The following is a 64330-nucleotide window of genomic DNA, read 5'->3' as shown; positions in this document are numbered from 1 at the left end:
TCAATTCCATTGCTTTCACTTTTTGGGAACTGCTTCTTACTACTCGAGCCATGTGAGAAATATGTTACTGAATTTAGAAAGTAGTAAAGCTCTTCTGAGTACTGTAAAAGTGATGATGATTAATGCAAGAGTTGTAGTCAGCCCTTCAAATGCTCAGTGTAGCTTCTTTCTTCCCTTGCTATTGAGAGTAGAAAAGAAATAGGCAAGACTGAAAGCTATAGGAGGACTGGTCACAGTGAATGGTGTTTGTGCAGACTGTTCCTCCCTACTTCAACTGTTCTATAGCTGCATTAATCCCCACATTTAATAGGCTGCTGATATGATATATTGCATTGCAAAACACTGAAAGGAACAGCTGCTGTTAGTGGTTGATTCTAAGAAATGTGGAAGTTTTCAGTCAAAATGGGTGGTAAGACATTTCTTCTGAGATCAGCATTAATGTCTTTGGTGTGGATGGCCCCTGATCCTGCCCCACTGGCTGATGAGGCCACTGTCAGCTCTGTGGGAGGTAAGGTCAGAGTGCAGGATAATTGTTCTTCCATGTAACTGCATTCGTTCTACTCTTCCTGCTGAGGAACAAGCAAATATGCAGGCTAGGCAGCAACACAGAAAACAATCTGAACTCTTACCCAAGATCTCTGTGTCTTCTACGTGCAAAGCTTTGTAGGTTTGTTTCTTATATCTGAAGGCTTTAAACAAAGGGACATTAGTGCAACAAGCATATACATAAAACTGTGGGAAGTTTGGCTCTATTTTCCTTTCCTTTCTACTCAAGCAGTGCAATTTTGCACCTTGCATGTGAAGGTGTGGTTTAATAGGTAACGATAAATAGGTCTCCAACCTATTTATCGTTACCCTTCTCATGTCAAAGCCATTTATTCTTTGATCTTTTATTTGTATTTCAAGTGTTGGGGTTTTCCTGTTTCTTTCTGAGCTCCCCACTAACATGGTTGCCCATGCTTCTGTCACTATGCTCCTGATGTTGATTGTCTTTCATCTGCTGCCTCTCATTTTCCCTTTCTGGATATTTTGTGTGCTACTCTTCCTCCGTGCCTGCTGCTGCGTCCCTTCACAAGGTGACAGTGCCACTGCCCTGGCGCTGCATTGCCTTGGCAGGCGGGACTCTCACACGGGGCATGGACCTCATGCCCAGCGGGGCTCACAGCCCCGTTTCCCCTCCCCGGCCATCCCCAGAGCCGTGGGACCCATGGGTAACAGACGGCCGGGGCGGCAGAGGGTGTCCCTGTCCAGGGTCCTGAAAGCTGGCTAGGCTGGCTCCTGCCACCCGCCTCCGCCCTTCCTTTCGTGGCTCTGCTGCTGGTGTTAATGGCAAAGAAACGGAGGTATCTTCGAAAGCTAACTCCCAAATTTCCTGTTTAATATGGAGGAAAGTTATCAGCTGGATAAGATAGAGTTTCATGTATCTATCAAGTAAGAAATCTTTGAAAAGTGACATGAGGGAAGAGAATAGTACTGCTTAAAATGAACTTGATGGCTTGTTTTTATTAATCAGGCTTGCTATTTTTGTCAGATATCAGCCTTTGATCTTATGAGAATTCTTCAGGGACATCATGGAAAAACTGAGAGCCAGATTGTAACTCTCTCATGAGTATGATGCAGGAGTAATTGAACTGAAGTCAAATTAAACTAATGTGAAACAGATGTAAGTGGGTTCAGACAGACTCAGTTTCTGCAGCTTTAGCTAATATTTGCTTACAAGGCAAAAAAAAATCTACACTACACTAATACACTAATAATGTGCATGTAGTTTTTCAAATAGGAGAAAAAGGTGAGGGAACTACTACACTACAGTCCCTGCTGGCCATAGAAAGGGACTGATATAAAAGGTGTCTGAAAGCAGGAGTCTGTTTAATGACGAAAGGATACCAGAAAAGAGCCAAGAATGGTGAAGATGATTACAAACTGTGAACCAGGTACCCCCTGTGCTCTTCTGGCACTTAGATGACTGATGTGTTAGGATGTGAGAAGCAGGATCATGGTGTATTCTGTTTAGTGTCACTGGCCAAAGGAACTGCAGACAGGCTGTGGTACCATCCCAGCATAGTTTAATGCTGATGTGTAGTTTCCTCAGGCAGATTCACTGTTTTCATTTAAACCGTTTCTGCCAATCAGTACATTTTCTGTTCTGAGCATTAATCCATGAAATAAGGAAAACATGGCACCTCATGAAGTAACTTAAAAAGCGAAAAGAAACTCCATGCAATAAAAGACAATAAAAATAACGTTTCCTTTCCTTGTGTAGTCCTGTTTCTTAGTTAACTCTCTGATTCCTAACGACAGTAAACCTTCTGAAAACTACTTGAACAAGAAGTTTTCAGGTTATCCTAAAGAGGAGGTTTTAAATGTTCTCCTTGACAGAAAGCTTCCTGGAGAATAAAGAAATTATAAAAGGATTCTGCACTGGATCATGTCCAAATTAATACTACTGCAGGATGGGTCAATAGAACATAAAGAACAGGATGCAATTCACTTGAGTTGCTCTCTTGGTTTCAGTGTAAATAACAGCACTCCTGTGCCAATAAACTGAAAGAAGAATAATCTTCACAATTAGAAACACCAGATTTAAAACAACTATATAGGTAACCATAAACTGAATAGTTATATACACAGAGTACAATGTTAAGTCTAGAAAAAGACTGTCTAGGCTTCCATCTAGCCCTGCCTCATTTCTTCAGAGCATGTAAGAAATGGAATGAACAAGTTACACATGATTTCTGTCTACTATCAAGGATCAAGTTATTTTCCCATTCCTGCTCACTAGATTTAAGTAGGTATAAGTGGTATTTATTCATCTGGTTTTCTATGGCTTTCTTTGAATTACATCAATTTCACTTCTAAATCACTCACCACATTAATGAACAGTAAAAGGGCACTTAGCATTTTATTCTTTTTCCAATGAGATGGCTTGCAATAGAAGGCCTTTTATCTTTTGTGTTGTGACTGTCACAGGCCCTGTCGTGTAAGGTGCTGATTTTCAACTAACTTCAACTCTGAGGATTTTGATTCTGAACAATAAACCCTGAATGAGAAGTAAGAATTTAGGAAGACTAGTCAAATCCTGAAAATTCCTGTCCAGGTACTAAAGTAGGTTTATTTTTCTTGGTGATCTTTCATTTAAACATTAAATACTACTGAATCCACTTAGCTTAAAAGTTGACAGAGTAACAGCTTGAAACACTATAGCTTCAAGGCACCAGTTCTCCCTGTCATAAGAATATGACATCACTGAGGGGTGAAAGGCCTTTTATTTGCATAAGATAATAGTTACGTTTCTATGCAGCAGCTGTGCTGTCAGTGAAAGATGCCAAATTTATCTCTGAAGTAACCCCATTGATTTTAAATGAGTTACTTTGGGAATAAATTGGCCCTCTCAATAAAATTGCAGGTTTGAGGCATTGAAATAATTGAGCAAGTTTTCCACAATCATAACATGATTAAAAAATTACAAAACAATTATATGATGTCATGCATTTATGTACCCGATAGACCACAACTGATTTGCCACAAGGTTTCTCAATCATAAAGCTAGAGCAAGTATGTAGAGCTTACAGATATTTTTTGGGAGTATGGGATTAAGGGGATACAAGAAACATAAATATGGTATTGTGCCATTATTATCTATTTAGTTTTACAGTAAGTCAAACAATTGTGAGATGTCTCCATCATGTCATTTTCATGACAATTCCTCTTCTTTAGCCAGTAACAATCAGGATGCATTTCTGGTAATACACCTGAAGAATTCACCTCCAGACTATAGACTTCTTGCATGTCTTAGCAGGAATTTAATGCCCTCAGCTTATCAATGGACTATTTCAGTTTGGCCATCTTAGGTGAGTTCTCAGCGTACCAGTGTCTGTGGCAGAATACACTTCATCAGTTAACTGCTGTTAGTTATGGTGGAGGGACAGGGTAGTGCTTGGGTTAGGGTGACACAGCTGAGTGATATTTGTCTTTATGTTAGGTTTTCCCTGGTGATATACAAGGAAGACACCAGTAAGCTGGAAACTTCTGCATGCTAAGGAAAAGTTATTTACACACATATATATATTATACGTGTGTGTATAAATACATGAATTGTTCTTTATTGATACATATTTGATAACTTGTCTTGTTGGGGGTTCAGAAAGCTTCTGAAGCCTTTTAGGTCACTGTAACCATAATTAAAGTGATTACACAGCACAATTAGCAAAGCCTACCCTCAATTTTGTTCCCACTAAGTTTGCAGAAGTAACATCAACAGAAATCCCGAAGCGTGTTCAGAATGCATTGTGGTTTGCTTGCAAAGGAAATACCTTCTGCTACTGATGTCATCATTGCAATCATCTCAAATTCAGTCTGACTGAGCAGGCTCATTATCATTCTCACCATGTCCTCCCTTAGAGCAGCCTCTCCCTCCTCCTCCTGTACAGCACAAAACAAGAGCCACAGGGGTGCTCAGATTAGGGGAACGAGAGACTCCTAGCACCTCCCCCAAGAAAACTTGCTGCATTACTTCCATCTAGTTTCTTCAAACTACGTGCTGCTTTACAGGACCTTGCACCCCAAATGAAAGAGTGGATTCCCAGTACTGATTTCCTCTTCCTGTTTAGGGTTGAACAAAGACTAGGAGAAAGCATGGATTTAGTTTCACAACGTCGATGTGAAAAGAGTGTGTCAGTCTTCACAGTAAGAGTTTCCTAAGGAGAGTCACACATTTTGGACTGCTTTGAGTTTGTTTTTTTTTTTCTTCATCAGAGCAGATTTCTCCTTTTTGGTCTTATGAGGTTAGCTCAGAGCTAACATCGAGCAACAGATAGAAAATAAAAACAGAAAAAGGGCAGTTAAGAAAAAAGTACAGGGAAAAAAGCAGAGCACAAATTATCACAGGATCACAGGCATCAGGTTTAGATCCCAACCACATTTCCTGAAAATTCAGAAGGTCTATGGACCTCTGGATTAATTCTGGTATGGGTCTCTGACCATGACATATGAGAATCTGTAGATCTGTCCACTAAATCATCCCCTGTAGGTGATCCCCTTCACACAAAGAGTTGATTTCCACTGTGAAAGAGAATAGGCGAGACAGGGTTAACCTCACACAGTTTTCCTTCAGGCCCCCAGAGGGGCTGGGGTTTTGTTTTCCTGGTTAAGGGAGGGAAGCTGGGGCATGTATTGTATCTGGAAGTGGAGACCTTTCTGGTGTTACTAGCCTGTTTTGGGTTTGAGGGAAAGCCTGGAGAATGAGGAAGAGGAGGGAGAATGCAGATCTGGAAAGAAGCAAGTGCCTGGTAATTGCACAAGTGTCCTCCGTTTCCCCGAAAGCCCCTGACAGCTTAGGGCAGCTTCGAGGAACCTCCAGCCTCCTGCCCCCTCCCTGCAGCTTGGCCGCATCTCACAGCCCCGCTGTGCCAGGCACTGCCTTGACGCGAAGTGTCTGTCCCTGTCCACAGTGCGGATCGAGGACAGAAAGGGTGCAGGGGTCCCTTGGCTTTCGGGGCACCCGGTCCTGGTCCCCAGAGGCTGCGGGGGCTCGGGCGATCCCCTGCCCTTCCCCTCCCCCTGCGCTGCAGAGCCTCTGGATGCTGTCGTACTCCTGCCATGTGCTGCCGCCGCCGCTCCTGCTGCTCGTAGCTTATTCGAGCGTGTCTCCGGCTGCAAACTCCGCCAAACAAGGCTGCATTCCCCTCCCGGGAAGGATTCCTCGTGAGTACCAGCCGGAGCCTGCCCCCTCCCTAGGCACCCGCCACTGCCTCTTACAAAGGGACTCGCAGGCTCTCCCCACCCCCTTTTTATGCCAGTGAAGAGAGGGGCTCCGTGAATTCCCTCCAAAGCTATAGGGTGGCTCCCTCCTCCTCCTTCTCTTCTTCCTGCTCCGGCTCTCCTGGGCGAGCCAGGCTGCTGCTGCATTGAGCCGGGGTAGTCCCAGCCTCGCCCCTGCCTCGCCCCAGCCGCGCTGCTGCGGCTCCCGCCCCATGGCTGACTTTTGCTACCCCTCTAGAGCCCGGGGCTGAACTGAGGTGCGCTCATTTTTGGGGGATGGCTGAGGCCAGGGAGCTTGTGCACGTGTGGGAGGTGTCTCTGGGGGCGTGGGGGGCTGGACGACTCCCCGATCCTTGCAAGCCTGCGTTGTTTCCAGCCCGGGTTCCCCTCGGGTGGGCGCAGCAGAGGGGCTGCGCTGCAGCGGGGACCCCGCCACCCTGACATCTGCAGGTGGACGGGGCGAAACAGCTGCGGGAGCCTCCCCAGGAGCCAGCAGCGCCCTGGACCCGCTGCCTACCTCAGTCTGCTCCGTTCCTGCTCCTCCAGATTCTCTCCTGTCCTCAGTCCATCCCTTATACCCCTCTCTGTGCTGGGGTGCCTGCAAACCCCTCCATTCCACTCCCCTGCCAGCCCCTCCCCACCTTCTTCGATTTATTTGTGTATTTCTTTCCTTGGCAACCACCAGTTTCCCTCTGTCAAACAGCGCAGGCTCCCTATAATTTGAAATTAATTTGTTTGACTGCAGCATCAGACAGGAAGGTTGGGAATTTATTTAATTCTTTTTACTCCCTTTGCAAAAAGGAAGCGATGAAATTTCCAATTGAGACTCCAAGAAAACAGGTGAACTGGGATCCTCAAGGTTGGTGATTCTCTATTACTATCATTACTACTGTAATAACAATTATTATTATTCCTTGTGTCTATTGACTTGTAGCAGACTATGTGATTCCAAATGGGAGGAGGCATTGGATGTTTGTCTGCTTTCCATGAGCACTGCTCAGTCTTTCTTGCTCAATCCTATAGCAGTGCATTAGAAAATGCTACTGAGATGTCGGGTTGGGTGGCTGCATGGCTAAAACCTCTTCTAGGTATAAGTTTTACGGTTTTATATTTGATATGTCTCTTGCCTCCCCCTCTCCCTTTTTCTTGAGTATTTTCAAGGCAAACTTGGCTGGCATGGCAGTGATCTCTGGCTCACAGCATTGTTTGTTTTATCAGTGGCTCCTTTGTTGTTTCTAGTGATCATTGTCTCTGCTAAATGGGTGGTACAGGAGTGGACACAGATGTGAGTGCTTGTTCAGGGCTCCTTGATGGCACGTGTTGGTTGGCAGGAGCAGAATGCTGCAGCAATATCACCTTTAGTGTGGACAGAGCTTTAGTCTGAATGGTATAAAATGACACATTAAATAAGGGAGCCCAAAGGGACCTTCACACTCTTTACTGTGTCCTATTAACAACTGATCAGCCCAAGTGGATAGTTTGATTAACTACATTTGGTACATTTGGACTCAATCTTAGGAAATGTGTTTGTGTGATGGTGGAATGAGATTTACGCCAGTGCAGTGGTTTTCAATAAGATGATCCAAGTAGTATTTAAAAATAAACCATAGTCAAATACTCTCTTTGCCTGACATGGGGAGGAGGTTCATCTGCATCCTACAGAAGTGACTGAAAAAACTCTTTTGGTAATTTGTACACTGGTGTGTCATATTTCTGTGCATTGGTACAAGAGCAGAACAACTTGAAGCCATTGCTCAGGTTTGCAGCAGAACTGCTGGCAGCCAGTTGCTGTACAGCAGTGCTTGCAGGAATTATGAAGTGATAACACGGGCTTTGATTATTCCTCTTTATTCCACAGGTTTGGTTTTAGTGGTCAATTTGCCTGTCATCCTCCATGCCCTCACATTTACAAAATGAAACACTAGAAACAGTTTCTCATGTTATAGAAGGAATACAGCAGAACAATCTGCTGTACACACAATTCAGGTTTAGTTTAACCCTCAGTATATCTTTAATTAGATGAAGGCTGAAATTGACACATCAGCCTCCTCCGCCCTCATCTTTCTAATGAACACATGGGTAGTAGTGCTAACAGAGATTTAATTATTTAAAAAACAATATATTCCTTATCCTAGGGTCTAAATTTTTTGTGGTGAAAACTTGGTCTACCCAGGTGCTTTTCTAAATGTGTGTTTGCTGCAGTTTAATTTAAATCCATTTTATGAATTGCAAAATATCTTTTAATGAAAAAATCTTTTTCCTTCTTTTCTCTGACAAGACACATAGGAGGATGTATGATGGCATTCTGTGTGCAGCTCTTTGCTTGGCAATCAGCTTTAAAGCATATGGATCCAACAGGTGGTTGGCCACAATTTACTGATGTGATAAAATCATAGTATTTTAGCAGTTAAAACACCCCAAACCCAGCAGGTTTCCTCTCTGCCTGCTAAAAACTTCAGAATCCTACCAGTTATTTCCCCTCAGTGTATTGACTTTGTTAGGTAGACAGAAAGGATGCTGATGTGTTGCTAAGAAGGAAGCAAAAAAGTTCTTTTCTAATTCTCCAAGAGACTCAGAAAATAGATAAGATTTGGTGTAATAGAAAACAGGCAATTTGACAAGGAAAAGCTGTCAAAATCCCTATCCTTTAACCAACAGAGGAACAGTGCAGTGACATTGTACTCACATAGTCCCACTGAAGAATTATGAGTGTAGAAGACAAAGTAGATCAGAAATCTGTTATTTTTGAAACAAAAATATATTTATGTAGATATAAATGTTACCAATCATCTGTGTGAAATAACTAAAAACTCTAAGATGAATTTGATTTACAATCACACTTATAGTCTGTTCTCTGCACGTACAAGAATGATGTTATGGTTTGCATCCTGTGTGGTATCTCTGGAATTAAGAGCTGAAGTAGCTTTTCTCAGATACAACAATCAATGTGTAGAAAGTTGGTGGTGAAGGGATGCAAAGAGTCCTACGTATTAGAGCACAGCTCATGTCCAGTTAGCATTCTCACTCTAATACCAGGCTCATTTCAGAGTTTATTTTATAACTGTGCCCTGTTCTGATTGTCAGCCAGAGAACATGCAGTTTCCATACTTTTGTCTGGTAGGATTTGTGATAACTTGTGCTAACAGTATTTGGAATAGATCAACTGATGCTCCTGGCAAGCAAGATAGCAAGGACATAAGTGAGGGCTATGGCATCTCAAAGACTGTTTAGACCTGATTATTGCAGGCAATATTTTCTAGAAACTATACACATTTCTGAAGGTTGGGACTCTTTTTTTGGAGATGTGGCTGGCTTGGAATTGATGATATTGCTGGTTTGAACCCAGTTCAGAATGATAGTAATTGAAATGAATTAATGCTCAATGCCATAATGCTGAGTAAACTATAAATATTTACATAGATAAATAGATTAAGGGTTGCTGGTGGCTCTCTTCTGGCATAGAACTAGTATTCTCAGTTTGCATCAGCAAAAATCAATATACCATAGAAACTCTGTTGGCCACAAAATCAACAAAGACTTGGAGAGTGGAGAGAAGGTGTTTAAAAGAATATAATTGACAGGAAGAATGGTCTGACAGACAGGTGATGGGACACTGATTTCTTAGCCATTAAACTGGTCCAAGCAGGGCTTGGAGATGAAACTGTGACTTTATCATGTTGTGAATTATCTTCATGTGTCTTGGGCATAAAGTATATCTCTGTGTTACATCTAAATGCTGAGTGTGTTTTATATATAAATCAAATATTTCATAAACCTGGAAGTGTTAAGTCTGGATTCCTACAGTGAAGTCCCCATACTAAATCAAGCAATCAAACTATATGAACCCCTTAACAAACAGATCAAACTAAATCACAAAAATCATTGGGACTTGGCCTTAACAATTCAATGTGAAATATGCCCTAGAATTTTATATATATTGATTAAAACCCATGTAATTAATATTCAGTGAATTAATAGGTTAAGAAATGACTAAAAAACACCCAAGCAGGTACTTCAAGAATGTTTTAGGGAGCACTGGACATGTTGAGTAGGATTAATGATATCACAGTACCTGGCCTTACATTTTAAAAAACAAGCTTGCTATTTTGTGTTACTGGTGGAATCAGCATGTATATACTCAATCAGAAAATATTTGATCTGCCAATATCTTATTGTCGCTTCTCACATTTGGTGCAAATCTCATCTATACATTCCAGAATATAAGATTGGATTTTTAGCAGCATATGAAGACTTCAATTCTCATAATTGTTGTTCATATCTCTCCTTTCTTGCAATCCTCCTGCTGTTTGTTACACCCACCTGTTTTCTGTGCTTGAATTAGCTCATGTCTTTGCACATGTATTTTTATATAGTACCTAAAACAAAGTGTGTCCCTCATCCTGTCTGAGACATCTGGATGTCACAGAAATATAATTTTTTTTCCTGAAAATTATCTGCTTAAAATTGGTGTTTCTTTGTAGGAAAAAAAAATAGATGAGACAGCTTCAAATATGCTTAGAAATTATCCCCAAGTGTGACTATCTTTTAGGGTGAGGATGAGATGTCTTTTTCAAGGGAAGGATGTCTTGTGATGCTCATAGCAGGGAGCAAATGGAATTCAGTCTTGTTTGTTCCTTTGTGCCTGCAGTTTCTGCTGTCATTGTAGTGATATGGATTGTCAGAGCTTTTTGGATATCCAGCTCAATGTTTACCTCAACATTAAAGTTTTGGAACACTGAAGTTTGTATTCAAGTTCCTGCATCCTTTTACAAATGCACTGTTTGCAGTTTGAAACTCTACAATCATGTATTTATTACCATCCTTACATTTAGCATGGGAGTTAATGGTCTGTGGGAAATAAAAACTGTGGTTGAGAGTCTGGAGTTCCTCTTCAAATTTTGCTACTGACTTACTGTTTAACCTTCAGGAAGCCACTTACCCTTTCTTGTCTTCCCTTTTTCCTAGACTGGAAAACAGGAATATTAATACTTCCCTAATGCACAAGGGTGTTGTGAAATATAATTAACTGTTTAGAGCAATCTAAAATCTGCCATTGAAAGAAGAGCTTATGCATTGCAATTAAATGCTAAAACAATTAGGAGGGAGCAAAACAGCCTGTCATCATACACAGATCACATCGATTAAGAAATAAGGTTGTCTCTGAACGTTACAACTAGAGGAAACTAGTATAATTTCTGCTCCTTTACAGAAACTGAACAGCCAATTGAGTTTCCCATTAGAAGTACCAAAACACCTTTGATATTCCCCAGCTGCTGCTTCAGAGAAGCTCAAATCTTCCATAGGTCCTTTGTCACCGACCTTGGGATTTCTCAGATCTGAGACACCTCAAGCAGCACTGGACACCTATGTGTGGGACAATTAGCTGAGTCTCAAATGCCTTCATGCAGGTATCAGGATTGCACCATCCCTTGATGACTGTTTGAAAAATCTTCAACATCCGTACTCAGTACAAATTAAATTGATGCTGCTGGTGAAGTGTTACAAATTGTTGCAGTACCTGCTTTTTCTGTTATTTTGTTTGAAGAGACTAATGCAGAAGGTAAGCTTGATTAGAAAGGCAGAGATGAGTAGAATAAAGGTGCTTGTTTCTGTCCTCTGTTTTCAAGGAGAGATGTAGAAAAAAGTAGAATGCAACTCTGAGTTAGACAATATCTTTCTGAACTAGCAAGTCAGTTGTTACTAGCTCAGTAAATAAAGGCTGTTCTGGGAAGATGTAATGTATGAAAAATTAGGTCTGATCCCTGCCAATGACCCATGATCAGGGGGTACTGACCCTGTGCTAATTGTGCCACAAAGTCATATTGGCTACTTACCCACCCATCTGATAGACTGGGACTGCTGTGCCTGGTTAGTATGGATTGTAGAACACTGCAGGGAGTTTATTTAAATGAGATATCTGAAGGAGGATATAAACTGGACAAACAGGAGGACACCTGGAAGTGCAAGGTGTAGGCACAATAGTGCCAAATACAGTAAGGTGGAAAATTTGAAGAGTTTGGAAAACAAATAGAAGAGAATAAAAAACCCAGAGCTTTACTGAAGGCTGTGTGGAACCTGCAGAGAAGACGGATAAGTACTGTGGATGCCAGTGTGGTAAAAGATAGAAAGATGCAACTGAATTAGGAGGAGAGGAAGAAAGACAGCAGACAGCTATTAGTTTTCTCATTGTTGTCATTAGGGTGCCCTGGTAATGGTAAAACAAAGGATTCAGAAAAGTAAAATCAGTAGTAAGAAAGTGGCAGAGCAAAAGACTTGACAGTAGCTTTCTCAGAGTAGTGAAGGAAGAGTGAACTCTAGTCAAGGTAAGAAGTATGGAGGGAAGGGTATCATTAAGATGTCATCTGTAGTTTGAGGAAAAGGGAATGAGAAAAATCAAAGGCAATAGGAAGCTGTAAGTCTAAGATAGGAAGAGCAATAGAATTGTCATCAGTGGGAGAGGTTAGGACAGGATTTTGATTTCAGTGAAGAATACCAATGCTCTTTTTTGCTGTGTATGTACAAGAGTAATCCGTTAATGTCTTTTGGACAGAAAAGTCCCTTGGGCAACTCTTGAAAAAACTGATGGTACCTGAAGTGATGGAGTTTGCTCTTGGGATGAAGATATATGATACCAGTTGTAATTGGGCAGGTTTTGGTTCAGCTTTTGGCATTTATGTGGATTTATGTAGCTAGTGTGTGGACTATATCAGCTTCAGGCAGAAGAGTGCATATAGATGGCGATACAGTTTAATTCTTACCCTCCTTATTTAATCCAGAGCTAGGACTTATACCACTCACTTCAGTGTGAGCAAAATGCAATTTTTCATTTTTAAAGAACTGTGTTGTTGCTGCAGGCTACTAAGTTAAGAGTAAGGGAGCGCTTGGAATTACTGGGAAAACAGAGGCCCTAGATTTTGTGCTCTAAATAGGGTAAGCACCTGGAGTGCAGAAATGGGAAGGGAAAAATGAAGAGGTCGATATAAGAAAGGGATAAGCAACACACTAGTATTCAAGGTCGATTATTAAAGACCTCAGTGTGACGCAAGGGCGTAACATTTATTTTATAATAATCTCAATGTAATAGCAAATGCCAAAGCAGAGAATATGAATGCTGAGCAGTTGTCTTTTTTTTATATAGAAGTTTTATGTAAAAGAAGTGACATTCAGCAAAAGGCTAAATAATACCTTTTAAAATACCTTTTTCATAGGAATATCTCTGGTCTTTTCTGTAGGAGTTAAAAACATCCTGGGACCTGGCCTTTGTCAAACAGAGGCTGCTTATATCCCAGTTCCTGAGACATTGGTTATTGGTAGTTTGTCTATAATGTAATGGGAAACCTGTTCTAAGATGAACCTGCTGACTTTCATAAATGATGTGCCATGCAGTTCTCACTGGTTACCCCAATGAGATAAAATAACAGGTGAGAACAGCATATATCCTACACCCTTGTACTTCACTGTGGTAGTACCAATCCTTTTTAGTCCATGGACCACTTTTATTCTCCAAGCATACTTTCTGGACTGCTTTTCTCACAATCAAATACCAACTCAGAGTATTTAAACAAAAATATACTTCAAAATTTAACTATGTATCTGTTACCACGTTAATGAGTCACAGAATTTAGGGACTGTTTCCTTGGTTTGGGAATGCTGAAACCAAGAATTCAGATTTCATCTTTTTCTTTAATTGCTAAACAATCCATATGCTATTACAAATCTTACTATTGGCAAAGTGTCTCAAGTACATGTGTTAGTATGTGTTACCCAGTTGTCCTAAAATATGATGAGCATAGGAGAACATTGGTGTAATTTTGAGGTTAGGGTAGAAATTTCAATGTGGGTATATCATGGTGTTGGAAGTTGAAATAAAAGCTAGTAGGGTGATAGAATATGTTATCAAAATCTATATGAGAGAATAAAAAGGTGGAAGAGAATGCACAAGCCTGGCTTAATTTTATTTTTATGCTTTTAAAATGGAAAGGAAACATCCTGCTGGAAACTGGAGTTGTGACAAGAGGTGTGAGATATAGCATATATGAAAGGGATTGAAATATGCTGCACTTAGGATCTGGAGTCCTGAAAAGGAGTAGTAATCAGTTGCAAAATCTGGGTGTGGTTCAATTTCTTTTTTGAAACTCAGACGTACTTATTTCCAGCATTTTGTGAGAGTTTGCTATTTGAAATTTTAGAAGGTATTTGAAAAGATATAAAGACCTAACAGAGAGAGACAAAATAAGTTGCTTCAGGAAATATGGATTACAAAAGTGTGGGTACAAAGTGTGATAGGGTCAAATCTGCTGACAGAAGTACAGAAAATGCTGAATGAACAGAGTGTACCTGTGGTAAGGCTGAAAATGCAGTGAAAAGAAAATAAATGTGTAGACATAAAGATGAGTTTTTCTGCCTTCAACTAGAATTCACTGTTTTCAAGTACATGTTGTTATTTTGACTCTTAGAAGTAAGCATATATTTTAAAAATCCCTGAAATATCTTTGTGTTCTCTATTGGTGCCACAGGCATGTATCAAGTTCTTCTGTGATTCAAACTAAATCACATTATAAATAATCTCATGGACATATTACAAAATATTTTTAGCTCATGAATTAAGTATCTGTCTTAGATGATGATCTGTTTATTTCACTAGTCTTTCATTGGAGAAACATGCTTAATGTTTCTTCCTTTTGTTCCTCTATTTTGTCCTCAAATGGATGCATTTAATAGAACTTTAAATTGCCTCAGTTCTTTTTCTGGTAATCTGTGTATTATGCAGGACTGTGTGACATTTTTTTTGCTGAAGACAATGGACTGTTTTGCTAGCAGAGGATGACAAAAAGCAACACCCTAAAAAATCTTGGAAAGCAATACAAGTTATTATGGTATCCCTGTCCTACAGGATCATCACAGTGCCTTAAGCACCAGGCTTTGAGTACCCAGGTTTGTTAGAGCCATATGTTCATATCTCAGCAGGACTGACTCATCTTTTCTTCCTGGGGAAGAAAAAACAACATGCCACTGACTTTACTGGATGAAGATTTTGTATTTTGGCAACTTCAAGTTGTGCCACTGAGTTTTTGAAGATTCAGTGATATGTTGTTGAAGGGTGTTTGAATTATTTCCTACTTGATACTGCACTATAATAATATTAGTGTGGTTTGAAACCAGAAAATACATACTGACAGCTTGTCCGGGGCTTTTAACCTCTCAAATTTCAGCTTTTCATCTTAGAGAAACAAAAGACAGTCACTAACTACTGTGTGTGAAAGACCTCATTGATTGAAAGAATTATGAAAGATGGTACTGCAGAAGCTCCCAGCTGAAATGCAGGAAGCAGCAAGAACATCTCAAAGATGTTCTTCTAGGTTAACCCAAATCTATCACTGATTACTTAAATGTTAACATTGCTAAGTTTGGATTGCACAGGAAAGCATTGAGCAAAGAGGCTTGAATAGCAGCAGTCATGACAATTGCAAAAACCACCTCAGAGTCACCTCTTCATGATCCTACAGCCTAATTTGTCTTCATAGGAAATAGAGTCTGTTTATTGGGTTACAATGATGAACTGACATGTAACTTTGTGACCTGAATTTTTCATTCCTATCAGACATTTTTTTCTTGATTCAGTTTTCTAAAAATAGGCATCTGCTCATATTTAAGGGGCTTTAAGGTAGGTGACATATTTGTATAAGCCTGGAATATGTGATAATAGACCTAAGGAAGACTTCTGCCCTTCTGGAGCACAGCTTAAGGTGAGTTAGGTTATCCCATAACCTCACACTTGGTTGTGGTATAGGCAACTGAATTACACCATTTGAGTATGACTTAGTTGGAGAATAAAACAGCCACAAATAAGTAGGTATCTGAAATTCTAGGGTATTCTAAGTTTCTAAGGACCTTCTATGGTTTAGGGAGCTATAGGCAAATATGGTTATTGGAGCCAGGAGAATTTTCATTTAATGTCTGGTTTAGGGTCAGCAGATTCTCTCTAGGCTGCACTGATTGATTTGACCACATCTGTATTGACAGATTAATGGCATGTAATCCAAGTTACAGACAAGCAAAGAAATGAGACAAGGGTTGTTTCTGTTGACTTACACACTGAAAGTGTAAAAGAAAAATGTGTGTCTTACAAAGAATTTAGAGTAAGAGGATATAAAAATGCCTATGCTGAATAAATATGTTTCAAACAGCAACTTCTTATTCCTTGTGAAAAATGTTTTCTGCACAGATTAATCTTGTCCCACCTGTTTTGTATGTATTCTTCATCCCGTTCCAGAATAGGTTTTTAAAGTATTGAGAAGCTTTCATTCACTTTAACTAAGAGTATTACAGTATATAAGAACTTAAGACCACAAAATAGATTGAATCCTCAGGTTATGCAAATAGTATAGCTTCAGTGAACTAAGATTTCAGACCATTTCCACATGGAAAGATCCACTTTTATTGCTGTTGCACAGAAAATTTGAGAAATTATCACTTAATTGAAATGCTAATGAGGTTTGCTTGAATTTGAAGTATTTTTCTATAGTTCCTATGCAGTAATCAGACTGGGGGACATGCCACTAGCTTGATGTCGAGTCAGTGATGCTGCTAAAGTCCCCTTCTCATGACTGAGATGATCAATAAATTCCTTCACTCCACTGTAAGGCTGTACCTCTGGCAGACAGCCAGCATTAATCATATTTCAATGTAGATAGCTTACATAGCTTCCTTCTAGGAAGGCCAGCACGAATCTTTGCTTCTTGTCTCTGCCACTTGATTGCTTTACCCCTAAGTTTCTTTTAATAAGAAAGTCCCTCCCTTTGTACACAGGCCTTCTTATGCTAAATTCCAAGACTGAGGTTTCCTTGACTATTTGGTCTGGCCATGAGACCATTGGCTTAATTTCTTTTCTGACTCTGTGAGACAGAATATTTGGAAGATTCCAGCAAAATCCCTGACCCTACATCATCCTGTGATTACTTTGAAGAGGAACACACTGAAAACCTGTGGTGGGAGATTCAGACTCTTCCTAAATATTGCTGGAATCCTGGGACACTTCCTATTGAGGAAAACTAAACAACTTGCTTCAGACAAAGCACATAATGGTGTAATGAGAAATTTTGGTTTATTCTATAAAAAGAAGATTATGGATAAATAGAAGCATCATATTCAATCTGTCTGTTGTTCACTGAAGGGTGAAATCTGCAGAGAGCCAGAGAGCAGCTGTTTATTCTTTGGTGCTTGTACCATACTGACAAAAAAATCAGTTTTTCTATATGTTACCTAGTGAGGAAAAACAATGATATGGTCATTTCTTTTGACAGGGACTCTTTTTCATAAAGTCATCTCTACACCTCAAGATCTTTAGCCAAAAGCACTTGCTTCCTATTTGGCAGAGGAGAGACCTGCATGAACTAGAACTCTCAATTTTAGCAGGAGCAAGAACTACCAATCTATTGCTAGGGAAACAAGTTTTAGTATGATCTATTACTTTTAGTCTTATTTCAGGAAGAGAAAGGTGAGAATTTTTCATGAGTTTCTCCGTATTCAGTTTCTCTATAAATAGCCTCATAAAGCTGATAATAGCTCTGCTGCCAATGAGTGTGTTGGAACAAACACAGTCACCAATCTTGAAGCAGGATGGTTCCATATTTGGGACTTGCCCCTGCCAATCACTTCTAATCTCCCCTCAGTACTTTCCTGCTCCTCATTGTAATGCTCTTGTGCTCAATTTTTCATTCTCCTGAAGTTCATTGATGAGCCCTGTCACACATGGACATGGGCTTAGATGTCAGGGGCTGTGGGAAGGGTAGTGCTGAGAAGAGGAACTGAACAGGGAGGTAGGGGTGTGCTACCTCCCATGCTGCCAGCACGGTTGGAAAGAAGTGAGGGACAAGAGCAGATGGATGGATTTGGAGGAGGGCAGGGTAGAAGAGAGGTCAGGAGAGAGAGAAGGCAAAAACAAGGGAAACAAAATCCAAACAGCCCTCCAGCAGTGAGTGTACAATCTCACTCCAGCACGAGACAAACCTCTATCAAGTATTCGTCTGGACTTGGCAGCTCTGTAAGTAGTGCTACAAATGGTGTCAGCAGCAGTGCATCTTCCTGCAAATGCCAGTGCTAGCTAGGAGCCTCCCTAAGGACTGCTGTCCTGAAGCCAAATGAGAAAAAAACCCTGATGCTTTCAGCTATTCCTGGAGTTCATGTCCTGCCTTAGCACATCCATTCTTTTGACCAGTGAGCTGTCACGTATGCATTAGAATAGCGCAGTGCCTGGGAGAGGGAGGAGGGAGGGGAAAGTATCCCAGCATCCCATGACCATGACTTTTGCAGATTTTTTTTAATGTCAGTGGATAAGTCCTGGCAGATACCTGCTCAAGCCAGCCTTGGGCTTCCTGTTGTTTCCCTGACATTTGCATAGCCTCAGCAGCAGGAGCTCTAAGGCTGTGTTTGCAGAGACTAACTTTTGGGCACTCCGTTTTCAGTTCACGAGCACGCTCAGACTGCAGTTCTGACAGAGGAGAGGCTGGTTCAGAATCTGGAAATTCTTGTAAATAATATTCTAGACCAGCTTACACATGGTCATCATATTTTTCCTTTATAACCAACAAAAGAAAGAATCTGGTTTATGGCTGTCCATTATATTTGTAACAGATAGAACGGCATTCTAGTAGCATATAGTGGAAAAGAGCACGTCCCCTAAAAGAACTTGAAAATTTGCTAATACATTGATGAAAAATCATTGTACCTTCTTGATGCACATATGAAAAAGAGCTTGTTTGATCAGCTTTTGAAATTAATTTGCTAAGTTCTCTGTGGCAGTGTTTACATGAAGCAAATTGTGCACACATACAGTGTTGTTTCTTTCCAGTGTCACAGGGGTTTATCTATTATTTGTGAAATGCTATGAGATTTAGCACAACTGATACAAAAAGGAATGTTGAGGTGTGAATGACTATCTTACATTGAAGGGGAGAGAAAGGATTTCAAGAGCATTTTCCTGCTAGGAGTTGAGACAAGATTGTCAAGATGGATGATTTTTATTTATTTATTTAATTATTTCTTTTAATATACCTTTAACATTTCAGTAGTTGGGGGTTTTTTAACAGATTCTGGATGTTGAATATGAAAATATTTGCTTGTTTTTCTCTGTTACCCTTCACTGGTAGCTTTTCTTCTTGGATTCACAGGGATATGCAGGACATGAATAACACTGACAGTTTCTGGCAGGTGATTTTATGCCCTGTTCTTAGATACTTCCAATGAAGCTCATTTCAATATATTGATGGCTGTTCCCATGCTTAGCTCTCCTTGTAGCTAGACTTTTTCCTAATATATATTCCCCTACTTCCTTGGTACAGATTAATCAGTTATTTCCTGCGCTGTTCTTAAGAGATCTAGGAAAGAATTTATCACTCTCTTTAGTTACTCAGTGTCTTCTTTTTCTTATTTTTGTGAAATTACACTTCACCTTTTTACATATAATCTAAACAGCATTTTCATTTATGTTAAGCAAATACTTTGGAAGCTGCAATGGAAATTGATGTGGGATGTTGAATAGATGACTGCATTGACTATTAATAAGGACATATACAAAAACTAATTTAGGAGCAAACTTATTGGCATAGTGAGATTTTCTGGGGTTTATATGGTTAAGGGCACTTAGATTTTATCCCTTCAGACTTCTTATTTTCCTAGACCACCACTGTGAATTTTCCCTTTCCCTGTTTTGAAAGCTCCTGTGAGATGCTTGAACTGCCATTCTTCTGTCCTTTAAAACATTCACAATTAGAAATGGCACTGCCTTTCAGAAATAGAATAAGCATGAAAATGGTATTCAGACCCTCCTCTCTCACTACACTTTCTTGACTAAAATTAAATTTGCTGATGCATACATTTTTCTATCTCTTTAGGGACAGTAGGTTCAGAATTGCTAAATTATAGAATAGCAGAGTTTTACAACAGCCTCACAAAGCAGAGGGACATGGCATAGCTCAGGGGAATGATAATTGCATAGACTTTTTAATCTTTTGCATACTTGTTAAACTGATTACAACTAGATTAATAAGTAATCCAACCTCTCAGGTTTACCCAGCACCCAATTTCAAGCCATTTAACATCTACAAGAAGACTGAGGTTTTCTTATACTTTTTTAGGATTTTCAGAGGCATCACGTTGTATTGGTACCTCATTGGTTATGTATGCATGGGCTTCCTGCCAACATGAAAAATTTAATCAATTTGACATTTAGCTTTATGTGAAAATGTATGCTGCTGGCATCCATTTTTCTTAAATGTGTGTAGAAAGTGAGTGAAATAAAATGCTTATGTTTGAGAAGGGAAAACTAGAATGAAAGGTAATAAAAAGTGAAAAAATCAAATCCACTCAACAAGACAAATGAATGTTTTTGTTCCAAATTGACTCAGCTCCAGTAGAGAAGGACAAAAATGCCTTATTGTTGGAAGGCTGTTTGCTCCCTCTGTAGCTAACTCCTGTTCATCATTGTTCTTTAAATCCTGATCTATACATTGATGTTCTTAGTGCTTGGACTGATGACTTTTTCACAAAATCCATATGCAAATAACTGCTGGGACTCAGGGGAAAAGTGTTGCTGAAAAATACAGTCTGAGTTGTGTCCTCATCTTTATTGCACTTGTGCAAACTCTCTGTGGTGGGTTGACCTCGGCTGGCTACCAGGTGCCCACCCAGCCACTCTCACTCTTCCTCAGAGATAAAACCAGGGAGACCAGTTAGAGATTGCCATCACAGGCAAATGAGACTTGAATTGGGGAAAGTTTATTTGATTTATAGCTAATTAAAATAGATCTGGGTGGTAAGAAATAAGGACAAAGGTTAAAATAACCTTTCCCTGCTTTACTTTTTCCTAGCAACTTTATTGCTTCATTCCTGACTGTTCTTCATCCTCCCCACCTCACATGGTGCAGTGGGGATAGGGAGTGGGGGTTTTTGGTGGGTCTATCTCCTCTAGACTGCACCTTTCTCCTTATACTTTTTCCTTGCTCCTGCATGAGTCCAAATCATGGGGCTACAGTCCTTTAGGACAGACCTCCTCCAGCATGGTCTCTCCACAGGTAGCAGCACTTCAGGAAATATCAACCTGCCCTGGACTGGGATCCTCCACATACTGCAGTGTGAATATCTGCTCTGGTGTGATCCTCTCCATGAGCTCCAGGGAAATACCAAATCTATCATGATCTCTTCCAAAACTCACAGGCTGCAGGAATATATCTCCTACAGCTCCTGGAGTGCCTCTTTCTCTTTCGCTGACCTTGGTGTTTTTAGGATTCTTTCTCACACTTTTTTCCTCATTCTTCAAAGTCTGTGCAATATTTTCCTTTTCTAAAGTATGCTTTCACAGAAGTGCCACCAGCTTCCCTGATGGACTCAGCTATGTTCTGTTGTGAGTCTGTTGGAATCAATAGGAACTGTCTGTGTCCAGAAAGGGGCAGCCCCAGGCTTTCCACAGAGACCACCACTGCAGCCACCCTGCTACCATCACCTTGCCACCTAAGCCAGGTTTTTGTTTCTGTCAGGCACTTGCTGCACAGGTAAATGGGAGCAGTATGTTCTGGTAGTAGGACAGTGGAAACTGGAGAAGATATCCTCAAGACTTGTTCTTTGGAAAAAAATGTTTTCAGATAGGAGTGATATTTTCCTTCAGTGGAAGGTAAAATTCATTCTCATTACTTGCTGCATAGCTAAGTTCTTGTCTGACACTAAAGAAGCTCTTTAGGAAGAGACAAGAGGCTTAGGTTCTCCTTAGTTCTGATGATTTACAGTGCCACCAGAACCACCACTATGTGTAGACTCTCATCATTGGAAAGCTCTTTCTAAAGAGATACCTTAACTCAGGCATAACTGATTTCTTAATTTCTACCATGTTCCAATTTAGGCTGCTTAATTTTTTTTTTTTGCCTAAACTATAGTTTTCTAATGAAAAAGAATGAAAAAAATTATAAAACAGTGCCTTTTTGTTCTCTCATAAAAGCTGTGTTCCAGATTAATTAAATAGCTAGGGTATTCCAAGAGTTATTAATTTGTATGTTTCATTTATAACTGATACAGCAGAATTACGTAGATTTTTTTGTAAGCTTACCAAGAATCATTATTTTGAGCACTAGATGGGAATAAATGACAAATGGTACAGAAATTACAGAACCCTTTTGGTATGACATACTTCCCAAAGCTGCTGCCAGGGATGGCAAAACAATGGCCAGATACAATTCCCTCTGATACATAGTGCTGACATTTCTCTCCCCACCAACAGAGACAAATCAGTATTTTTTTACTATTATGAACTTTTACTCTATTTCACTAACATTATCCTATAATAGGAAGAAAACAGTGCCTTTATTCCTTATGCGGAATTGTAACCTAACTTACTCCCCCTTTTTCACCACCCCACTCAGGGAAAGGGGCAATTGGGAGGAATCAATGCTACTTTTCTTCTAACAGCACATCCAATCTATTTTGTTTAATGTGTATTGCCCTTTCTGCCTTTACCTGTCTCCCATACTCCATGTAATGCCTTGCTGCTGATGACTGCATTTGCAGCAGACAGCTGAGATGTTGCTGAAGTCAGCAGCACTAATGCTGCATTAGAGAATCCTCTTCAGGGAAAACAGTGTTAGATTTAACCCAGGGGGCTGTTGCTGCAGTGAAAAGCTCTATGCTCTGAGCCACTCCATGTTTTCCTAACAAACAATATGTCAAGCTTTGCTTTCATGAACAGTAAATGCAATAGTAATGTTTCTCACTTGAGTGGCAGTTCTCAGCAAAAGGCTGTAGAAGCAGTAGGGTGAAATTCCCCTCGTGTGGCAAGCTTGCGATGACTTCCACTGCTCAATTTGTGTGCCTTGAGGATAGGCAGAAGGACCAGGGCCAAGCTGGTGTAAAACATGTCAGCACTGATAACAGTTTTCTTGATCCATGACTGTAGGAATCCCATGGTCCCCAGACAGCAATTCTTATTATTCTTATTCCTCAATCCAGAAAAACTGCCACAGGGATACTAGTGTTCTGTCCCATATGTGTAATCATAGCCTGCAGGCAGGATTTTTCTCCCATTTCTTGATCACAGCTGTAATGTCACCTGTTAATTAGCCCACATCATGCAAAGATGCTGCACAAACACAAAGGCAAACATGATCATTTTCTACTGGGGTTTTGTTCTAAAAGCCAGACTTTCTAAACCAGCATCAGATTTTTGAATGCCCAGTTATAAAAATTCAATATTCATTGTGCTGGTTAAATGGATGCTCCCTACAAAACCTGTTAAAAACCACAGCAGAAAGAGATGAATGGGAGATGAGGGGGAGTGGAATAACAAGCAAATCAGGTAGTGGAAATTATTTGCCATATCCTCAAAATGCAAAATTTTGACGGTTTAATAATTTTTTGGTAACACATGGATAGAAACTTCAGTATTTCAATATTTTCACCTGCTTCCTGTTAGACCATCCAATTCCCTTCATTCACTGATCTGCATGCATTTTCTGTAAGTGATGTATTCTTGAGAAGTTCCTATAGGTGATAGCTTAATACACTGATTGCCTCCACTGTTTCTCTAACATACTTCTTATACTTGCTATGACTTCCAAGCACAGCCCTGCTATCCTAACTCCAGCAGCCCTTATCTGAAAGAACCTGAGGAGTCTGTGGGAAAGATTTGAGATTGGAAGCAAATGCTAGATGCCCACATCCCCCAGGAATTTCTGTTTGGAGATGAAGAAGAGCCTTGGAGTGAAAGATTAATATTTTATCCACTGGTGGGCTGCTCATTTCCCTGGCTTCTATATTGTTCAGTCAGGAAATCTTTTAATCTTAAATTCAGTGTGTGGCTATTTCAGAAGAGGAACTGGGGGAGGAAAAAACCCTGTCCAGTTTAATTGAAATAAATGACTTTAAAACAATTATGGTCAGTGAGGTCCCTTCATCCCCTAGTCCTTTATGATCCATTCTAAAGAAGGTGGATCCACTTACTCTTGGTGGTCAGTTCAGGGAAGCTCTAGTGGACTTTGTCAACACCTCACAGACATTTCTGAGCTTTGGTGCATGAATGCTCTGTCCTGCAACTTCATACACTTGACAAAAAATAGTATTTTTTGTCAAGTGTATGAAGGATTGTATACAGTACAATATAAAAATTGTATTCAGGAAGGAGTGCTGGCTTATTAAGTAGTGCTACAGGAAGGATGTAGAAGTGCCAATAACCCAATGTAGGATCTTGTAAAAGCTGTAGGGAAGACTATTTGCTCCTGAATTTTCTCAGTGAAACTGGACTATATGATGAGATTATTTTATAATTTTAACAAAATTTCTAGTTTAATATAAACATAAGAAAGGCTTCATGGGAAATTTTGGATGTTTGACTATAAACATGTCTGAAGAATGCATAATTTTCTTTCTTTGAAGAAACCTCCAGTTGTATTATGAGGATTTTGGGAAAAAAATACTGGTACGTACCTTTAGACATGCATCAAAAAACCTTTTTACTTGAGCTATTTTATTTCCTTTCTTTGATGGCACCAATAAAATAGGAGATGAAATGCTGAGTTTCATTTTTGATCAACTAATATTTCAAGCTTAAAGCCTGGGCCTGATTTTCTGAATGTGTAAGTGCATATAGCCTCTATGTAATTCTGTGTTGAATCCTACGAAAGTAGCATTTTTATTAGATGTGTCTATTATTCTCTCATTAAAATGCACAACATTGCTGTGTGCCTGTGTAACACAGGAATGTGGAAGAAAATGAGGTACTAAATAAGATACTGTTAGACCTGACTTACATTTTTTCACAATAGAAATTGTGACACCAGTAACACAGAGGAGGGTGTGTTTATTTAAAAAAAAATATTTGGTTTAAACTATTTAAGAAGCTCTCCTCCAAAACCAGGAGGTTTTCTTCATATCTCCTATCTTCTTAGCATATTGAGTAAGATAGTTGTCAGGAGGTCACAGAGGTCACTGTGGCAAAGCCACATTTTGTTATTTTCACAGTCAAAAGTAAGTGAAGACTGAGGCAAAAAAGTTGTTGAGTACCCCAGCTTTCTCTTCATCTGTTGTTACCAGTTTGCCAATGTTGTTTATCAGGGGGCTTCTTTGACTTTCCTTTTCTGGTTAACATACCAGTAGAAGCCCTTCTTGTTATTATTGGTGTCCCTTGTGAGGTTGAGTTTCAGCTTTGCCATAGCCTTCCTTTCCCCGTCCCTTCATCTCTGTACTCTTACCAGGTTATGTGTCCTTGTCTCCACTGTCTGTGCATTCATCTCTTTACCTTTAGTTCGACCAGCAGTTCCCTACTCTGTCTCAGCTACACCAGTCTCTTGCCTTTCTTGTCCAATTTCTTGCTCCTGGGGATTGCCAGGCTGCCTTCCTAGAGGAATTATTCCTCTCAGATATTTCCCTGGTGTTTCCCTATGGCTCCTTTTAGGACACCCTGGCTCATCTCCCTACGACTACTGGTATGGTCCAGGATGGCTGGCACAGTTCAGAGTCACTGCAAAGAGCCCTCCCTAGCACCCTGTCCCTCCATCTGTCTATTTTCATATCTTCTCACATTTGCCAGGGACAAGCCTCATATTGCCCCTCTACCCACTCACATCCAGTTCAAAACCTTGCCAGTGAGCCCCACTAGTTCCTGAGCAAAGACTCTCTTCCACCACTGAGAAGGGTGAATCCCATCTGATGCTAGCATGCCTAGGGCTGTGTGGAACCATTTCATTGTCAAAACCCCCAAAATTCTGATGATGACACCAGCCGTGGAGCTCCAGACTCAGTTTGCCCATTTCTTCCCATGTTGCCCCCTTCAACTGTAACTAGAGAGCAGACTATAACCCCCACCCCGGATTCCCTCACCAAACGTCTGAAGGCCCTGAAGTCCTGTTTGATCACCCTTGGACCATGTAGGGGCCCATTTCCTCGGCCCCTTCCGTGGCAGAGCGGGACGGGCAGCGGTGTGAGGGCCGTGCCAGCTGGAGGTGCCCCGGTGATGGCCGAGCCCCAGGCCCCAGGGCTGGCACGCCCTGCCGTGGGCTAGGCCCAGTCAGCACCCTGGGCCCTCTGCTCTCCCCGGGAAGGAATTGCCTGCAACTTTAACCAGTGAAGATGTACTCATCTTGATGATGAGTGAGAGTTTTGCTTCCTCAATTCCCATCAATTTTAGCAGAAATTTGAGGTATTTAAGCTCCTGACACGTGAGACCTGGCAATGATGTACACCAATAGAAGAACAGGTAATGTGGTGATCTCAGATGTGAACTGTATAGATCCTAAGATTGCAATTTCACTTGTAAAATTAATATCTTCAGTTGTTTAATTTTGAAGGTTATAAAAAAAATCAAGAATATACCTTTCTTTGCTCCTTGGCATCCTTTTACTGGGATAAGGCCTATTTTGAAACACTGGAGTGCTCCTTTGAGGGTTCTTGACCTATGAGATTAGCTGCCAGCTAATATAGTGCATGCATGTGAATGGATATCTATCATTGCTTTCACTGAGGCTGATTAAGACTTCTTTGATATGATTTAACAAACATATGGATGAGGCTCTGTTTGGGGAAAAGCCTGTTCTGATAGCAGCTTGTTTTGAAAAAACATGAACAAATTAAGAAGGGATTGTTCTGCATTTATTGTAAACATGTCCTCTTCTCTTTTGCTCTATGTTTGTCCTAAACTGTGGTGTAAACCATCTTTACAAATGCAGGAGTTTATGTAGCCCTTTATTTTTTTTAAGATTTAAGGTCTAAACCTCTGCACATTGTTGAACTGCCAGTGTAGTTCATCCTTTGACTTTAGTAAAACTACCTGTTAAACTTCTGGAATTTTATGTAGCTCTTATTTTCAGAAATGGACTCTCCCAGGGAGCTTGTAGAAAAGTAAGCACTACTTTATCTTTTTGCAGTTGATGACACCATGATTTAAAGGTAAATGGCAGCACTTTTGTGAGAGTTCAGGTTCACAGAGACAGAGTTCCAAATAGAAATTAGGATTTATGACCTCTTACCATGTGCTGAAGTCACTAACCCCACTGTCTTGTAAAGAGTGGGATAGCTCCTAGATGGAGTATCTACAGTGTTCTTCCAATACCTAACTCCTGCTTAAAATTCTCAGCAATATTGACTGCTGTTGTGTCTTGTGCATTGGCTTTGTAAGACCATTTCTGTTACACATCAGTTGCTTAACTAGCTGCTTTAGTACAGTCTTTATATTCATTTATATAATATAAAATACTTTAGGATCAACAGTTCTACATTCACTTAGGATAGCTATTACTAATAAAAGAAAATTAAAAACTAAAACAGTTCTCTTCTTTTTAGAGATAAGCAGGCTGAGCACAGTAATCCACTAAGCTCTTTAAGTGACAAAATATTTATAAGAACGTTTTGTGTTCTCTACTGTGAACTTCCCATCTTGTTCTTAAATTAGTACAACACATTCTCCTTAGAAGACAGAATCAAACAGGCCATGATTTTACTGTAAGGCTGTTACTAACACTTTGCCAGAAACATTCTTTGAATAAGAAAAATCATTTTTACTAGCAGACAGAAAAAGGAAACTCACAAACACTGTTTTAATGGTACCAGCTCTTTGCTTCCACCTTCTTGACTTACTTGTGTCATATCAAAGGCACTACTTTCCACTGAGAGGCTCACCCAGTTCTACACTGGACTATGCCAGTTGTGGTAAGGTGGATACCTGTTTCAAAAAATCGTAGCATTGTTACATGAACTCTGCTCTCTTCTTACCACATGAGCCTTGGATCCTGACGCTGAGTAATCTGAAGTGTGAAAAATCAGTCCTCAGGCTTGCAGATTTTGTGTTAGTTTACAATATACACGGTAGTTATGGGCTCTAACTAATTAAAATGGTATGAATTTTATGGAATCTATGGAAGCTATGTTACACTGAGTTTTATCAGCTGAGCCACTTCTGTGAGTACTCAAATTTAGTTCAGTAAGGAGATGCTGTGACTGAGGTTTAGGACACTTGTCTATGGAGAAAGGGTAGTTCTAACTGTTTCATGCAACCTCAATATTTTATGTTTCTTCTGCATACTTTTCTGGTGTTTCCTGTTGAAATTCACTTTATTACAATAATACTTTCAGGAGACTTAGAGAATAAATATACTGACATTCTACAAAAAAAGTGACTTTTTTCTAATACTGTCGCTCTTCTTCCTATTGTCACATAAAGTTCTTAATAGTCACATGAAATACATCTGGAGGTAAGAGAAAATATCCTTTTAAGTTTGATATTACTCCATCCTGGTTAGTAAGTGTTGGGAACCATAAAGACCTTTTGATGGTCAAACTGAACAGCTATGCCACAGGGTGTTGCAAAACAAACAAAAACCGAATCAACTACAAAAGGTTTTGCCCTGATCCTGGATCCTTTCTAATCTGGTATCTGGAAACTCTAAATCATATATGAAATGAAATATTAACTGTAAGTATAAAGCAACTATAGATTTCTGTAGTTTATTGATTATCGAGGAATCTGGAAGCTCTATCCTCCATGCAATGCTTCAGAGTTGTATTGCTTGTAGGAAAACATGACTGTAGTAAATGCCCAAGTTCTGAAATTATTCAGGATCATAAAATGGTTTCTGTTGGGAAAGAGTTGTGGCCCACCTCAGAATCAAGGTATAATCATGTTGTATGTTTAAATTTTAGAGAATGCAGTTACAATGCCACTCTGATGGGATGTTCTAAATCTTTCTGCTTTAATTTCTAAGTGAAACAGCACAGACACATTGTGAATAAGTTCAGAGAATGAGCCTAAAGTAGCTGTATTTTAACTGTAATCTGATTTAGGTCTGATATGCAAAAAATTAATCTGGTTTCAAAGAAATAACAGGCCAGTGGCAGCTGCACCATGGTAAGATTACACAGGAATTTGGTTTAAAATGAATCCAGCATCTTCAAATCCTACATGTGGTACCCTTATGTCAGTGGATGCTGAGGAACCTGGCCTCATCTTGCCATTGGTAACACTAGCAACACAGAGTGGGGAAGCGTGATGATGGAACACCTGAAGTATTTGGAAGGGACTGAGCTTTGATTTACATGCCTTGGTAGCTTGACACAGTGGTTGGGCTGTTAAGTCCAGCTGGAGGTCAGGACTGGTTAGCTCTGATGTTTTGTAAAGGTCACCTGGGCTATGCAGTGTCTCAGTCCCAAGATGAGAGGTCCACAGTTGCACTTGGTGTGTAACTTTGATCTCAGACATCTCACATACTCTGCCTAACACATGATTTATACTAAATTTTGTGAAGCTTCCAGGCTGTAAGGACATTTTCATGAGTGATGCTTTTGTGAATCTAGATAAATGGTATGGGCCACTTTATGTTAGTGAGCCAGATAGCCCTGTGATTTGCAAAGCATTTTCTGTTTCTGTCAATACCAGGTCAGGTGGTGATCAGCGTTCATTAGCAGTTCAATTTCTTAGTGCTATGAATACTGTTAGAATTATGATTTAAGTTTATAAATCACTGCCAGGGTCCTTCACCAAACACCACCATGTGTAATTTATATGCTAGCTGGTCAGAATTTCCATGTTCATTTTGCATAAATGGTTTTCTGCATATTTCTGAACTTTTTGCACATGTAACTGGCCTGTCCAGTTCTAGAGGTAATGGGTGAAGTTCTAGAGGTAATGGGCAAAGCAAACCCTTGAGGTGTCTATTGAATATGAATGGACAAAGAAGACATGGAACTTTCTAGATGAGAAGAACCATATCTATATGAAGAACGTGATTTATGTAAAAGTCTTGAAAATATTATTTAAGATTTTTTTAAATGTAAATCAAGGTTATACCTCAAGAGATTTGATTCTGAATAAGGTTTTTTGCTTTGTGTTTCAGCGGCTGTTCCCCCAGCAGTGAGGGCTCGTGAGCCTGAGCCCAAAAGTATCAGGCATTACCCATCCTCACAATTCGCCGTTTCCACCCAAACCACTGTTGTTGCTGCCATGGAAGACACTTCTCAAGGCCGGCAGAAAGTCATGGATTGGAGAGCAGTGGTGGCCATCTTTATCGTGGTGGTAGTTTACCTGGTGGCAGGAGGACTCGTCTTCCGTGCGTTGGAGCAGCCCTTTGAGAACAGGCAGAAGAACACCATTGCATCAGAGAAGGCTGAGTTTCTTCGGGAGCACCTTTGTGTCACTGAGCTAGAGCTGGAGGCACTCATTCAGGTAGGCCATGTGAAGAACATGGTACTTCTTGGAAGTTAGGAGAAACAGCTCAGTGGTTTATTGACCAGCTGAGTTGGTGGGGAGCAAAATTGTTCACAGAGACCTTGGAATGGGCAGTGTGAAGCAGGCTCTTTCCCAGTCATTTTAAGGTCTGAGAAGCAGAAACTATGTGTCCAAAATGTTGTAAATATATGTAACCATAGACTCATAAAATAAGCTTGGGTAGGAAGGAACCCATCATGATCATGGAGTCAAACTCCCGACCCTATGCAGGAGACCCTGAGTCACACCATGTGCCTGAGAGCATTATCCAAATGCTTCTTGGACTCTGTCAGGCTTGGGGCTGTGACCACTGGGTATCTTGGTCCAGTGTCCAACCACTGTCTGGGTGAAAAGCTTTCTCCTGATATCTCTCCTGACTCAGATTCAGGTCATTTCCGTGAGTCCTGTCACTGGTCATGAGAATGAAGAGATTGGTACTTGTATACACTAGAATTATGAAAGATGTGTGCAAAGAAAAGCAGAACCTAATATCTGGAAAAAAAATTTGAGACAGGTAATAGATTTGCAAGACTTATGCCCTCATCTCTACAAATTTTCGAGTAGTCTTAAGTTCTTAATTCTTTCTTCAAAATTAAACACAGCAACCAGGAGGGCACATAGAACATGACAGATGGGATTTTGGAAATAAATATTTAGCCAAGAATTCTGAACATACAGGTTTACTGTTGTAATTTTAAAATAAATTAAGGAGGAAGAAGTATACAAATCAAAAAATAACTGTCATTTAAAAGCTTTGGAATTTTTAGTCTGATGTAGTCTGAAAAGTTTTAGAATCAATTTTGAAGGAAATAATTATTGAATATGCAAGGATAAGTGGAAAATGTATTAACATGCAAGAAAGGTCTGTCAAGGATAGATTTATCTATCCTTAATTGATTAAAACTCTAGACAAGGAAAGTACAATGGATCTCACAAGACTTCAGTAGAGTTTCTTTTGGGATTCCATGTAGAAGCCTATCAGTTAGCCTGGATTTATGTAGTCCTGGAGAAAACAAAGATTAGATAAGAAATGTAACATACCTAAGCCTCAGTATAGATATATAGGTAGATCCCTTCTAGTTTGATTGGTTCTTAAAGTCCTTTGTGGGATAGGTAGAAATATTGAAGGAATGGACTTTGAAAGTTGTTACTTTTGATTAAACCAGAAAAAAATTGCTGGCCTTGGTCCTTAGAAAATGCTGTAGTAGAAAAGTGAATAAATGTCAATTTATAATGAGGGTCTCTAATCACTGTATAAGAGGTGGTGAGAATAAGTAGAGAGGTAGGGAGTATATTAAAAAGTTATTAAAGAATTAGTTATTAAAAGCTGTTTGCTAATGAGAAGCATCCTAATAATCCTAATCAAGAAATATCAGAGCATGAAAGGCAATTGAAGCAACTCTTTGTATGCCTGATAGCAATCTGCTTGGAAAAACAATTGTCGAGGGAGATAATAATTATTGGATTAGAATGATCTGTGAAGAGGAATTAATAGAGCTAGGCAAAAAAAGGACTAGAATTTTCTTTTCCTATGAAATTCCTATCCTTTATAACAAATAGAGTAGATACATCTTTGACTGTCTTGAGATCATATCACTTGAGAGGGATATTATCCTTATCCTTGAAAAATATTTTTCTTCTTTCTGCTTGGGATTTTACTGGAAAAATTACAGAAACACGAGCAAATGAAGCAGATAAAAACCTTTCTTCATGGAGAAACCAGAAACAGTCTGTTTTGCTCTTCTCTCTCCTCACCAGCTGCACTGGCTTCCAGCTATCTTTTTGCTTGTGTAAGTGGAATTGATGAAGTGTACTTCAGACTGAGATGCAATTTGGTTTCACTCTCTTTGGGAATACAGGACTCAATTGTCCCAGTATCACCACAAATGCTGGGCTTCTGCTCTGGGATTTGTCTTCAGTCCCATGCAGACCATGTCACCACACTATGTCTTTTTTCTTCCAGAAGGACTTTACTGTGTTGATACCAAAGGGGCTGAGAGTAAAACACACGTCTATGGAAGGATGGGGAGAAAACCAGAAAATTGTGATCAAAAATACATGTTTTTAAAAACAAATAATATCAAGTACTTTTATCTATTTCAGTAGTTTTGTCATTCTCTTTGCTCCTACCTGTCTGTTTGCTTTAGCATGCATCCATCGCTTGAACATCCAGAAAGACAATTTCTGCCCTTTGAGGTATTTCAAATTATTGCCTTCCCTGAAATGGGTGGCATTTCAAAAGAAAAAAATACCATAAGTTGGTAGTCATTCAGTAAAGAAGATTGGATGTTCAATTTATAAGCTACACTGAAAAATACTGTGTACTTGTACACTGTGCTTGTAGCTCCTCTGGAGAAGGAAAAAGAGATGGGGAAAGGAGCAAGTGTGAAACAGCTTTGGGTACTCTGATGACCTCTTACTGTCAACAATATTTCGACTATAGAAGTTGCTGAAACTACTAGTTTAAAATATCTTAAATATGTGAGGCTTGTTAGCAAAGTGTTTAGCACTCTGGAAATTAGCTTTTTTCCTACTCTGAGATAACCTGAGGATGCCTCTCTTCAGGTCATTGCTGCAAAACCAATCTGAAGTTTCAGATGGGAAACTTGTAAAATTTCGTGGATTGTGTGAACTGGGAGAGTCTTGCCAGTAATAGTATCATTGTTTAAATTTTGTGTCAGTTTCCATCTAGCAGGATAGTTTTGTGTAGGTGGACTTGTGGTGGTAGTAGTAAGGCATCCTTTTCTCATGCATGAGCTGAAATTGGTTGTTTAAGTGCTGTTAGCTGCAGGCTGACGGCTGCTTTTGTTTTGCTGCTCTCTTTTTGTCCTCCATCGCTGTATGCAAAATACAATGTATTAAAAGACAGCATTGGAATAGTTGGATATTTATAAATGAATGATGTCAGTGAAGATTTAAAGAAAAAATTAATTTTTTCTGGATGAGAAGGGAGTCTGAGAATCTCAAAGCTATCTAAGGCAACAGCATACTCCTTCACTTCAGGGGTTCGTGCTTGGCCCTGAAAGACTTGCTAAACTGTGTAAACTCGAGTGTGATTTAAGCGTAATTAGCTTGCTGACATTCACACACTCACGGGGAGGGCAGACAGCATTCTTTGGCAGAAGTAACCAGGGTAGCTGACAGTGTGTCATGGCCTATTTAAACGGGCAACCTGTCTGTTGTGCTGATTTATGCTGTTCTGCATAAACCAACAAATGATCTCTGCTTTCACACCACCTGCAATATGCAGCAACTGGTACAGAAGCCCTTTCAAAGGGTTTGGTCCGAAACACATCCATTCTCTATATCCCTAATTCTTGAGGTATGGACACGTGCTGAGGAACCCTGGCTTTCTGCCCACATGAAATGAAACTGTTCCAGCCTGGAGCTTGATTGTGCTCTAGTTTCACTATCAGCTTAGCCTGGCATGTAGTATCTCTATGTCTAAAAAAGGCTGTCCCATACTGATGTCTTTAGATGTAGCTGTCTCTGTTCTTGCCCATACACCTCTTCTCCCACTCCTTTCCCTTTTGTGAGGCAATGTGATGAATAACTAAAAGCTGGGAAGCAGATTAGCTACAGCTTGCCCAGGCTAAAAAAGCAGTAGAGGAACATTTATGACCATGAAATGAGTTGGAAATATAGGCAAAAAATGAGTGAGAAAAATGGAAGTGGAAGAAAGAATGTGGTAAACAAAGCATTGGTGGAAAGAGATTAATGAGGAGGAAAGTGTATCCTGAAGGCTAGGGAGAGAAGGTGTTAAATGAATGTGTTTAAAAGTCAGTGCTAAACCCATATAGGAATGTGAGGTTTTAGAGAAGATTAAGAGATAACTCGTAGACATGACCAGGTAAGAAGTGGGGCAATGGCAAAATAGAATGGCTAAACTTGCTTTGCACATGGACAGTATAGGAGAAGGTGAAATAGAAAACCACCAAGACAATTGATAAATCATATGGAAAAGGGAACTAGTTAAAGAAATGCAATAAGAAAAGTCAAATCTGTGTTGATAGGTGGGAATTCCATTTTGAACATGCCAAAGAAACAGAGGATGCAAGAGGTGGCACTTTGCTTCACCTGTTGAGCCCAGCAATCAGTTCACTGAAACTACCGAGGCTAAAGATTGGTGGCAAGATTTAGGAGGAGGAGCAAATAACAGAAAGAGAAGGAGAAGGTCTGGCAGTAGTGTGAGCAGCTGATAACAGCAACATGAAGTGAGGCTGGACCACAATGGGAGAAAAGCAAAGAGCTGGAAATGTTAGGAGGAAGAAAAAGAGAATCTTGGTTCCTCTGCAGTGGTTTTATGGAAATTAGAGTTGGGAACATTTGGAAGGGAGAAAGGCAGACATTTCTGCTGCTGTTCAAGAGTGAGGTCTGAATTTCTCTATGATGAAGAATACCTTGTATATGATCTAAAAGCAACTTGAAAATACCTGCTGAAGGGCATATCAAAAGTCATCTTAGAGCAATTCAGGTGAGTATACTGGATGCTGATGAGAGATTTATTTCTGTACTTTGTAGGCTGATGTGCTCAGCTCTGTCTTCCTTTGGACTGTGAGGCTGCAATGAACAGTGAATGTGTATGTCCCCATGATACAATATGGTGCATTTTTAGAAATTCCCAACAAACATTCAGGAGGCTGATATGTCTGCCTGGTTTGATTCAGTATTATGTGGGACACAGGACAGTGACCAGGAAGCAGTATAGCTACCTCAGCTTCTATCCAGAATATGCTTCATTCAAGCACTGTCTGGGAGTCTCTGTATCGTGTTGTTTTTATGGACATGAGATCATGTGTAGTGTGGCAACTGGGAAGCTTGAGCTGATCACAAACTTTATTTATGATGTTTCCATAGATATGTTATTTGTTAATTTCAAACAGGGTATATATATGCCATATTTTTTTCTTTTGTTAGCATAAAATATAAATTACTTAATCAATTACTGATTGCCTTGGAATTTAAATTCTTGGCTGACTAACTTCAGTTGATTTCAGAAACACCATTTGTATTTACCACCTTTCTAGCTGCTTCTAACATAACTGCTCCCAATGAGGAATTTTTCCTTTGGCAGTAGTCGCTACAAGAACAATATTTATGGAAGAATTTATGGTGTTGGTCCTTTACTTCTCAATTGCTTTGCATCTTTTGTCATTTTTTATGCATTTTATCTTTCTTCTACCTTAATGGGTAAGTTCAGTCGTGTGTTCAACTTATGTGTACAGAAGAGCTGTACTATACTCTGAGCACATATTAAAAACTTAAATTGAGGCTGTTTCCATGGTCCTAGAAGTTTCCCTTTGGAGCCTATACGAAGTAGCATAGGTACAGTAAGGCATGCCTGATGCTGATTCTTTGTATTTTCTTTGCAGCGTGCTGTTGATGCTGATAACTCAGGAGTCAGTCCCGTTGGAAATTACTCTAACAAGAGCAGTCACTGGGACCTTGGAGGTGCCTTTTTCTTTGCTGGAACAGTCATTACTACTATAGGTATGTTTATTGTTTATTTTTTAAAAAGACACAGTCACACTGAGACATAGATAATGAAATAAATTTGAGGAAGGTAGGCAAAAAAGAAATAAAGTAGCTGAAGTGTATTTCTCTGTTGGCAGAAGACATGATTCCAGCATGTATGAAGGGCACTGAATCTTAGGGTAGGTGTCAGAAGCTGTCTACATAATTAGGGTAGAGTAGCAATGCTGAGCTGAAAACAGGTAAAACTCATGCAGGCTTTATAACTGTTCTTGATATAGATTGAAGCAATCTACAAACAATTGCTTGAGAACAAGCAATTCTTTTCATATCCTCCCCCTTTCCATAACTGGAAATATCTTCTCATAACTACTACATCCTTTTAAAAATTCTTACTTGCTTTCATACTAAAAATTGGAAGTAATTACACAAATGATACATTGTATAAAAAAACCCCTTTTTTTCTTTCTAGAATTCATGGCCTTGATTATTGATACATTTCTCTGTATTAAATGAAGAGTACACTGAACTGCTCCATTCACTTTTCTTGAACCATTTATTTTAAAAAGATAATTATTCAGGCCCTTATCATCTCTCTCCCCATGCATTGTGTCCAATATATTTAGAATTAGATCTCTGAATGTTGTTCTTAGATATGCTAAGGGTTTTAATCTCTCCTCTGTAAGCCAGTTCCTCTCTTGAAGAATGTTCAACAAGCTTGGATTTCAGAAGATGGTCTGAAGAAAAAAGAAAATAAACCAACAGCATTGTTGATATAGTTAATCTGCAGAAAATTATACTGTAGTTTTATAATTTTAAGCTTGATTTCAGTGCTGTCATAATAATCAGATCAAGAGATCTAATTATTTGGAAGTCACTGGCAAATTGTTATTTTATTTGCATTTTCTATGAGTATTACTCTGTTTTCAATATTGTATAATTTGCTTCTCCACATTACAGCTGTGGTGCACACACTGGTGACTGTACAGAAAAATAACTTGATAATCACATAACCCTTCAATAAATTATGAGAATCTGACTAAATTCTGTAGGCTTTTAAAACAGGTAATACAATAACAACAAAAAGAATCCTGTGGCAGTTGAAGACTTGCTGTGGTGATCATCTCTAACAGTAGAGTTAGAGATGCCTTTGGCTCTGCCTTTTCTTTGCTGTCAGAGTGAGGGGGAAAGAGTGATTGTATAGAGTGTTTCTCTATATTAAGCTACATTACCACATATTTTTGATGGTTTTGATGGTAGCATAAAACCAGAGGGTGGCAAGAAAGAAAAGATTTCTGATTCATATGTAAGAAACCCACCCCCCCCTTAATATTTGTTTACTCAATAGACCCAAGTGACAAGCTTTTAAATTACTCATCAAATAAATGCCACTATGTAGGCATAGTTCATGCAGGCATGTTCATTGACATCTGCTATTTAAATAATTTTGAAAAGACCTTGTATTTTTGCCCATATTTGTTGTAAATTCTCCATGAATGAGATTTTTATAAATCCCATTCTGCATAAAATCTGTGTATTGTGTCAGGGCATGAAAATGGTTTCAGTTTATGCACCAGAGGCCTGTGAGGCCTCCTCTTAGGCAGAAACTCAGATTACCTGGTCAACATCAGTCCAGTGGCCCATGGAGCCTGGACTTTCTTGGAATTTTAGGAGACATCTGGGATGATAGATGCAGCCTGAAAAGGACAGTAGGTTATGGGACATGCATTATTGTGTGTCAGTAGTTCTTTCAGCATCCCATGACAGAGAGGTATATCTGGTGCCAGTGATGCCAATCCAGCAGGAGCAGGACCTGACACTTTCATAGATTTCCTCCTCTCTGGATGCTTTATTGATGCCTTAAGATTTAGCTTTCATATTTTCCAGATTCTTTACTGCATTAGTATGTAACTCTGAACTTCATATAAAGTGCTAGCAAGTTCTCTTCACAATTCAGTTAGGCAAAACAATACTTTTCCAGCCTGAGAACCAAGGACACCCTTGCAGCTTCAGGCCCAAAAAATATAAACAACAGTGAATTAAGGAGAGCAATTTGGAAGGATGGGACTTCATAACCTGAATCTGTAATTGGACAATTAACCCCAGTATTAAATGGACCAAAACTTATAAAAGTGTGAAAACCCATGACTCAGGGTCCATCTTGGGTGTAGCCATGGTCAGGCTCTTGTACTGCCCAAGGTGTATCCTTTGAAGGCCTTTTAATAAATACTTTATTCCTTTAACACTGTCTAGCCTCTGTTCTAGGTAGCCTCTCAAGGCATCATTATTGCATCAGGGGTTTGTGATTACAGGGTAATTTTTAAGTAATAATGTATAGTGAAAATCAAAATCTCTATGATATTTCAATTAAAATAGCCGATCTTAAATAAAAAAGGTGCAAATATTACTGTCACAATTCTTGGGTTTTTTTCTCTTTAACATTTTAACAGAATTACCATGTCTACTGGAGTCATAATGGTTTATTGAAAAGAGTTCAAGGGCAGATTTGCATGGTGTGGGTACAGTTTGGAGGCTGCAGTGTAACTAGTCAGTATGATGAGGGGCTGAGCAAAGTATGAGCTAAGCACTGAAAATGAGCCTTGTCCACTGAAAATGAGCCTTGTCAGGTGAATCACACTCCTGTCAGGAGACCAGTGGCACAGGCCAAGAGGAGCAACAGCATGCAGGCACCAGGCCAGCATGGAGGGATTTTTGTGCTGTGGCATCAGTTAGGTCAATTAAGCAAACAACAGTTTTAGAAAGACAGAATCTACAGAAAATATGGGTAGCTGAGGCTTCAAGAAAAATGGAATAACAGAGGGTGGCTTACCCAGGAAATGATGTCATGCCATTGAAAGTCTATAAATAGGAATTATAGATGGAACAAAGGTATGCCTGCAGGAAGACCAGTTTTTTAAAATTGGTTAGTTTTTTTTCTAAAAAGCCATGTATAAGTTCTGAGAGTGTGACAATTGTTTTTCTCCTCAGGATATGGGAAGATTGCCCCAAGAACTGTTGGTGGCAAGGTTTTCTGCATCTTGTATGCCCTATTTGGGATTCCACTGTTTGGCTTCTTGCTGGCTGGGATTGGAGACCAACTTGGAACCATCTTTGGGAAGAGTATTGCAAGGGTGGAAACGGTTTTCAGAGTAAGTTCACAGACAGTTTTTTGCTTGTGTTGTATAGCTTACTCTTAATTTTGTTGCTATTACCTGCAGCATTTTTTACATGTTGGACACCATGAAACATGTTGAGATGATAGTTAACATCTGTAAGGATCTCTGTAGTCAGTGGAGAGAAACAGACTTCTCTAGATGATGATGCAGGGGTTATAGGTCAGACTCTGAATCTCCTTATTGAGGGTGTTGCTGGGGAATGTATCTCCTAGGCCTGTTTCCTTACAAGGAATTGTTGTAAAACAGTCTTCAAAACACCGCAAGTGCTTTAGATACATACATCTATTCACTGAAAATGGAAAGAGGGTAATTGTTCCCTCAAGGAACAGGGATGTGGTCCTGACTGTGTTACTGATACAGCCAAAAAGAAAAGCAGGAAAGCAGGAAAGCAGGGTTGCTGTTGTGAATGTAAACCTGGGAAGAGAGATGGTTGAGTGTTATGCCTTCACTGCAGGGCAACAGATGTGTTGGTGTAGATCTGCAGCTCTGCCACAAAAACTGCTGTAATGCCACTGGCTGAAATCATGATCATTCTCTGCCCTGCCTACCAGGAAGACATCCTACCCTAAATTTTTGTGTAGACCTCCTCATGTATAATTTCCCTTTATTTTGCCAGTACCCTCTGGTTTGAAGTCTGAATTGCTGTAAGCAGTTCTTTTGCAAGCAGTGCCACAGACCTGGCAAATGCTTTTTTGCTAACTTGCTAATGGTTCACTTCAGGGATTCTCTCTTTGAGACAGAACTTCTAGAGGTGACCTGTGTGATATTTCCCTTGGAAGTGGCATAATTGAAGGTAAGTCTTTCCAGGGACGGAGTGGATGAAAAGCTGCCCAAGCTGGTTAGTTTAATAGACATCTATTTCTAAAACATTCCCACAGATGAGAGCAAATTGGTTGTAACTGTTTTTGGAAGGAAGTAATTAAGTATTAGACTGAAGAATGAGCACTTTCCATTTTGATTAAATGACTTTTAGGTGTCCCAGACCAGACATAAATAGTGTATCAGAATAGTGACTAGTGATTATCGGTGAGTAAGCATGTACATGCCTGTCTGGAGAGCACTTCAAAAGGCTTAAATTTTCATTTAATAAAAAGAATCTTATTGAAAAGTGTCTCAGTTCAGTTTGGTGAAAACACAACTAAGATCCCTAATTTATTTTTTGTCTACCTTTTTATTACACCTGCTTAACTTCAGTGGAATCTCTGAACATTCCAGCCTGCTTCTGCCCAAGAAAAATCACAATCTTTAAGTCATGATATGGATTGAGAGTCAGAAAATCTTTGATTAATTGTCAGCTGAGTGTTGTATTTCTGAGTGACATGGAAAAGACATTAAACTGTTGGTATGATAGTTTATGATTAAAATAACCAGAGAATCACAAAATAACTGGGGCTGGAAGGGATGTCTTGAGATCATCTAGTCCAGCCTCCCTGCTAAAGCATAATCCATACTCAAAGTATTTTAAGATTCACAGATGAGTGCTGATAGTAATGTTTCATCCAGAGTATAGCCATTTGGCACATAATGTGAGTTCTTTTGGTGTTCAAAGTATTCCTTAATTTTCTTGAGTCAATGCAGTTGCTTGTTGCTTATAGCCATACAAAGTATTTGTTTTCCTCCTTGGTATTTTGTCAGCTTCAAAGGAATTTGGAGATTGTGGTCTTCTTGTTTAGCCAAGATGTGTGTTTATTCCTTTTATTTTGATTGTCATAAATCCATTACATTCCATTACATCTATTATTTTGTGATTTGGTGAACAGGGCTATACATAATTTCCTTCATTACTCTTACTAATGAGTTTCAGCTATTTAAAATATTTCTGATGGAGTTTAGAATTTACATGCATCTTAGTAAATAATCTTAATACCAGTAGTTTCATTTCAGGTGATTATTTAACATTTGGCATATGCAGAATATAATAATCATTATAATTTTAGTAATTGTTTACTTTATTATCACATTATATTTACATTGTTAGGCTTCATAAATGTTTGTACCTAATCAGATGAAACCTCAAGTAGAATAAGAGTTCTTGATTTAGTGCTGAGCACTGAGCAAATTTTAACTCAATGTGTAACTCTTGTTTCTTATTTTGTAACTGTCTCCTTAATGAACTGGAATTCAGCATGTTTGTGGGTGTAAAACACCATTACCACCTGTAAAGAGAGGACATAAAAATTAGGAGAGTAGTCATTCAAGAAACTAAAAGGAGAAAATATAGGCTAAAAAGACACTGAAAAACATAATAACGTGTTGGGTGGTGTGCCTGACAAATCTTCCGGGAGTAGCTGAGAAGTCACTGAGTGCATCAGTGCTCTAGAGAGAGTACAAACTATCTGTATTATTTGTCCTCACAGGCAATTTGGGACAGTCCAGTTTCTTGTGGAAAGAATGGGAAGAAGCTTAGCATGTGTATAATGCATCAAATTTCCATGTTCATATGCCTTAGCACTCTGCTTCTGTATGTATCCAGTTGCCTCTGTTTATGCCCTTCACTCTTAGGAATGTTGCAGGGCTGGTGTCAGGGCAGTGAGAGTTCTGGAAATCCTTGCAACTATGTCATTGCCTGAACAGGTTGAAGGGACTTGAGGGCAACTTGATCCTGCATTGTGGTTAGGATCATTTTTGAAGCTAGGTAGGATGCAGGATGCACACACCGGCACGTGGGAAGGAGAAGAGGAATTTTCTGTTGTCGCTGCAGTCCTTTCACCAAAAGCATTTCCTTAACAGGTCTCTTGCTCCATCCAGCAGTGTATCTATGAGCATGGAGCCCATGCCACACTAGGGACAGCTTGCCTCTGGCATTCCTCAGCATATCTGGAAAGATGAAAGGAGGATTTTTCCCAGAGGAGTTGTGCTAGTGCATTTCTGCTGCCTCTGACATGACCTATGCAGAGCTCCACCAACCTTACCTTAATTAACACCACAAATTAGACCTTAAGAATCCCACATTTAGCTCCTGCAGTAATCAGCATTCTGTTGGAATTTTAAGAACAATTTGAACTACATAGATTGAGAAACAGATTTGCTCTCATCCAGTACACACTACCCCAACAGTATCGACAGAATATTTCAGCAGAGGAGCTGGGCACATGCCACCACTCATCTTCTAATCCAAAATGTTACCATTATTTCAGTGTGTAATTAGCCAGGAAAACAACTACTCATTTATGAGTAGGTAGGGCTGGAGGTACTTCATTGCAAAATAATACTTTGTAAAAAAATAGAATTTTTCCTGTACCATTTTAGGAAACGGAGGCACTGGCAGGATGATGCTATCCCAAACACCATGCATTGAATAGTTAATGCCATCTGTCCTACTGGAATGGTTATATTTGGTGCAAGTAGATAAGCATCAACCAGGTCAGAGATGTAAACCAAAGCTTCCCCCACAAAAGCCCTGTCTTCTCAGCTCCTGGTTATTTCTGTATGTTCCATATTCAATAATCTAGGGCAAAACCTGGGTCCCAGTCTGTTTTTACATGCATGCAACTGTGATTCCCCAGAAAATGAATATGTACAAGGCCAGACACAACAGAAATGAAATATGCATTTCAAGGTGACATAATGCCATAAAAGCAGTATTTTTATCTTTCACAGGTTGTTCATAAGATCCCTCATGTATGTATGTTTCTATAATAAACAGTAGAACAAAGCCCCATTCTCTTGGCATGCTCTGTACACACAGTCTGCAAGCATCTAAAGATAGAAAGCACTCCATAGGCAGAGTACACTGTCACAGAACGCAGCAGCTGCCATTATCATGAGTTAAATATAGGCCAATTCAGATCATCTTTTTTCAAACCCTGAATGAGTGTTTAGTCTCACCAGAATTAGATGGGTTTAGCATAACCTGAATGATCTTCACTTATCTTGCAGTTTAGTACAGATGCAGGAATTCAGCCGGGGCACAATGAGTTTCTGAGAGCACTCCAGGATTTTCTGGCTTCTGAGGTGAGGCCACTGTGAGCAGTTCCTGGGCTTGGTTGTTGTTTCACTCCTCTGGTTTTCAGCAGGACACAGAGGACAGGTCTGGCAACACAGCTGGTAGACTGAGAATTGCAGTACCAGGATGTGAGCAAGCAGCCAGAGACATGAGTGGTGGCAAGTCTGCACCACTGAAAACACATTGCTTTGTACAGAAAGACAATGCCTCTGCAAGCACCTTGTGCTTCACTGAACCAGGGACTTGTCAGAACACACACTTCTGCTGCTTCACTTTCAGGTTTTCAGCTCAGAGAACAGGTTTTGCTCTAGTTTTCAGAGACATGCTATGAAAGTGATCTACACTTAATATTTTTCTGAAAGATAACAGTACACATCACCTAACCTTGGTATTATCCTAGGAAAAGTACCTCTTAATTGGCAGATAGGGATGGGGCTGGGGTAGTCACATTGAACTGGTGGAAAGATTTCTTTTAGCACCTGTCAAAGCTCTACCTTTCCTAAACTTTATTGTTCGTCTATGTTTGAATACATCTGATCAACTCTAGCTACTCTTTCACTTAAAGATTCAAGTTCTTTTTGGAGATTTTTGGCTTCTCTGTTGTCTTACTGCAAAAGTGACAGGAATTCCTTCCCTGAAAGTGAATGGAAAACACAATCTGGGGAAAAAACTTAGTATAAGACAGTAACTGTGTAGAGGAGAAGCACTTAAAAATGCAGCCTTTTTTCATAGTCTCCCCTCTGTTCATAGATTTGCTCTGTTCAAGACAATCTCTTAATTACATAACGTTATGAGCCAGCATCAGTGTGTTATTACATCAGCTACTAAAAAAAATAACTGAGCATATTAATACTTCATCTTTTATTTTTTTTTAATATAGTGTTATTCACTGCTATTTTCTGTAAGGAAAAAGGTAAAATTAAAAAAAGATATATTCACATAAGTTCTACAGAGTAACTATCTGATGCAGTGATCTATCTGCCATCTGCTGGCATCCTGTCTCTGAACAGAGCTGTCAGGACAGGGTGTGAAATCCAACCTCCTGTTGCACATTCACATTATTATTCAAAAATTATACAAGGTTTATGAGCTGAAAGTTCAGGGTTCAGACCTCAGCCTAGCAATTTGCTGAGTCATTTCCACCAAAAAAAAAGGCAAAGAAATATAAAAAATCAGTGATTAGAAAGGTGATTTACAAACTCAGAATAAATGCATGTAAACAATCTCAGCTCATGATCTGTTCTTTTGCCTGTCACACCTTAAAGGTCCTTCTAAGAGTCACATTTCCCTGAGCAGGGTTAACATAGGGGTGCTTGAAGGCTTGATGGTGAGGGTTGTCACTGCATTACAGGTGGTGACTCCTCATCAAGAAGAGCCAAATTTGAATTCTGTTTTAGGTTAAACCACTGTCTTCCATACATTGGGTTTATTCTTTGGATCACTTACCCCTTCCATTATATCTGAGCTGCAGAAAAGTATTTTTTCTGCACAGACCTAAGATAGTAAGCTAGTACTAAAAAATCAATTAGAACATCTATGGATCCCAGATTTTGATATTTTAGGCCATCTAACTGGGTATTTAATTTAGTTAGTGATGCTTACATCTATTCCATTTCAAGGAATGCAACTTAAGTGTAGCAGACATTTTGCTAATTTTGTTCTTATCCTCTGGTCTTTGATGGTGAGTATGTTATACCAGGAATGGCAAGATCAGATCCATTCAGGTACAGGGAAGCTATGTGAAACAATCTTTATTAACCCATTTTTGCACTCTCTGGGTGGGGGGGACATAGGTGTAACTCAGACATGAGTTGAAGGAGGGGAGGGAGGAGCAACACATTACAAATTCGGCCTCTAAAATTGCTGAAGTCTATGCCATCAACTGCTGTCCTTTGTCTGCTCCAGTGTTTGAGGAAAGCCTATGTATATATGGATTTTTCTTATTCAATTTGGTTTTTTGCTTCTTTTTTTTTTCCCTTGGGCTGAATACAGCTCAGCCATAACAGAGGTTTAGGATCATAATTTTTATTTTTGTAATAAGCAACATGCATAAATTAGTGGGTCCACATCAGAAATCCCTCTGTGTGCTTTCTAGTGAGAGGAAGAAGATGGAAAAGGGCATATAAAGCCTAGAAAATGTCTGAGCCAGTGTTTCTGTATTTTCATGACACAGTACTCCCATTATAACTGCAGCAAGATCCATGCAGAGATTTACAAAAATGACATTAGTGAAAGCTACTGCTCTGTGAGAAGCTTGTTGCATATTCCATCTGGGTCTAGACAAACACCCTACAGAAATGTGGTTTTATGGGGAAAAAAGATGTTAAAAATAACATAAATCCTTCATTACTCTGCCCTGTGTCTTGTATGAGTTCAGGATTGTGTCTCCCAAGCCTAATAATAAATGTGACTGCTTACAGCTTTTAATATCTGTCTCTCCTCTGGTACTGACTACAGTTAAAAAGGAGAGGATGGAATCTGCACCTTCTTGTGCAGCCATAGCAGCATTCTTTATAAAACATGAGGACTAAAATAACAGTGGGGCACCAAGAGGTTAGAATGTATGGGAAGCCCATATCTGGTAGAATGGTTCAACCCCCTTTTTATAACCCGTGGAGATGTCTGAAATGTCATCTATATTTTAACATATATTATAATTCTGCTGCTTGTTTTCAAGGAGTGTCGTCTTCTTCACTGATGTGGTTAGTAGGTCCTGGCTGGCAGCAAGCACCCATGCAGCTCTTTGCTCACTCACCTACAACGATGGAGAGAACATGGGAAGAACAATGGAAGGTTCTCTAAATAACCTCATGGGTCAAAATAAAGACAGCAAAGTCACCTACCATGTACTGTACTCTCACAGGCAAAACAACCTTGATGGTTGGACTTTAAATTAATTTATTGACAATTAGCATAAAAAAATTAATTACTGAGTTGAGTGTTTGGAAACAAAATCCCCACAAACATTCAAAATGCCTTTCTTCCCCATTTTTCAAGCTCAGCTTCACTCCAGACACCTCTCCTCCACCCATGTTGTTACTGTGGGTCACCTTCAGTCCCTCTGGAGCAGCAGCAAATGGCACAGGGGTTGGGGTCAGAGCACAGTGGTTTCTCTGCTGTTCTGAACTCTTTTCCTCTGTTCCTTTGCTGGCCCTCCATGGGCTGCAAACCCTGCAGTACTGGCGTTGTCATGGAGAAGCTCCCACTCATCTGACCTTGTTATTCCCTTGTTCTGTCCTCTTTCCCTTGTGTTCTGCCTGACCAGCCTTCCTGCCCTTTCTTAAACACACTTTCCCAGAGGTGCCACCATGTCATCTCAGTGGCTCAGCTGTGCCCTGAGGTGGGCCTGTTGGAGCTGACAGGAACCAGCAGTGTCAGAGAACAGAGAAGAACAAAATATTGTTATATTTTTCTTAGGTGCTATGTCCAAGTCAATGATATTTAAAATACATTTCATTTCAGTCTCATTTTGAACATGAAGGAGCTCGGACAAGTTACAATGAAATCCACAGTGACTGTTACAGGCAGCAAAGAGGTTGATGTGACCAAATCACTGATGACCAAGCCAGTGCTGTGCCAGTCTTTCCATATAGCCTGTTGAGAAGAGCATCACACTGTGTGTGCCAGGCTGAGCAGAAAGACAAGCAGTGTGAACTATGACTGCCTGCACCATCCACAATAGCTTTGCAAACATATTTTGACTAAGGACATATCAAATGTTTGTGAGCTGATATATGTGATATTCTGGTTTATGGCTTTGGTACAAAGACTGTCATTCCTAGTGTTAAAATATTTTGGTCTAGAGAAAGTGATTTAGAAGACAAGCTGTTTAATTAGTGCATGGGCAGAGACAATCTGTTCTCAGAATAGTTGGCAGCATGGGGAAGGGCAAAAAGTTAAGAGTAAGTGAAGGGAACAAAAGAAATACTAAAGAAATATGTTTTGTTTTAAATGTGTTTTCTCTGCTCCAAAATACAGAGCCTTTTGGAGAGGTGAGGACAGCATTTTCCATGCAGGTATATTACATTATCTCTAAAAATCTGCCATTGGTCATCTAGCAAAAAAGGTAGCCAGCTTGCCTGGAGCCTTGGGGAGATTTGTCAGGAATTCAGAAAAGGAAAAGTTTGGAAGACAGAAAAACCATCTGAGCTCACTGTGAGCAGCAAATGTTCCAGTGTTATTTTTGATTTAGTAGTACTGTATAGTGGGGGAGCTTTCTATGAAATGACAGGTGACACTACAGAATCTTGGAATAAGCTCATATGAAATATGCTGTCCATGGAAATATATATATATGTTCCACATATTTACCATTTAGTCTAGTCTGATAAATGACTGTAGCTTCTTTTGATCCCCAACTTCATGCCTCCTCCTCCTTTTTCATAGGAATATATATCAACTGTGTGGTCTCAGTTTGCAAACTTAAAAACACTGTTTGGTGCTTTTATTGTCAACCCTCAGGTCAGAAAAATTGTACCTCAGTAATTCACCTGAAGAAAGCAGAAAGCATAAAATAATCCACTATGCTGGCTTTGATCTATTGGGCCAGAGAGAGAAAAAAGAAATAAAAAAACTCCAGGTTTATTTTAACTCCTGAAATCATTAGGTAAGACCAAAACTACTAAAACCCCTGTATATATAATACAAAATGAGGAAAAAGTGAAGATGCAGTTATTGATGGAAAAGATGGATAACTAAATTCCACTGATAAGGGTGTGTTCATTGCTCTGTCTGTCCTTACCCCTCTTGGCACAAGAGCAGATTGACAGGAGGTTGTTTGAATTCATGTAAGCAAGTAATGTATGTAAACTAATTCATGTAATCATCAGTAATGTTTGGCCAGTTTAGCACTTAGCCACCTCAAGAATAAAATCAGCACTGTCAGTGGAAAATGGGAATGACCCTGATAGGTGCACAGAAAATTCTCAGTTCTTAGATACTTAGATTACTTTGATGTTTTTCAGATTAGTTCTGGGTGGATTTAAATTGGTCTCATTAGCCGGCACTAATTTATTTATATTTGAGGAATGACTTACAAATCATCTGCTTCATCACTGTGGAAGGAACTTGTGGGTAAACAAACTTGAAAAGAAAGAGTGGAAAACATCTCTTTTAAAGGTGTTTTAATTTTACTTAAACAGCTATAAGATTAGCTACCTTTCTTGGAGGAAGAGGTTTGTTGTTTTTCCTTTTGACACCTATAAAAAATTCTCTATTCATGTCACAAATATGGGTTCAGATTATTTCTTAGCCTGGCAGAAGTTGCTCAGCTATTTGACAATGTTTCGCTCCAAGCTGAAAATACTATTTAAAAGAGAAATTTGCGTGAACTTATTCAGACTTCTAAACCCCTAGTGTTATATAATGTGATTATTTATTTATTTATTGTAATAAAGACTTGGTGTAACACTGCAGTGGATTGAATTTTGTAGTATGTCATTATTACAATGTACATATTTCATTAGTCAGTACAATTATCCCTTAGCATTTTTATTCATCTGTAACAGTTAGACTCTACTGTGAATTTCCTCTGAATGCATGCCTAACTGTAAAAAGACCCTCCTTTTCATGTCAGTCCTGCATTTCATGTGTTATTGTTCATTAAGTAATTCTTTTTCTGAGTCCTGCTTTTGTGTTCTTTTCAGCAGCTCTAAAAATGCTGTGCCTGATTCACCATTGCTTTCTACCTTCATTTGTACCCTCAGCTGCTCTGCTTTTGTGTCAGTGACAAAGGTGCACGATAACCATGAGTCAGGCCTTTTACAGATCCTTTCATTAACATTGTTACCATTTTTACTTAAAAAACCCAAAAACCTTTGGCTGAGTTTATTGCTCCCAGACAAGGGGATGTCCTGAACATTTGTTACTCTTTGAAGGCCATTCTTTTCATTCCTTCCTCTCTTATGAGACAATTCTGACACATACTGAAATACATTTTAATTTTTGCTGTGTGGGGACTGGAGGAAGAATTATTATGCACTACTTTGATGCCAGGCAGCTCCAAAATACTTTTTGTTCAAGGATGTCCAAGAGGCACTTGTCTCCTAACTTCCACAAGGCAAGGCTTCTGACATTTCATTTTTACATATCAGGAAACGGAAGCATTTAGTAGAAGTAAACAAGTCACCTTGGTCAAACTAGAAACTAAACCTCAATTTGGTTAAACCCTTATTCGCAATGAAAAAAGGCAGGGGTGCCAATGTAGGACACTATGTAACACCCATGTGATCTGTTCCTTTCACTACTCATTGAATAAATCTGAAATCCTGCCATTGTGAAGGTGTGTCCATACCTCTTAAAGAAGATAGATTGTCCTTTGGTATTTTAGCAAAATACTCAAAATGGCTCTTTGGAAAAAGAGGTGATAAGGAATGAATTCAGATTTTATATTTTTTTGTTGCTTTTCCTCTTGGTACTTGGCACTTTCTTCCAGTCTTATATTTGGCATTATATTGTTAATCTTATTGAACTATTTCTATTCATCCAGACACAGAAAATAAACACACACCCAAATGAAATATTAAGCATAGGGATCATATTAAACAGTTTCAGAACTAAAAGTATGAAATATATTTATGCTACCTGGTTCTGAATGCATCCCAGATCAGAGGAGTACTTAACGAGGGTCTGACACTGCATCTCTAAAATAAATGCTCCCATTTTAGGGTAGCACAGTATTGCTCACAAGCTGGTTAGATATTAACCAGTTCAGGCAATATCCCTTCTGTATATTACAAAGATAACTTCTGAGATCTTATTTCCTGTCTAGGCAGTGCCTTAATCTGAAATGAAATCTCATTCCTGGGTTAAGGGAGATGCTTGATTTGAAAAACTAATTTGGAAATATGACTTACAGTGACCTCCACATTGCTTTTTCAGAATAAATAGAGAATTTACACTACCACTGAAATGAATCCACAGTAATGTTTCTAGTAATTTACAGGCTTCTCATGAAACTTTATTGGGTGCTGAGATTATTCACAGCAGAGAAAATCTGAAATAAATCTGCCAGAGTCAATTGTGTTAATCTAGGCTCGCATCAATATTAATAGAAACAAAATCTGAGTATATATTAAATAAATTGAGAGTTTATATGATTTAGGAGTGTAAAATATTACAACTACACTGGTTATATTTGAATTCAGTTTATAGAAGCCAGTAACACATACTCTTTGTTCAAGAGCTTTCCAGTGTGGATTTACATAGGTAATTTTATCTCAGGCTGTTTGGTATTTGACATAAATCCTTTTTTTCTGGAGTAAACCAATAATACAGTTTTCTATTTTTGAAAAGGCGATTTGACCTTCATATTTGTGAATGAAAGCTGGAAAACCTGAGTCTAGAAAACAAAAAGCATGAATTATTTCTACATAAAATTGCACCTTTTCAGTGAGGGAAAAGGGGTTTATTTTCATTTTAACCTTGGTCCTGTTTGTTGAATGCTTGGTGCTGGTGAGGCAATGTGGGTGTACACATACTTGTATGGAGGTGTGAATGTGCACTTTTTCTTAGGCATTGAACCTGATATGGAGCATATTGATGCCTTTCTGAAGCTCAGGAATGTTTTTCCAGGTGGTGTTTGTGGTAGATTAGTCACTTCCTAGTGCATAGAAAATGGGAATCATGATAAACTGGGGCCAGACATGGGGGTTTACTGTTACCTGGACAGGACTCTCACTAACAGGGAGAGAGGGTTGTATTCCCAACAAGCTCACAAAAGGCAGAAAGAGACATACCAGGTGACACCAGCATAATCAGTGTGTCATTCACAAAGAAAACCGTTCCAGAAATCCACTCAAACATTTTTTGTTTCCTGTTATTTCCTTTTTCTAGAATAAACAAGTGAGTCAAACAAAGATCCGGGTGATCTCCACCATCGCATTCATCCTGGCAGGCTGCATTGTCTTTGTGACCATTCCTGCAGTTATCTTCAAACACATCGAGGGATGGACAGCCTTGGAGTCCATTTACTTTGTAGTTGTCACTCTGACCACTATTGGCTTCGGTGACTTTGTAGCAGGTGAGCAGCTTTGAGCCAAGATGCTCTGCACAAGGGCCTCGGCTCTTAGAATTTGCTTTCTGATGTAGAGAGGAGGCTCTTCACCATGTGTTATGTTCCAGTGAAATCATGCCAGGTGTTTCTGTTGGGATTACTGTGCAGTACAACACCAGGCTGATTTAAGGTCCAGGTGCCTTGCCATGTGTAGATTGTGAGCCTTTGGCAGTGGAGATAATGGGAGCCTGGAAAGTCCTGATTATCCTTTATCATGCAATGAATTATGCAAAAGTAAAATTACTTTCCCATTGAATTAAAGATTTGTATTAGTCCATTAGTGCTCAGTCTGAGGCTGACTGCAGGAGCAAGCAGCCCAGATGATGAATGGAGGAAGCTTTTACAAGGGACAACTGAGCCATAGGTCTGTAGAATTCTCTGGTCAGATGCAGTAGTGGGCTGCTACTACAGGAGCTGCAGCATTTCAAAACCTGCATTCTGTTTCCTAACCTTGGCTGAAATTTTGACATTGCAGTTGACCTGCTAAGGAAAACTCTTGTAGGAGAGAAGGACTAATGGGGTATGTATCTCAATACTTGGGGGAGACTCTCCAAGATTAATACAGTGCAAGCAGGAACTATAAATGTCTACCCATATACAATTTCCAAAGAGGGAATTGAGATAGCTGGCTGGAGAGATAAGAGAGACATTTTTTTCACACAGCTGCTTTGCTAACAAAAAGGTGGTTAAAATAAGTGAATTTTTTCCCATCAGTGCATGACCTCTACTCCTCATTCCTGTCAGTGGTCCTAATTAAAGGTATTAAGTTGCCTGTGTTACAAACAGTCAGGATGTGCTTCTTAGTCCCTATAAACAGAATGAGTTAAAAACATCAAATAAAACTACAAAATTTTCTTTGTTGAAGGACAGTAGACAAGTCTTTTTTGTAGAGAATACTCTAATCTTCCTTTTTTTATGTCATACTGGCATAGAAGACATGAATTATTGAGGAAAAAAAGTCACTGAACAAAGAAAGACCCAGATATAAAAAAGAAAGTTTTAGAACCATTCAGTTACAGAAATGATTGTGTGAGCTTTGCCCATTTTAACCACTTAGATGTGTAAAGGAATTAACTGAATTCTTTGAGGTATCACAGTATGAAATAAAAATAATTTACAATATTTTTCTTAATAATACAATATTTCAGTATTGTTTAATAATGTGATAGTATAAAAAAGCTCTGAATAATAAATTTTTCTATATGCACATGATTAGGAGAACATAATCCACAGCTGGGTGGCTACTAACAAGCATGATTTTCCAAAACTCTTATGGAAGACCCTGAATAAGAAAACTTCAGAGGCGTTTTCATTATAAGAGTTTAAGGCAGGTGATCACTAGGAGATTTGGGGTTTATTGCTGGTTTTGAGAGAGATTTTCTGCCCCTTTTATTTTCTGTCACTTTAATCTTTCAGTATCTTTGTTCCTTCAACAACAAATCAAAAATACTCTACCTTGATGGTTAAAACAGTGTCAATGGAGCTATGCTGGCTTATTCCCCTAGAACAAATCCCAGCTCTTGGGAAACTGGGAGGTTTTTGTACTACAGTTGGAAATAAAATTGTGCATGGAGCCTGAAAAAACACAATGTCTGATAGGCTGAAAAAAGTGGTCTCATGCTTTCTCAGTCACCTGATTACTCTGCAAGATAGATCCAGACAATCTGTTTCCTAGTGAGTTCCTCAGGGACATGTATGATCAGAAGAGGCTTCTTGTACCATAGCAACAGCAGTCCCTACCTCCCATTGTTTCAGACTCTTAAAGACTGGAAAAAAAGAGTGTGATTCATGCAGTCTATGGGGAGAGATTAACATCAAAACCAATGTTTGGGTCCCTGCCAAGTCTCAAATGTCTGACCTTCTATGGGGTGTTCAAACATTGTAACTACACTCATATTGAGCCTTGATAAAATAAAAGAGTCACAGAAATGTCTCAGATTGCAAAAAGCCAAAGGGGAAATGCTGAACTGCGTTGTCTGGTGATTTTAACAGGGAAAAACCCTAAAATCTCTCTGCAGTCATACAGAGGAAATATGCAGACCTCTGCCTGAGTCTCCTGGCAGGTTTGCTCTTTGGGCAGGGATTTACACAGGTATCCCCAAGGGGATGTTCACTTGCATTGAGGGACATGGCAGTGCCCATGGGGCTCTGCAGACTCTTTCCTGCTGACTCTCTTCCACTCAGGGCTGTGCTTGCCTCTCACTGGCTCATTCTTGCAGTGCACATAGCACTGTGATGGGACTGAGAGTCTCAAAAGTGTGGTTGCTTTCTTTTGTAAAAATTTCTGCATTTTACTCTATAGCAGGCAGCAACCTGGCCCCTACTGCACTTATTTGGGAGTCTTCATAGTCCATTAGGTATGCCAAATGTCTCACTTCTTGTTTTGCCAGCTCACCCAGAGACTTGCATGAAGAACAAGATAGTATATTTGTTGCTTGGTTTGATCCATATCTCCTATGAAGATACTGTCCAGAGAATGCATCCCTCTGAATGATTCCCAAGACTGTACAATCTTATTTTCAGGGCTAATGCATGGTTGGCTTCCTGTCAGATACCCTGATTTGGAAGAAAAGGCTACATTTCTTTATTCTGCACACATATCTCTCAATCCTGTAGCTAAACCCAAATAGTCTCAAAACTCTAAAGGGCTTGATCTGTAAATTTTCTTAACTGTGAGGCTGCAGGCAGTTCGGAATAAGGAAGACCAGTTATATTAAATTTTTTTCTTGGACAGATGTTTGTGCTGTTGCAAGTACTATCCAAGTAGAATTTCAGAGCTGCTTCAGCCTATGAGCAGTATAATGGAAAGTATTTATTGAGTGCTCTGGCAGATCACATAGCACCAGAACAATAGGTAATTTTGAAGACTTAAATTAAAACAGACTGGGTTCCTCCCATCTGACAGGCTTTTTGTCTTATTATCAGAACTACAGTACTGTTGACAAGAGTTAGGAAATACTTTTAGGCATTTTTCAGAATTGCAGATATTTTGTAATGATTTTGGCACCTCATGATTTGTAAGCATAATTATATGCTTATTTCAGGAGGAGATGCTGACATCACATACATGGAGTGGTATAAACCCTTAGTGTGGTTCTGGATCCTTGTTGGCCTTGCCTACTTTGCTGCCGTTCTGAGTATGATTGGAGACTGGTTAAGAGTCCTCTCCAAGAAGACACAAGAAGAGGTATGATCAGTAATTTCTCAGCAGTTTGTCATTTTACAAGAGAGATTTAAGGGCCTGATTCCTGCTTGTCTAAATAAGGATGCTGCTCTTCATGACTTGGGCTAAATATGCCCTGTGGTTTACTGTCTGCCTTTGGTATGCAGTTAACTCTGATCTTTAGCTCCTTCACAAAGGAAGAGAAAAAAACCATGGAAGCAACCAAGGCTGTTACACCTCTATCAGTACTCAAAAATACACAGAACACATCAGTAGGATTGCAATTATGGAACGAGACACCAGCCTTCACTCTTAAACTAGTTATGAAATCGTACTAAAAATTTAAGTGTCCTCACCTTAAAAATTAGGAGATTTTCCTGTCTTTTCCTATGCCAGGGAATGTGGTTCTGAATAGAAGTTTAGATTCTGGTCTCTTACTGTATACTCTGTTTTTAAAAGTTGAAGAAACTGAGTAGTCAGCATCAAGGAGAGCATGATTAAATTCACTCAGAACATACCCTCCCTGATTCAAAGAAGATGCTGCTCTAGTTCCTATTTTTCTATTTTTCTCTTTCTATTTTCCACACTTATTTGAGTGTGGATATTTTCCACACTCAAATAAGTGTGGAAACCAAAAAGGCAATTGCCATGCCTCTAGAGCTGAAGCCTGTGGTGGAGGATGTTAGTAATTTAATTTCAAATTTTAAGGCAACCCTGCTTTTCTAGGAAATTTTACCTGGCAGGGTTAACCAAATAGCAAAATTTGGCAGGGGGACAGTGCTGTTTCTAATTTTTGTAGGCATCTGCACCACCTAAGGCCTGGTGCATCCCCCATGCATCTCCATTAATACAGGGGACTGCAGAGAGCACAGCTGTTATGTTGATCATCAGGCACCCACAGGGAGGAATCTGGTCTCCCACACAGATGCCTTCTGCCACAGTGCTAAATGGACACCTGCACATCTGGCCTGCAGAAAAAAAGATGACTCCTTGTGGGCTATTGGATGCAAAAACTTGAGTTCAGGCTGCAGCAGCACAAACAACTCATTGACCATGGTGGGCTCCTGCAGACACTGTACTCCTAAATCTGTTCTTTAGCTGAACTTTGAGAAAGGCTTGTTTTAACTGAAATATTGCTTGGTCATTTATCTTGATTTTTCTCATTTTGGAAAGTATATTTATTGAGTACCGACATTGCTTGGTGCTTTATTATTAGCCATTATTCCAGCCTCCAGTGCAAAGGAGTAAAACAGAGAAAGACAGTAGGACATTCAAGGACATAGTCATACTGCCCATACAGAATGTATGTTGAAAACTCCTCCAGATGGTTTGACGGTGTGGTATTTGGACAGATGTGCAATGGAAATCTCCATTAAAGACAGCTACATTTGTCCCTGAAAATGAACCCTAGACTGGGGGAGTCAGAGGGCCACTTGAAATTAGGTAATGGGTATTAAACATTAACTGCTCTGTGACCCCGTGGCTCTAAACAGAACCTTCAGTGGGACTAAACGTCTGCATCCATGAGCAATACAGGAAAACACATTCCTGTACTGCTGCACTGGTTGTTGTGTTGTTCTGAAGTGTATTGGTTTAACTGTGTGTGATTAACTTTGCCCACTCTTGACCATCTACTGCTGACATTATGAGTCAGGAATTTCATTCTTAATCAAGGATGGATTAGTATGAACATGTCCCATGATGTAACACAGCTATAAAATGTATGGGGTGGCAAAGTCACACAGGCAGATGAGTTCTATGTCACATAAGCCATCAGTTGGTTTGTTTAGAGTTTGCCCAGTGTAAGCCCTTTACTACTGAAGTTTGGGACCAGATGGATGCAGTGGAGATGGGACCTCTTCCAAGTTTCATGCCAGAGAAGAAAGTGCTTGTGTTACTGTTACTGTTCTACAGGAAAGATTTTTCTTTTTTTTTTTTTTTAATTAATTTCTCTTTCCTCATGTTGTGAAGGTTGGAGAAATAAAAGCCCACGCAGCAGAGTGGAAAGCAAACGTGACGGCCGAGTTCAGGGAGACGCGGCGGCGACTCAGCGTGGAGATCCATGACAAGCTGCAGCGGGCAGCCACCATCCGGAGCATGGAGCGCCGGCGCCTGGGCCTGGAGCAGCGGGCCCACTCCTTGGACATGCTCTCTCCAGAGAAACGCTCTGTCTTTGCTACCTTGGAGACAGGACGCTTCAAGGCCTCCTCTCAGGAAAGCATCAACAACAGGCCCAACAACCTGCGCCTGAAAGGGTCAGATAAGCTCAACAAGCACGGGCAGGGGGCATCTGAGGACAACATCATCAACAAATTTGGATCGTCCGCTAAGATGACCAAAAGGAAAAACAAAGATGTCAAAAAGACCATGCCTGAGGATATGCATAAAATTTATGAGACCTTCAGAAACTATTCTGATAGAATACTGGATGAAGAAAAAAAGGAAGAGGAGACAGAGAAGATGTGTAATTCCAAGAATACTTCTAGCACTGCAGTTCTGACCAACTCTATCCAGCAGCACTCAGACCTGGAAAATGGAGTGATTCCCAATGAAGCCAAAGAAATGAAGCAGAAAAACAAAGTGTTACTTTAAGACAGAAGTTAAATGTTAAAAGATGTTTGACTTGAATTAACAATGTTGGTGTTTTTATATACGTATATATTGAGACACGTGCCTTATACAGACTCCTTATTCAGTCTGAATTATATAGCATCCAAGAATATTTCACTGTGCCATAAAGACTCAAGCTTGCTCTGCCAAAACAAATCAGGAACACAGCACTGCAGAATGGCAACAGAAAGCTACGCACATGGAAATTTCAGCCTGTATAAGATTACCAGGGCAAGACACAAAGAAGGGCTTGGACCATGGCAGTATCACCAGAGGGCTCCTACCATGGTGTGATATTAGACAAAGGGCAGCTATGCAAGAAGGGCCTGTGAAAGGGATGAAAAACAGTGTATCTTTGTAATGGAATATGCATCCATAAAGCCTTTCCCTGGTGATTAAAAAAAGGAGAAATGATTGGAGTGAACTAGACACTTTCAGTAAGGCTTAGTTTACGTTTTGGCACGTGATCCAAGCTAGATTTTTTTTTTTTTCCTATACTGGAGTCAGATGCATTACCTTTCTAAATGCCAAAAGAATGTCCATGGACACAGCTAGCAGCTGAGTGCTGGTTGGAAAATCAACATAGACATAAGTAAGGGTTGGATTGCTCTTTTCAGTAAAAAAAAAAAAAAAAGAAAAAAAGAAAAAGAAAAAACAAAACAAAAAAAACCTCTGTGGGTATTTATCTTAAGCAATGAAAAAAACATAAAAAAGAAAATAAACAAATGGATTTTTTTTTCTCATGTAGGAAAATTCAATGTAAAGTCACAGCAAGAAAGTGCATATGAAGAAAATACAGCATTTCATGTTATGTTCTTTAAAAGAAGAGAAACATCAATTTAATGATATTTGGCTAAAAGTATAAAACAGTGGGCCAAGTTTTTTTTTTTTTTTAAGAATTTATCATTCACACCTTCCACCACTGAAAAAGCCCCTTCTATTTTAATGCTGTAAGACTATAAGGACAGAAGGGAAGCTGTAGATTTTGCATGTCAGCAAACTGCTGTTCTCTAGCTAAATCTGAATTTTTAAAAATAGACATAAAAACATATATGTGATTCAAATGAGGGCCAGAGCTACCATAGAATCTCAGGGCTCTCTGTTCCCTTTTGCTGGGTTTGGTTTAGACATAAGCTGCTGTCATAGTCTCAGAAAAAAAAAGAAAAAAGAAAAAAAGAAAAAACAAAAAAGAAATTTAGGAAAAAAATATTGTGGTAATCTTTTAAGTGCTTATAGCTTTAAGTGCCATTAATGCTGTCATATTTTTTAACTTTTTAAACAAGTATTTTGAATTATTTGGTTCATTTTCTTTCAAGTACAATCTTTGTTGGAAACTTGCTATCCCTTTTATAGATAAGAACTAAAGATGATCTCTCTGCATTTCTAGACTAAAGTGAAATGTAACTAAACTGTGGGCATTTTTAAAAATCCTTTGTGCTGTCTGGGCATATGAATATGAAAAATAGAATTGTGTTTTCAAAGAAAATGCTGCAAAATAATTAATGGGAATTGCAAACATACTAAATTTTTATAGTGTCAACCTGTGGGCTACTGGGAGGGCGATTGCAGATAGAAGATTATGCATGCTGGAAATGAGATACACATGATTGTACCAGCAATGTTTTCCCTGAGCTTTCACAAAATCCTAAATATTCTTGCAATTCAAACTGTAGGCTTATAGGTAAGGTAAGCATGGATATTGATTGCAGAGACTCATGCAAGCTAGTCAAACATGCAGACATCCACAGGTCATGCAGACACAGACTTTTGGAATTGCATGCTGATGTCTACACACACAAAACTGCATGTATGATTCTCTGATACTTTCTGAGATTTTATGCACAATAAGACAACTCAACATCAAACTGGCCACCAGAATTCAAGATTGCCATGGCTATGAACAGAAGCATGGCACTGTGTATGCAGATTTTGAGTATACATATTTGCATATCTAATAACTCTGCTGAAATTGCAGGAGGGAGCCAAATTCCACTAGTGCAGAGGAGGAAAGAAGTTTTTAGTTTGTTGTGTCTGCTGGTTACTTCTCTTGAAATATCTTATCATATTTCTAATTTTGTTATCTGTCTGAAAATCAAGGAAGAAAAAGCAATGTTTGAAAAATTTCAAGTCATTTGGGATTGCTCTAACTCAATATGATCCAAGAGAAATTGAATTCTGCTTACTTCACCAGTGAATCTCTGAAGGTGCAAGGCTGCGCTCTGGCTTCACCTTACCAGAGACAGGACAGTAAGCTCAGACCCTGGAGAAGGTTCCACTTAACTCAAGAGCTGCCATGGCTTCTGGAGACCTTCGTGCCAGACAGCCCTGTGCTTGGTTTCACACACACAGTGGCTGGTGACCATCCCAGGATCCCATGCTTGTCAGGCCCCAGGCAGACACCAGCAAGGTGCAGGTCTCCTCAAGCTCTGGAGCTCTTTAATCCACCTGTTACTGCTGGTTTTGGGCAGGCCTTGAGTTCCACATATAAGCAAATGTTCTGTAGTCTTATCCATGAGCATCACTAATTCTGTAGTGTCAGGATGGATGAAGCGTATCTGGACATAGCAAGGCTGTTCAGATCTGGTGTTTTATTGGTAGGAGGTTAGGAGTGAAAGCTACAGTTTAGATTTGTGTTTGAATTTCAGAAAAGGTTCAGAAGTGCTAAGATGTACAATTAGGGTCTGAGAATTGCAGTAATTCCTTGTTACATCATCCTGTGCTTTGCATCTGTGAAGGATCTGGCACTAAAAACATCTCATCTGACTCTGAAAGCACGCAATCCATTCAGTTTTGCAAATAATTCTCCTTGGTTACCAAATGCCAAGATCAATATCATGCATGCAGTGTTATCTGTTCTTCAGATGAGTTCTCACAAGAAATGCTTGCCTGCAATAGAAGAGTTCTGCACAGTCACACAGACATCTGTAAGGATATGGGAGATGCACTTTCCATATATGAAATATAAAGTTTAGCCATTGCCAGGGCATTTCTTCTGATTAAGGTCAGGGAAAGTAATGTCTGCCTTGTAGGAATTATCTGTGTGAACAGGGAATTGGACAACAGAAAAATCACAGAAAACAAATCGACATGGAAAAGTGAGGAGGCAAAATTTGTTGGGCAAACTCAGAACTGTTAGCTCTGATGCTAGACAAAGACAATGACATCTTGGTATAGTTTTAATCTTAACTTTCTGAGTTGTCAATCTGTCCCCTGTCCATATTCTATGTGATGGTGTGTGTATAACATTCTAATTTCTGATTGGCCATGCCATGCAGGAGCCCCTGGCTGACATTTTATCAGCTGTTTCTTCAGCATCCCCTGGTTTGGGATATGATAGTTCAGGGACAAAAGGTGATGCTCAATAAACTCAGTGAGATACTGAGCAGAGCATTTGATGACCTTTTATATGAAAACAAAATGCTCTCTTTCATTCCTCTCCATTTCTATGTCTGTGAAACTTGCTGAGGAAGTTGCCAGGCTATGACAGGAGTAAATATTTTCTGCTAGATGGTTGTCTATTAAATACCTCAATATACATAATTTTTATTATAATGTGGGAAGTGCAAATGGTGTATTTCATAGGGGGCCAGATAGAAACATCTGGACACCTAAGATGAGGCTAAATTGCTTTTACCCTTTTAAAGGGCATCCCTTGGTTTTAATTGTCTGCAACAACTTGAGAGAGAATCTCAGTTCACACATCAAGTGTTTTTATGGCTAAAATTCTCATCTTCTGGCATTTAGTAACACCTATTAAAAAACTTGTAATGTTATTTCTAGTGAGGCTATTCCACCATTATAGAAATTTTTTAGCAAAAGTAGTCTGAACCACATCCAAAACTTCTTTCTCTAAATTAGTTTATTAGCTTATTTCCCAGCAGCCTGAAAATAAGGCTGGGTTACTGAAGGGTGAGTTACTGACTTTAACTCTCTGATCCTGCCCTGAGCATAACATGACTTAACATGGGAATTGGGACCTGAAAGAACAAGGAAACATGGATTTTTCTGTAGCTGCAGCCCTCACACACAGAGGATGACTCAGCTGCTGCATCCCTGTAGCTTTCAGCTCTACAGTCCCACTTTCCACCTCTTTGTGCAGGAGAATTCTGCTACACCACTTTGGGGATCCTTCTGAACCATTAACCATCATAAGCATTGCTGAAATTGTGCAGCTACTAGTTTTCAAAAGATTCGTAATTTCATTACCACTTAATAGGGAACATTATTTCTAATAAATCCTAGAAATAATAGTAAATAAAATACAATAATCCCCCCTCACCAGTGATTTATATTCATGGAACTTGATTTGGATTGTGGCCATGAAATTATAAATCACTCAGGCCTCTGCTGCCTGGCTTTAGGATGTTGCTAGTACCAGTCTGCTTCCTCCAAAGCCATTAATGGACTATGCCAGAGACATTCTGCAAAAGTCTCTAACCCATAATAAATGAAATTATGTCTGAGTTCAGGTTATCAAAACCTTGTCCTTAAAAGCCCTTCATTGAAGTATTTGTATTTATGCTGTACATGGGCTGTTTATTTGCCAGCTTTGGTTTTCTCAGGGGTTTATTTGTGTTGTCAGGTTGCATGATGTCTGCTACTCTCACTTATCCCATTGTCCACTAGAAATAAATTACAGGTAAAGACCAAGCATCATGTTATGTTGTGTACTAACCTAGAGCAGGAAGTCTTCTACTGAACAGATATGAATTTGAAAGGTGGCTGTTTCAGTCTTTCCTGTACATTTACTTGTTCTGAGCTATGTTTTGTCTAATCTAGGCCAAAATCTGACCCTGTACATCTCTGCAGTAAAAAGAAGCTACCTTGTTATTTTTAAGCTTTTTATAGCAAAGGCCTGATGTTATAATTAATCTCTACTGTGAAATTTATACTTACTGGAATGGCATTATATCAATACTAAACACAAATAAGCTGAGCTTCAGAAGCAGTTCCCTAGGCATTTAAATATCAATGAAAACACAAGGCAAATCGACACAAATATGTGGAACTCAAAAAAAGGCTTGTAGATTAATGTATGAAACTGGTTGGCCAAAATGTATCACCAAAATAGTAGATCTGAAAATTCCTTTGGGTTGCTGAAATTTTCCCAAGGTCCCCATCTTCTTTACTATCAGTAACAGTTACTGTCCTTAATACCATTGTTAAACTGGACTGTGTTTTTTCCTTCTGCCACTGCAGTTCATAACATTGTTAGTCTCTGTTGACTTGTGCTGTTGAAATCATGGAGGAAGCAGTTGCAAAAGCTAATTTGGAGTTGTCCTGGTGTAGCCAGTGCATAATCTGTGAGCTGGATCATGCTGGGATGGGAAGGTCACCCTAAAGGCAAGCCTTATTCACCCCACTGGTGAGTTCTTAGGAACCAGCTGAAGAATGGCCCCGTGCTGGTACCCCTCTCGTGGCTCACATAACTGGCTCTTGCACACAGGTTTACAGGTGATGCCTCCTCGCTCCATGCAGGTGGATGCAAACCTCTTGTGCTCCCTCCTCTCTGGTTGCAGGTCATATCTGAGCTAGGTCTTATCAGCAGGAAATGACAGGGCTGCTGCTTTGGGGGAAAGTGGACATTTCTATAGCATTTATCCTTTTGAGGCAAAGAGGATCTGCTTTCCCTCGCTGATCTTCAGAGCAAAGCAAAGGCAGGTGATACTTGGCATGTGAGAATACTTTTGTCTCCCAAATACATTCTATCCCCAAAGTGAGAGCTGGATGCTCTCAAGAGGAAAGCTTATGGTGCGTGCTGTGAGATGTAAGCTGAACATACCAGTTTTCAGTCTGGTACTATTTTTCAAACCACCTTTCAAACCATTTAGCAGTTTCTCAGATCCTGGATTCATATAGTAAGTTTAATTAGAAAAAAAGCAGATATTGTGTCTAGATCATATCTTCCCAACAATTTAAATTTATTCAGGGCAGCATATCAATGTAGTTTTAGAGTGATTCTTTTCCAAGTTCTAATAGAACTTGATCTAGATCTTGGACAGTACTGAGAAACCACTATTAGTCATTTTCAGCTTTGTATTTTAAAAAAGAAGTTTCTTAAAATTTGGGGAAACATTTTTTTGGGATGCTGTTCTAAAATTTTTTCCTGATCAACTTCAAATTGTATTATAAACAATCAGTAAAACCACTTGCAAGGGTATTTTATCTACTTTCTTGTCTCTGTCCCTCTTTCACTCTTTCTGTAAGATTCAATGGTGCTTTAGGAAGGCAATCTCAGAAAAATGAAAATTTCAGAAATGTCATTACCAGAGTGCAGAGCAGAATGTGCTTGTACCAACTTGATAAGTTTTGCTGCTATTGTCTTTATTTTATGATGTAATGTTTTGAAAGATTAAAAAAATTGCAACAAAGACCATCCAGATGAAAACATTTTCCTTGTTGGTTTTTTTTTTTTTCCTTCTCTTTCTGTTGTCTTATCATCCAACAATGGGAGAGGAACTGTAATAAATCTCCTCTTTTGTGTATCTCTAGAAAACAGTGCATGCTGGTAATATCACTTTTGCTGGAAATTTGAGCTTGTGTTTGCCCCTTCCTTCTGCCTTTCCTCTTTGGTTGATGATCCAGATTCCCGTATTTCCTGGGTGTCTAATTTGGGAAGCCATGGTGCTGGACTGGTTTCAAAAGAGAGACACAGATTTCCAGCCATACTTCTGTTCATACTTAGCCATTTCTGCATTTAGTGACCAGTCAATAGGGAAGCATGAATCAGAACGTTGAGGAGGCTCTGGCTCTCTTTCCTAGTTTCTTTACATAGAAACTATTTGCTAGAATGACTGGAAGAAGAAGTTATGGATGGAGAAATGAGGTGAAGCTTTTTGATGTTGGGAAGCACAGACAGGTTGGAGTTGTCTTTTACTGTGAATTCTTTTGTCTTCTTGCGGCTTTTTTAATGTCTGTGTTGACTATTTTCTATGTTGGGCCTCAGATTCCCTCACTGTCTTGTTTTTCCTTTAGCTTGGGAAATTGCAACACAGGCCAGTCCACTCAGAGGGTGCAAACTCTTGAGCTATGGTTCCTTTTGTCAGCATATTGGGGTGATAAAAATTTCCAGTAATCATGGTTCATAGTTCTGCATAGTGTGTATAGAGATCCCTCATGGCTGAGCCTTTGTTTGACTTTGAGAAAAAAAACCAACAACCCAACAAACCTTCTCTGGATTGAGCAAAACAATCACCCTTGTATTTGTGCTACCTTTTATATGCTGTTTGTTCTACTCAGTCCATACTGATTCTTGCTACTTGTGTATTAACTGTGCAAGTCAATACATATTTCTCCAAAGGCCACCTCCATCTCCAAAATTCTCTCTCTCTTTCCTTATGAGTGTCTTAATTGGACCTACTTTAGCCACCCCGTATCACTCTTATTTTTCATGAAAAAATGGTTATTTGCATTTTCAAGTTTATGCACATTCTGCCTGTTCACTTAGTTTCCAGGTCCAGACTTTATCAAGCTACAGATGTTTTCTCTGACTTTGTGACCTATTGCCTGGGATATAGAGATGATACTTAAGTTTCTGGAGTCCTCCAGCAAACTGACCTGTCGAGCAAACTGACCCAAGTCACTTTTCCAAGAGGTGATTGAGAAAGACAAAGGAAAGAAGAAGAAACTCCAACAAGCCAGCAAAAACCAAAGACTGGACATGTGACAAATTGTGAAATGTCTTTTTTTTTTCTCCAAAATCTGTATTCAGGATGCTGAGGGTTGCAGTAAGATTCTTGCTGAAAAATGATTTTCTCAGTACAGTCTGCTGTTTTGCATAATACCAACTGTTTTTGAAACAAATTGTTACATGGTAGAAAACCAATTAAAGTTGCTTTAAAAACAATAAATTAGTATATAATAGTAAAGCAACATAGTAAAAGTGAATAGTTCAGGAAGGAGTATCTCACAGAGATTT

At 39.4% G+C, this 64330-nt stretch overlaps 1 protein-coding gene across 1 annotated transcript; it reads left to right on the top strand.

Moving 5' to 3' along the window:
* Nucleotides 1–6207: 6207 nt before the first annotated feature.
* On the top strand, nt 6208–62802 carry KCNK10 (potassium two pore domain channel subfamily K member 10). Its single transcript, XM_066551688.1, has 7 exons — nt 6208–6619; nt 29622–29950; nt 35365–35482; nt 38453–38613; nt 50420–50606; nt 53684–53826; nt 55774–62802. The coding sequence occupies exons 1-7, from the start codon at nt 6568–6570 to the stop codon at nt 56392–56394; spliced, it is 1611 nt and encodes a 536-aa protein (XP_066407785.1). The 5' UTR covers nt 6208–6567; the 3' UTR covers nt 56395–62802.
* Nucleotides 62803–64330: the final 1528 nt, after the last annotated feature.

This window comes from Molothrus aeneus, chromosome 6 (genome assembly GCF_037042795.1).
Source record: "Molothrus aeneus isolate 106 chromosome 6, BPBGC_Maene_1.0, whole genome shotgun sequence".
NCBI lineage: Eukaryota > Metazoa > Chordata > Aves > Passeriformes > Icteridae > Molothrus > Molothrus aeneus.
Note: the sequence above shows the minus strand (reverse complement) of the source record. Positions and strands in the feature narration are given on the sequence as shown.

What these genes read in the sequence shown, in the direction of transcription:
- KCNK10 (XM_066551688.1), top strand. Translation starts at nt 6,568, where the DNA reads ATGAAATTTCCAATTGAGACTCCAAGAAAACAGGTGAACTGGGATCCT. An exon ending in AACAGTCATTACTACTATAG is followed by an intron (nt 35,483 to 38,452) that starts GTATGTTTATTG and finishes TTTTCTCCTCAG; the next exon opens with GATATGGGAAGATTGCCCCA. An exon ending in CCAAGAAGACACAAGAAGAG is followed by an intron (nt 53,827 to 55,773) that starts GTATGATCAGTA and finishes CATGTTGTGAAG; the next exon opens with GTTGGAGAAATAAAAGCCCA.